The sequence below is a fragment of the Oncorhynchus mykiss genome, chromosome 2, assembly GCF_057628025.1.
Source record: "Oncorhynchus mykiss isolate SJ-2025 chromosome 2, ASM5762802v1, whole genome shotgun sequence".
Lineage (NCBI taxonomy): Eukaryota > Metazoa > Chordata > Actinopteri > Salmoniformes > Salmonidae > Oncorhynchus > Oncorhynchus mykiss.
In genome coordinates, this window is record NC_143023.1 from 28,869,705 (window position 1) to 28,941,793 (window position 72,089).

Genomic DNA, 72,089 nt, shown 5'->3' on the forward strand with positions numbered 1-72,089 from the left:
TTGAAAATAGACACGTGAAAATATTCTGGGAGTATGCAAATCTTCAATATCTGATTCAGAGGGGTTGGGTTAAATGTGGAAGACACATTTCAGTTGAATGCATTCAGTTGCACAACTGACTAGGTATCCCCCTTTCCCTTTCCCTTAACCCTTTTTTACTCATTGTTCTTCTTTAGTGCATTTATCAATATGTCTCAAGTAAAAGCCTTGGGTGGCAAGGTGATACAATTGCAAGTCAGACTTAGAGAGATTTTATTTGCCCACATTAAATTAATCTGCTTTGATATGGTTGAGTAATGGGATAGAGTTATCTTTATATATTTGTTGTTTGTTGTCATTTATTAAGCATCTTATGTATTTGATGTTTTTTTGTGGTCCACAAAGGATTGCATGAGTTGTTATTTTATGAGTCCTGTCTAATTCTTTCTGCAAGCAGTTCAATTGCCAGCGATAACAGAAAGGGGGAGAGAGGACATCCCTGTCTTGTGCCCCTTTCTAAAGCAATTTCGTCAGATAATGTTGTATTTGTGTACATGTATATTTTTGCTTCAGGATATTTGGGTGGCCTTTTCTCTGTCCTCTACTTTTGACATTTATTTATATAATACATTTCGGGTCTTGATGATGCGCTCTGTTCATTCCCCATAATCTGTTTGTTTTTGTGTGTAATTATGCATGATACAGGAGAATGATCTCATATGCCATGGCTTTTTGAACCCAGTAAATTGTTGAGTGAATTTTTTGGGGGGGAAAAATGAACTCAATTCTTGAATAGCTTTTCTTACTATCAGATAAGAGGAGTAGTTTTGTAGTTGGGAATAACAATCTCCAGGTGTCCTGTAAATTATTTGAAGCTATGACATATTTTAGCCTCGTTGGAGGCTCCTTGAATTTGCCTTTTTTTATTGCTATGTTGGTTTAAGTGGCCAAATGAGTGATTTAGGTTTCCATATAAAACAATAGCTTCTGTCTGGATTCGATCGAATATAGCTTGAATTCCATCTAACAACACCAGATTTGCCCCGGGGGATGTACAATTAAATCAATGTGTATTATTCACTATGTAAGGTACAATTCAACATTAGAAAACAGCCTTCTTGGTCCGTGTGCTGGGATGTAAGGGGAAAAGGTGTATTCTTATTTCCTAATGGTAGGAAGCAGCATAGGCCTCAACAACACAGCTCCTCTTTAAATCTTAAATTTCTCCTTATTTTTAAATGTAACTCTTGCAGCAAAACCACATCTGCTGACAATCTCTTTAAATATTCAAGAACTTTGTGTTTTTTTTGCCATCATGGAGCCTGTACACATTCCATGTAATAAGTTGACTTTTGTTGGTCTTTACTTGTATAGAATCAAAATTAACCTTGTCTGTTCCATTTATCATTGAAGAATCAGATAACACATTTTAGCAGACATGTCATATAAGGGCGGTGGACATAGTATGAATTAATAGTTATTGTATACTTTACCAATATAGAACATGTGAACATGTATACTCGCCAGACATTAAACAGAGAACACACAAAACAAAAACAAAAAAACATGAAATAAGCTGCTGTGCCTTTTTAGGGCATTTAAGCTCCAACTCCTCTCCTAATGTATCAAAAATCTGTGAATTATGTCATTGCAAATACATTGGAGAATGACCGCCACTTAAATCCTTTGACCAGTTTGTAATACCTTGTGAATTCAATTAAAGTATAGTGGCTGGTGGGCTCTACTTGAGGAGAGTGGGTCCACCAAGAGACCAAATCAAATCAAATCAAATTGTATTTGTCACATACACATGGTTAGCAGATGTTAATGCGAGTGTAGCGAAATGCTTGTGCTTCTAGTTCCGACAATGCAGTAATATCCAACGAGTAATCTAACCTAACAATTTCACAACAATTCCCTTATACACACAAGTGTAGAGGAATGAATAAGAATATGTACATAAAAAATATATGAATGAGTGATAGTACAGAACGGCATAGGCAAGATGCAGTAGATGGTATAGAGTACAGTATATACATATGAGATGAGTAATGTAGGGTATGTAAACATATAAAAGTGGCATTGTTTAAAGTGGCTAGTGATACATTACATCAAAATGGCAAGATGTAGTAGATGGTATAGAGTACAGTATATACATATGAGATGAGTAATGTAGGGTATGTAAACATATAAAAGTGGCATTGTTTAAAGTGGCTAGTGATACATTACATCAAAATGGCAAGATGTAGTAGATGGTATAGAGTACAGTATATACATATGAGATGAGTAATGTAGGGTATGTAAACATATAAAAGTGGCATTGTTTAAAGTGGCTAGTGATACATTACATCAAAATGGCAAGATGTAGTAGATGGTATAGAGTACAGTATATACATATGAGATGAGTAATGTAGGGTATGTAAACATATAAAAGTGGCATTGTTTAAAGTGGCTAGTGATACATTACATCAAAATGGCAAGATGTAGTAGATGGTATAGAGAAGGACTTTGTGACCGAAGTGAGATGAGTGAAGGGCGGCAACACACATACTTCAAAGAAGTGTCTGATGCCCTACCAGCCACCCCGTCTTATCTCCACTCAATAACCAATAACCACCATTGAATCTAAGCTATCAAGGCAAACAAGGACTAATAATAAATGGCCCAGCATCGTCCGTGTTTGACGTGCCTAGTTAAATAAAGTTTAAATAAAAACATGTTTTTTTTTTTATGACTTGACATCGTCTCCTAATCTGTCCAGAACTTTTATTCATTTCACAGCAGGTTTTAAAGTCACAAAAATAAATACAAATACATTGCAGTGACATTGCAAATCCTTCCTTCCCTCTCTCCCAACCCAAATGTATCCCTCTGCCCCTCTCCCTCCCAGTTTTCCTCCACCTTTATCCCACCCAAACCAAGCTTGTCCCAACCTCCCATCTTTTACCACTCTTGCCCACCCAAGCTAAGCTTGTTCCTACCTCCCATCCTTACCCAACCAAGCCAAGCTTATCCCAACCTCCCATCTTTTCCCACCCTCTCAGACACACCATCTATCCATCTACTAACTAATCCATTATCATACATTCCCACACAACATATACTCTATGCATCCACACACCCATTCTCTACCACCCTCCTACACATATTCATATTTACCATCCCTCACACACACACACACACACACACACACACACACACACACACACACACACACACACACACACACACACACACACACACACACACACACACACACACACACACACACACACACACACACACACACACATCTACACTCACACCCACACATACATACATGCATGGAAGAGTTATTGAAATACATGCTATATTTCCAGCCAGGTCATCCATGATACAAGTCAGTATTCGACATCCATCCATGTCTGAGGGAATTAGGAGATGATGTGGAAACCTGCCACTAGGGTCAACAGTGAGCGCTGTTAAGTAGGTTTACGTTTTGCTAGCGTGTTGTCGACAGGGAATTGTCTAGAATATCATTGAATGCTGTAGCGTTAAGATTTCTCTACACTGGAACTAAGGGGCCTGGCCCGAACCATGAAAAACAGACCCAGAACATTTTTCCTCCTCCACCAAACTTTTACAGTTGGCACTATGCATAGGGACAGGTAGTATTCTCTTGGCATCCGTCAAACCCAGACTCTTCCGTCAGACTGTCAGATGGTGCAGCGTGATTCATCACTCCAGATGGTGCAGCGTGATTCATCACTCCAGATGGTGCAGCATGATTCATCACTCCAGATGGTGCAGCGTGATTCATCACTCCAGATGGTGCAGCGTGATTCATCACTCCAGATGGTGCAGCGTGATTCATCACTCCAGATGGTGCAACGTGATTCATCACTCCAGATGGTGCAGCGTGATTCCTCACTCCAGATGGTGCAGCGTGATTCATAACTCCAGAGAACGCATTTCCACTGTTCCAGAGTCTAGTGGCGACAAGCTTTACACCACTCCAGCCGACACTTGGCATTACGAATGGTGATATCAGGTTTGTGTATGTATGGCTGCTCAGCCATGGTAACCCATTTCATGAAGCTCTCAATGACAGTTATTGTGCTGTTGCTTCAAGATTCAGTTTGGAACTTGGTAGTAAGCGTTGCAACCTATTTTTTTCGCGCTACACACTTTAGCACTTGGTGGTCCCATTCTGAGAGCTTGTGTGGTCTACCACTTCGCAGCTGAGGCGTTGTTGCTCCTAGATGTTTCCACTTCACAATAACAGCGTTTACAATTGACCGGGGCAGCTCTAGCAGGGCAGAAATTTGACAAACTGACTTGTTGGAAAGGTGGCCTCCTATGACGGTGCCACATGGAAAGTCTCTGAGCTCTTCAGTAAGGCCATTCTACTGCCAATGTTTGTCTATGGAGATTGCATGGCGGTGTGCTCGATTTTATACACCTGTCAGCAACGGGTGGGGCTGAAATAGCCAAATCCAGGAGTGCCCACATACTTTTGTATATATAGTATAAAGTCCACCTTCTTAACCTTTAAAATATCTGGGTTCTGCTCGTGAAAGGCAACCCCTGCAGTCTGCATTGAAGCCCTATGCACCACCATGGACTCTTCAGGAGCACCATTCGAACCCTCAATCCTTTTAACAGCCGCTGCAAATGAAATACTCTGGACAGCCCTGACTTTGGCCACCTCATTCTCTTTCACCCTTGTCAGGCAATTGTTGGTCAATTTAGTAATACAATTGTAGGCAGAAGTTGGTACAGAGTCCTGTATATAATAGACATTTTGCAGAACCTGGGGAGAGCTAAGACATCCTGTAACTCATATAGCCTCCCCAGTCTTCCTTGTGTGACTTTCCCTGGCAACAACATTTTAATAAATCTAACCTCCCCCTGACAGCAGCAACCATCTTGTCAGCAATTAAAACTCAGAAGTGGGTTTGACCGAAACTTGACCTTTCATCACAAGTTTTGGGTCATAACAAGGTGAATGAGTCTAAGCATCTTCTGACAGGTGGCCGTTTTCAACAGGCCTGCGGCAGCCTTGTGTTCTCAGAAAACCAGTCGTATTCTCAGAACCTCAGATAGCCAGGTGGGGCCCAGACAGGAGGAGTATGAACTATAAGGCCACAAGGTGAGACCCAGATGCAGATGGTTTGAGTCTTTGAAATGTATTACAACCAAAAGGGGTAGGCAAGAGAATGGTCGTGGAGAGGCAAAAAGTCAAAACCAGTTCAGAGTCCAGGAGGTACAGTGTGGCAGGCAGGCTCGAGGTCAGGGCAGGCAGAATGGTCAGGCAGGTGGGTAAAGTCCAGAAAACAGGCAAGGATCAAAACCGGGAGGACTAGTAAAAGAGAATAGAAAAGGCAGGACCACAGGGAAAACACACTGGTTGACTTGGAACATACAAGACAAACTGGCACAGAGACAGGAAACACAGGGATAAAAACACCAGGGATAACAAGCAAAACCTGGAGCGGGTGGAGACAATAACAAGGACAGGTGAAACTGATCAGGGTTTGACAACGAACGTAGGCGGTTTCCACCTTCTGATAGTGTCTGAAGGGTACAACACTCAAAACAGGGGTTAACACACAGAGGTCTCCTGAAGAGGAGACCTTACAGTTTATCATAAAACAATTAACCCTTTAAAAGGTATAAGGCCTTGGTTTAACCCCTTCACATTCCAAAGACATGGCTCCATGATTCCCACCACAATTGCAACTTGTCAAATTTTTATCACTTTTAAAACACAAAAAAAATGTGAAAATCTAACCCTAAACGTTGTTTCAACCAGTCAAATCACGTTCGTATGTATTCCTCAGAGATCCTAGAACGTAACCAGACTTCACTATATCATTAGGTGTGTAGTATATCCTATAGGACACCAAATTTGATCAGAGAGCGATGCCTTCATGGCACGCCGATGACGCGGGCGGTCTTCACTTGATCGACAAATATTCACTAATCGTGGTCAAACAAAGCTAGCTAGATAGCCAATGAGCTGAGCTTTACGGGAGCATCCGGAAACCCTGTATCTGTCGCAAAATGTACCTGCTAACCTTGTGCAACAGCAACCTTTTGGACAAAAATTATACGAATATTCAGAGTTATGAAGTTATGAAAACTGGTTGTTTTACAAATGTTGAACTTATAATATGGCTATTAATACTGGAAAAGCTCAATCAAAGTCCAAGTATACAGATTTGACGATATTCTTGTAGAAAAATGCAATATGAATGCAAATGTCTCCTTCACGATTTGCCCAAATGTACCTGGGTGACACACTAAATGTCATGTAGTTCGCTCATACTTCAAGTTTTCTGTCTGACACTTTGCATATACACTGCTACCATCTTGTGGACACCATCGGAATTACAAGCAGAGTGATGGCTGGAACTGGGACCTTTCTGTTGCATTTCAAAGATGGTGTATTTTTTTCTAACAGATCTACTGGGTTATATTCTCCTACATTCAATTCACATTTCCACAAAATTCAAAGTGTTTCCTTTCAAATGGTACCAAGAATATGCATATCCTTTCTTCAGGGCCTGAGCTACAGGCAGTTAGATTTGGGTATGTTATTTTAGGCGAAAATTGAAAAAAAGGGAGCTATCCCCAAGATTTATTAATGTAGCTCAGTTATGAGGAGTGTGTGTACATGCTTACAAGCCTGTGTGCAAGCATGCCTCCATGCATGTATGTCAAGATGCTGGTGATGTAAAGCTGTTTTTCAAAATTAGCTGCAAACACTGGAGTATAACATTTTATTTGCACGTTGAATGACTGTTAATGAAACCAACACACAAGTTAGCATCTGCGTAATATACTCAGCATATATTGGAAAATGAAAGTTTTAGACACCGTTCGCATTACTGGCAAGTATTTCTTTACATACTGTAGTTTAACTCCATGTTTATGGACAGAGGATACCTTGAAATAATCATTTGTACCAATCCACGATCAGTCATTATTACAGTTTGTTTTCATTACGTTTCATATTTTATTCCAAATTAGTTAACAAGGATATATCAACAAAGGAAATAGCTACACTGAAGGTCAAAGTTGGGGAGACGAGGTGAAGTAAGCCCCATTTATACCTTGTTCTAACTTGCGTCCTTTGTCCTGATCTTGTCCACATTCTGATTGTGCCCACATTTTTAGACAGGTGTTAACAATCAAAAGACACATTGTGATCTGATTGTGATCTTATTGTGTCTGGACATCTTACAAGTGTAGACAGATCTGGACAGAGAAACCATTTAAATCATCATTATTCCGGCCTCTAAAATCAGTGACAGGTGGCTGATTACATCAATATGTGTCTTACAGTAAATATATATATAAACATTATAGCTGTGACATTTTTTGCATAAAGGAAGGGACCAGGAACTCTGGTCACAATGCAGACACAGTGGACAGATAACAGACTCATTTTAATACCATGTGTAGACACACTTCTGGAAATGTGGGCACAATCAGAATGTAGACTAGATCAGGACAAAAGTCCCACGTTAGCACCAGGTATAAATGGGGATATAGACAGTCAAAATGGTGGGGGTTCTAATTGCAGGAGTTTGCTGCCAAAAGAAAAACAAGGCAGCTCATGTGTATTGCAACACAACTTTCTGCCTTCCCCTTGCCTTGTCGACACAGAGCTGCAGTCTTACTTAAGTATTTTCACCTTGGTTTCACTGTGATTACTGTCCTCCCAGAGTTTCCCACAGTCAATGTTACAGACTGCACTGCAGTAAATGTTACACAGTGTGATGTAAAGCCATTGCTGCTTACAGCTCCCCATGTCTCCACTGAGTAGGCCTACAGCACAGGTGTCAAACTCATTCCACGGAGGGCTGAGTGTCTGCGGGTTTTCGCTTCTCCCTTGTACTTCATTGAATTATGACTATGAATTATAGTCACTAATTAGTAAGGAACTCCTCACAACTTGTTGTCTAGGGAAAAACAAAAACCTGCAGACACCAGGTCCTCCATGGAATGAGTTTGACACCCCTTGCCTACAGGGTACAATGATGACAGAGCATAACAGTCATACAGCCAAATCCTCACAGGGTGTGATAGGTGTTATGATGGGTTCACTAATCTGTCAAATACTGTGACATCTCTCATTATGAGGAATGAAGCATTAAAAGGAATTTGAGATATTAGTGATCCAAATAAAATGACAAAGAAAGAAGGTGCAAAGAAAGAGTTAGAAAGAGGAGACAGGGGAGAACGAAGGAGATTGAGGAAATAAGGGACTGTAAAGAGAGAGTTAGAAAGAGGAAACAGGGGAGAACGAAGGAGATTGAGGAAATAAGGGACTGTAAAGAGAGAGTTAGAAAGAGGAAACAGGGGAGAACGAAGGAGATTGAGGAAATAAGGGACTGTAAAGAGAGAGTTAGAAAGAGGAGACAGGGGAGAACGAAGGAGATTGAGGAAATAAGGGACTGTAAAGAGAGAGTTAGAAAGAGGAAACAGGGGAGAACGAAGGAGATTGAGGAAATAAGGGACTGTAAAGAGAGAGTTAGAAAGAGGAGACAGGGGAGAACGAAGGAGATTGAGGAAATAAGGGACTGTAAAGAAAGAGTTAGAAAGAGGAGACAGGGGAGAACGAAGGAGATTGAGGAAATAAGGGACTGTAAAGAGAGAGTTAGAAAGAGGAGACAGGGGAGAACGAAGGAGATTGAGGAAATAAGGGACTGTAAAGAAAGAGTTAGAAAGAGGAGACAGGGGAGAACGAAGGAGATTGAGGAAATAAGGGACTGTAAAGAAAGAGTTAGAAAGAGGAGACAGGGGAGAACGAAGGAGATTGAGGAAATAAGGGACTGTAAAGAGAGAGTTAGAAAGAGGAAACAGGGGAGAACGAAGGAGATTGAGGAAATAAGGGACTGTAAAGAAAGAGTTAGAAAGAGGAGACAGGGGAGAACGAAGGAGATTGAGGAAATAAGGGACTGTAAAGAAAGAGTTAGAAAGAGGAGACAGGGGAGAACGAAGGAGATTGGGGAAATAAGGGACTGTAAAGAGAGAGCTAGAAAGAAAGAAGCGAAGGAGGGTGAAAGAGAGTGAAAGAGTGAGAGAAAAAGAGGAGGAAGAGAGGATGGAGCTTAGTTAGTGACAGTGGAGGAGTGGGGTTTTGCCCACCTGTGTCTCTTCCTTCTGGTCAAAGCCAGAAGGACGAGGGGTAGCCAGAAGCTAGCAGTAGCCACCCCACTGCCATGTCCTGCTCTGAACCCCATCACCACTTACATTGTTCCAAACAGTGCACCTGGGCTCTGCAGTCTCCACACACACACACACACAGAGTATCACCAACAACATACAGGAGCTTCAACCTGTGAGTCTATTCACTATAGAAAATTGTTGCCTTCAAGATATAAAGTACCCTTCTTTTATACAATATATTCTCGAAATTAGCCAAACGAAAGAGAACAAAAATACACGAAGGGCTCGATTCAATCCGTATCGCTCAAGATCATCGCTATTCAAATGTGAAGGCAATATTCCAAGTTCGAGAAGACTGAATTCACGGTAAACGCTGCATATGTCAGCTCAATAGACAATTACGTTACCATTTCAAGCGTTCTAGAGTGCAGAACTGGTGATTCGGATTGAATCGAGCCGTAAAAGATGAGCATGTCGGCATTGGCCAAAATAGTGGAACATACTGTATAAACCTTTTGGAAACCATACAGCAAAACATGACCCTTTACAACTCTTCGTGTCAAAACCATTTTTCACAATAATATCAGTGACTTTCAAAGAACATCTTCTGGCACTACAAGCTGCTAACTAGCATGTGTTATTACCTGGTTATTACAGTACTAAGACTAACCTGCTGCAGTGATATTTCAGTAATTCGCTTATACTGTGGTGAATGCTTTTTCAATGCCACAGTATGAGAAGTTGTCATATTTCTTGTGATGACATGTATCCATGTAATAATGTTGTGGTTGTTTATTACATTCATATTTTCAGTCCGAATTAGTTCTAAAAATGGACTCAAAATAAATATTTTTGCAGTGAAATCACATTTGTCTTTACAACATTAATTGGTTTGAAACCTTGATGGTTTTAATTTTAGATACAGAGCTCGTCATCAAATATGGTAATGCCCCTAAACGGCAATAGTTAGGCCCCAAAACATTCAAGAATTTTTTCAACAAACATGTATTGGGAAGAAAATTCTAGCTGTCCTATTTGGTCCTACCTGTAGAGAAACTGCAACAGAGAGTCGGTTGCATGAGGTTTTCTCATTTTAAGAGAGAGAGAATTAAAATCTCACTATCAATACAAGCAATACTTCTGTTTCCTTGGTACATTTGATTTGATGATATTTCTGTTTAATTCAGACATGCAATGAATTGAAGTACAATATTGGCAAGGGGAGGATTTTGAAGTCTGACAAAAATGTTTTTTTTGCATTTGCATGTATCCTCCCGTCGCCTAAACTTCATACAACATGGTCAGACAATAATTCATAACAGCCTTGAATGTGTGATCATGGTCAGATTCTGGTTAACAAACAACTTTTTCATTTTCATTACTCTTAACCTAATGCTGAGACTGAGTGTCTCTATAATTCTGTAGTGGTGTGGGTTATATATGTGTATGTTTATCTGTATGCATGTTTGTTACTTTGATTCGATCCTGTAGTTGAACCTTAACCACTGTAAAGTCCACTGTACAAGTCCCACCAGGAATGTTGTTCATTTTTTGTTGGTATTATTCACAAGAGAAAGTATGGCATGAGGAAAAGCCACTCTCTCAGCAAGAAGTCTATCTCTTCCCCTCCTCCACCTCCCCCTATACACACAAGTAGAACTATAATGCATTAGGCGGTGGGAGGAGCTAATATTCACTGAGGTTGTGCCACTTTGAGATCTGCCGACGGGGGTTTTCACAGACCTCCCGCCAGTGGGTGGCGCCAGAGGGACAGGGGCTGTGCAGGCCGAGGGGCAGACACCCCACCACCTCGTTCTTAGTGGTACGGTCAAAGTCGACCACCACAAACTCCACAGAGATCTCTGGGAGCAGCTCGGGGGGCACGTCGTAGATGAAGGACTCGTTGAAGACGGGGTTGAGCGTGCACCTCTTCACGTGCGTCTTTTTCTTGGCGATGCGCTTGCGTCCGTAGAACACATTGACTTTCACATATGGGTCTAAGGGAGAGAAGGACATTTTGGAATATTGTCATATGTAAAGGGAACATCTACACAAGCTCTGCCTTTTTGAATTGTCCACAGGCACACACAGACAAACTCAGTGGTTGAACTCACTTCCAGACAGGCCAGAGATGTCCATCTTGGGCAGGTGTTTGGCCTTCAGCACCACCACACTGAGGCGGTGGGAGACAGGCTGGTAGGACAGAGACACCAACAGTTCCCCACGGCTCTCGCACTGCAGGAAGAGACAGACACATAGAGGATTTAACTATTGACTCATTCAAAAGGAACAATCATCAAACCCACCTACTCAGCCTTTAAGATACATTGCTACAATCAAACAGCCATAATCGTAGATCATATATTGAAAGAGTAATGGGGCACCAATTGCCAAGACAATACAACTCAGCAGTCTTTGGAATGATCTATTTGTCAACCTTGTTCTACATGCACAATTATAAACTGGGTGGTTCAAGCCCTGAATGCTGATTGGCTGTATGACAAAACATTTATTTTTACTGCTCTAATTGCATTGTTAACCAGTTTATAATAGCAACAAGGCACATCTGGGGCTTGTGGTATATGACCAATATACCACAGCTAAGGGCTGTATCCAGGCACTCCACATTGCGTCTTACTAAGAACAGCCCTTAGCCGTGGTATATTGGCCATATACAGTGCCTTGCGAAAGTATTCGGCCCCCTTGAACTTTGCGACCTTTTGCCACATTTCAGGCTTCAAACATAAAGATATAAAACTGTATTTTTTTGTGAAGAATCAACAACAAGTGGGACACAATCATGAAGTGGAACGACATTTATTGGATATTTCAAACTTTTTTAACAAATCAAAAACGGAAAAATTGGGCGTGCAAAATTATTCAGACCCTTTACTTTCAGTGCAGCAAACTCTCTCCAGAAGTTCAGTGAGGATCTCTGAATGATCCAATGTTGACCTAAATGACTAATGATGATAAATACAATCCACCTGTGTGTAATCAAGTCTCCGTATAAATGCACCTGCACTGTGATAGTCTCAGAGGTCCGTTAAAAGCGCAGAGAGCATCATGAAGAACAAGAAACACACCAGGCAGGTCCGAGATACTGTTGTGAAGAAGTTTAAAGCCGGATTTGGATACAAAAAGATTTCCCAAGCTTTAAACATCCAAATGGAAGGAGTATCAGACCACTGCAAATCTACCAAGACCTGGCCGTCCCTCTAAACTTTCAGCTCATACAAGGAGAAGACTGATCAGAGATGCAGCCAAGAGGCCCATGATCACTCTGGATGAACTGCAGAGATCTACAGCTGAGGTGGGAGACTCTGTCCATAGGACAACAATCAGTCGTATATTGCACAAATCTGGCCTTTATGGAAGAGTGGCAAGAAGAAAGCCATTTCTTAAAGATATCCATAAAAAGTGTTGTTTAAAGTTTGCCACAAGCCACCTGGGAGACACACCAAACATGTGGAAGAAGGTGCTCTGGTCAGATGAAACCAAAATTGAACTTTTTGGCAACAATGCAAAACGTTATGTTTGGCGTAAAAGCAACACAGCTGAACACACCATCCCCACTGTCAAACATGGTGGTGGCAGCATCATGGTTTGGGCCTGCTTTTCTTCAGCAGGGACAGGGAAGATGGTTAAAATTGATGGGAAGATGGATGGAGCCAAATACAGGACCATTCTGGAAGAAAACCTGATGGAGTCTGCAAAAGACCTGAGACTGGGATGGAGATTTGTCTTCCAACAAGACAATGATCCAAAACATAAAGCAAAATCTACAATGGAATGGTTCAAAAATAAACATATCCAGGTGTTAGAATGGCCAAGTCAAAGTCCAGACCTGAATCCAATCGAGAATCTGTGGAAAGAACTGAAAACTGCTGTTCACAAATGCTCTCCATCCAACCTCACTGAGCTCGAGCTGTTTTGCAAGGAGGAATGGGAAAAAAAATTCAGTCTCTCGATGTGCAAAACTGATAGAGACATACCCCAAGTGACTTACAGCTGTAATCACAGCAAAAGGTGGCGCTACAAAGTATTAACTTAAGGGGGCTGAATAATTTTGCACGCCCAATTTTTCAGTTTTTGATTTGTTAAAAAAGTTTGAAATATCCAATAAATGTCGTTCCACTTCATGATTGTGTCCCCCTTGTTGTTGATTCTTCACAAAAAAATACATTTTTATATCTTTATGTTTGAAGCCTGAAATGTGGCAAAAGGTCGCAAAGTTCAAGGGGGCCGAATACTTTCGCAAGGCACTGTACCACACCCACTCTGGCCTTATTGCTTAAATATACCATACATATCTGTGTGTGGAAACAGACTAGTGTGATTATTTTAGTGTTTCTGTGAGAAACATCACAATGTATACAGTATAGCGGTTTGTATAATCTAGGTGTTCTGCATAGTAAGAGCAAGGAAATTAAACAATGAATCAGATAAACTGTGGGAAAAAATATGTCATATCTGGCCTTTACACTGTATATCCATATAAATGTAAATCAGATATTGGTACTGTATACATTAATACAGATGCCAGTAGGTAGACATTATGTATGATGCTACAGACCAGCACACACATTCACTTTCTCATATTCACTGACTTGCAATTGATTTCATATTATTCCAACCCATCACTAAAAGGGCATTTTCTAATCTAATGATTATAAAATTAGGATTTGCTGAGAAAAATCCATAGGTGAGTGTCCTGGTGATTTGTAGGCTTATAATGGATTATTGTTTTGAAGACATTGACATTGCTTTGATGAAGGTTGTTTGACCGAAAGCTTAGCCACACAAATTTACCCTGACACCACTACAGTGAGCCAAAGTTCTCTTCTCATTCTAGTGTAGTTTTAATACACCTGCAACTTGGTATCCTAGTCAGGTATGAGGTTGATTCCCATGCATGGTGTATCGACTTCACCCATGCTACTGCAATACCTTGCCCTCCACACTGAGTACTGAGGAACACTACCCGTTTTTACGATCAGACGTCTTCTTTCAATGAGGAAGTAATAACCCCTGCATTGCATCCATACAAAACATATCCAGCCCTTCTTATATTGAACAGCAGATGGGTTATACACAATGGCCACACAGTGAGGACTAGTGCCACAGGTACATGTGGGAACAAAAAATGAAACAAGTCCTTGGCGAGTCCAAGTTGGGTACACACTCACATGCACATGTGTGGCTGTGATGATAAAGGGAGCCTGATGGATGGTTGGCTGCATTGAGAGATTACATGGAGGCGTTGTTTCTGTCTCCTCAGTCTGGCTGCAGTTAAGACTTGAATGGGGACCGAATCACGAGACACATTGACCTTCCTGTCAGACAATCTCCTCTGTGTACTGCACTGCGCTCAATCCCATGTGTGTGTGTACTCCCATGTGTGAGCCAGCCCCTACCTCCAAGAATGATTGTAATGTCAGAATAGTTTGTTCATGCTTTGAAACGTGTGTAGGTTGCCCCCCCCCCCCCCCCCCCCTCCTCCTCACCTGCATGTTCCTCTTGCTGATTTGCTGGGTGATGTGCACCCGCCCCGTGCTGGGTTCCAACTCTGTCAGTGGGACCACCACCTCCCCTATGACATCATCGCGGGCAAAGCGGTCAAAGCTGAGCACCAGGAAGTGCAGCGTGAGCTCGGGCAGCGAGCTGTAGGCCACGCCATAGAACGTGAACGTCTCGTCAAACACCGGCTCCAGTGTCTTCCTCAGGACCCTGGTCTTCACCCGGTGCTTCTTCTCAGGGAGGATGGTCATCTTCACGTAGGGGTCGGAGCTGTTCCCCTGTTCGTCTACTGCAGGCAGGCCATGGGCTCCAACGATGGTCACCACCAAGGCCTTCTTAGGGAAGTTGTAGTCTAAAGCCAGGCTGAGGGAGCCCAGGCTGGTTTCAGGCTCTGATTCTGGGTCGGAGGACGCGGGGGTGAAAGGTGAAACAGTCTTGCTGCTGTTCTCGCTACTGGTAGCTGAGCTATCCAGACAGCAGTAGTCGGCCCTGACGGGCAGTGCCCGCTCCATCCTGGGCTGGCCAGCAGGGGGAACCAGGTGGCTCATCTGGAGATGGGTAGGCGCGTCCAGGATGTTGTTCTCCGCATCCACCAGGACCATCCCGCGGCCGCCACCCCTCTCTCTGTCTCTCTCCCCCTGCCACCCAGCACGCCTTGCCACCCGTACTATCCTCTTGCTGCTGCTGAGGGACTCTGGGTAGATACTGATGCCCTTCAGCATGTGGATGAACTTGTAGGGCGGGTCTTCAGCCGAGTCACAGTACTGATCACCATGGAGCTTGTATCGGCCCGTCACCCGGAGGTGTCGACGCTGGCAGAAGGACCACAGGAGAACCAGGATCACCACGGCAACCACCAGCGCCGCCGCACCGATAAAACCGGCCAGCACCGGTGACATGTCTGAAAGAGAGAGGAACATAGAATGAGTTAACACCTTTGCACAGTCTAGACTGGGATGTGTTTGCAATGTCTGGTGTAGGATATATTCATACTGGAGTCTCTAAATAAAGTAGATAGTCAAACTGTCAGTTGCATTTAGTTCAGCCAGGAACTAGAACAGATTAAAGATATTCAACTCTTTCAGCTGCACCAAGTGATGCAGTACTGAACATCAAATAGGATATCATGTAACTGCCCTTCAGTGGCTCATTATTGTCAGGTAGGCTAAATAATGTAAGTCGTGTGACCACACCACCCAGGGTGACTCCACTCCACTGTGACTCAACACTGTGACTGTGCCATACAGCAGTAGTGACTTCACAGAGCACGAGGCGCGGTGTGAGTGGGAAAAACATGAGCAATATGGACGTCATTCAACCAGGTGTCACCAGGTTGCTTAAATGTCACCCCCCCCCCCACACACCACACACACACACACACACACACACACACACACACTGTCCACCTCTTTCTTAAAGTCATTAATAATTTCCCTCCCTTAATTGATCCCAGTGGCGGTGTGCTTCATCTGGCAGACAGACAGTGTTCCATGGCTGGTCATTACACCAGACTAGGGCGTGTATTGTCTGTCTCAATGTGTCTGGGAGGTATAGCCCCATACCCTGTCTCTGTGTGTGTCTCTCTCTGAGTGTGTATGTGCGAAGGGTGGGGGTCTAAGTGTCTGTGCACATGCAGGTACGCATGCATCTATGTGTGACTATGTGTGCGAGCCCCCACCCACTCATTTGTTGCTGGTGGTGAGTGAGAGACTGTGACTATGTGCTGTGCGCACATGGTAAGGCTGACTGTGCTGATCCCAGCTATAATGGGACTCAGTGGACAGAGCCTGCTGCAGTGGGGCGGGCGGGCCGGGAGAGGACCCTTTGTTTGGCCAAGCCCCTGAAAAGAGACGCATTGTTGCCTTTCTTGTCAGTCTATACACTACATGTGCATGAGCATGAACATATGTTAAGCACGCAGGCAAACATGTATGCACACACACACGCGCGCACACACACACTATCTATCTCTCTCCCGTTTCCATTTTCATCTGTCTTTGTCTGTCTCTCCTCTCCCTCCTTCAACTGTCTGTCTTTCAACAAAATACCTTGCCCTTCCTTCCTGTTGTTTTTCATTGGCATTCTGGGTAGGGATACCAGGAGGATGACGTCAGATTTTGGAAGGAGCTTAATGCCAGCTGAGCCCGTTGCCCTGGAAACATACCCCAGGGGGATTTCAGTAGTGAGCTCTCAAATCTACCGCTTCAGTGGGTCCAAGCATTGTCCACAAAATGTGTAAAGTAATAGCATAAATTGAGTGTACTCATTAACATAACTATACACAATGCCAATCTCCTCAGTTCAGTTTTTTTCTGTGGGTAACTTTAAAGAGCATTTTGTCTGTGGGTCCCATCTCTATGCCTTCTGCATAACCCATCTCAGATCCTTCATCAAGAAAAAGAGTTCAGGTTGATTTGCAAGGACTTATGCAATTATATTTAACCATAGATTACAGATCAGACCACACTACTGTATAGGTAGTTTGCCATTCCAAATATGAACAACACACACATGCCAAGTTCAAGACAACCTTGAACTAATATGAGCACAGTACAATTTGTATAAATATGCACAGCGACTGTCAGTGGCATCATGCCTATAGGGCCCACTAAGTTTTGTCATGTTTTAAAATTAATTTTATCATAATTATTTATAACAATATCTGTCAGCGGTACTTTGCGCAGGGGGCACACTGACTAGACCTGGCAAAGTGTACCCCTCCTTACCTATTCTCCCCTAGTAAGTGGTTCCTTCCAAGGTGCACTGAGCAAAGAGATGCCTCGGCAGGACGCTAGATACTCTAGTGCGTGAGGTATCGTGAGTGGAGGAGGAGAGAGTGTAGAGTGACACACACAGCGTTTGATTTGATTTTAGCCATTTCCAGTGCCTGACCCTGCCACTTTGTTTGATAAACTGAGTAATGGGGCTGGGGAAATGTAACCATTGTTCATAGACAGAGCTATGCATGCAAAGATTGACAGACATTTTGATTGTTCTTTTCAAAACTCAAATGACAATAAATAGATACATAACTGACTGAAATTGCTTTAATGATTGTGTTATTATACTATATACCAGTGTGGCAGTTGTACTAAACTTCTAAGGCAAAAAGGTTCTTAAAGAATCAATGTGCATCCTTAACTAAAATGACAATTGAACAGGTAAAGAGATATGCTTAGATAATGTTTTCAGAAAAAAAATACAGTTTTGACATAGAATTAGTCATAATGATTATGGCTCTAGATTGCAGGAAAAAGCTGTTTCGTGTGTTTGAAGAATGCAAAATTCTCCATCTTCTGACAAACTTCCTGTCTTTCTTCCTGCCTGGCACCGGTTGGCACAGCATAAACCCCATCATCCACAGAGTGCTGAGTGACCATGGAGCACTGAGAGACAATCTGTCTGCTTTGGCTACATGTCTTATTGTATGCTGCCTGTGAGCATAATATTCAGTTGATTTTGCAGAACTCAGATTGTGATGTGGACCAGATGTGTCTTAATCCTGATGAGTGACCCAGATTAGATCACTGGCTGTAATCTGGGTTTCTGGAGTCTGTTGGGCTGAATTGCAGATATCCAACTCCAGTACTCTCTTGTTTCTTTGCTGCCATGAAATGTTCTGCTGCATCCAGCAGGCTCAGGGCCAACATTATGTTTGCAATAACACATCTCTAACACTCAAGCCTTCATTGCACAACTGTTAATCTTGAGCCTGTTTGAGGCAAAAGGCCAACTGCTTGTTGTAATGAGGTTCTTCAAGCAGGTCAATGTCTAGATGCTCTTGAGGTTTAATCTTAAATCAACCAAGAAATGTGAGTGTATTTATTTTAAAAAGCCTCCTCTTCTGCATGGAAATTAATCATCTCCAATAGGTTACAGGCCCCATTCCTGAGACAGTGTTAATATGCGTTTGGTTTATATTTCCTTTGTTTTTAGGGTTTAGAACAATCCGTTTTGTTTCTGCACTTGGGTTGTCCTATTCTTCTATTCCTATTCCTATATAATATCCATAACCCTCCCCATTCCCCATCACCTATTCATGTCACTTGCTGAGAGGGTCTGGCACTTTTTGGGTCACCAACACCCCCTGCCTTCAGAGCACTACACTTCTTATTGTGGCAATGTGGCATTAAACTACTGTTCAGGGATCTTAATTTAAAGCTCGAGGTCTGATCAAATGAAAATATGTCCATTTGGCCAAGCTCCTAGTTCCGGGATGCGTGCTTTCACAAAAACAAAGGAACGGGGGGTGGCGATGCTTATGCTGGAATAGACATCACGTCATCCTACCCACCCCATCGTACGCGCACATTGAAGACCACAGGAGAAGTGACAATGTTGCGAATGGGCCGCAGTACTCAATATATTTTGATAGAATAGGACTACAATTATTATGTTGTTGACAAAATGATTCACTAATTGAGAACAAATACTTTCATAATAGCAAATACTGTAATAGGCTCCCATTGAGCACACACTGGTTGAATCAACCTTTTTTCCACGTCATTTCAATTAAATGAAGTTGAACCAACTTGGAATAGACGTTGAATTGATTGACGTCTGTGCCTAGTGATGCTACTATCTCTGTTGAATAGGCCTGTGTAATCAGTTTCGTTCAATTTCCAAATTACATTCGACGCTATTTACATTAACATAGGCCATGGTAATGAGTAGATGTCAAATTTACATTTGGCAATCTTTGATGAATGCAATAAACTTAATCATGCTATTTGGGTGTGTTCAATCTCATATGGCCTTATTTCTAAAACGACTGGGCATTATTTTAATATTTCACGCAATGTAAATATAAAACATTATATAACGTTAACATCTGACGACACAATAAACAAAATGCCAAATAAATCCGAAAAAGGCCTGCTACTTACCATATGCAGGTCGTAAATCTGTAATCTCAGCCATTTTGAGAATTAACGCAGGATGCTTTACTGGCCGCCCAGATAAAAAGGGTAAATTAACGAATATAAAGCTGATTTGTCCCTATTGTATATCCATAAAGAATGAGTAACGATACTTCAACCAAATATTCCAGAAAATGAGCTCACAGGTTAATAAATAATGATTGTCTTGCTCTTTTCAAATGGTATATTCGCTCTCTATACGCCAAACTCAACGATGCTATTATTTATCGGATGCGGAGGCTGCGTGGGGCTCGAGACTGGTACTCACGGACTCGCAGGAGGCTTTAGACCCGCCCCCGTGTGGCGTCAGAATGTCATTTTTTCATGTATGAAACTGTGTATGTATGTAAATGACCAATTACTGGTGAATGGGTAGCACACTTTCATTCAAATAGTTGCTTGGCAACATTACACAATAGGACTAAGGACCATACCGATTTTATAAAAACAGTTTAATTCTTACTAAACTTTACAATAGTTATAACCTACATACATCATCATTTTACATTAAAAAAACACTAAAACAAACAGTATAAAGCTATGTTCAAGACGAATGCAAAAATAGTAGATTTTGGTCAATTCTAACTCAATAATAAATCCTATTTATATCTACCAAAGAGACAGAATCAAGCTGACTACAGACAGCTGAAAGAATACTGTAAAAAACAACGACTGCTGCTAATATTATGATTTACAAGAAAAATACATTACAAATCATTTAATATTATAGCTATGTTCTCATCGTTGACCCTCACATGGCTATCATTAGGAGCTTAAAGAGAAGCAGAGACCCTCATGTGCGTTTTATACGTGTCTCAAATTAGACATAAATAAACATTTAAAACAATACATTTGTTTTACAAACGAGTATATTCTGGATATATCATTTGGTGAGGTAAACCATTCACAGGCCCTACATCAACATGGAAGGACTGCAAATGCACGTAGTACCCAGAAAGTTCACTAGGTGTCCTACTGGACAAATGTAATACAGCCAATGAAGTCATACTGTACGACAAAAAAACACAATCTTTAGTTGCAGTAAATACATCACTTTGGCTGACGAGAGGCGCATTGAAGCAGGAATGTACTGAGAAAACCAACAAATGAAGGCCGTTTTTTCTGTTGGGTTTGTAATTTTTTGTCAGTAGTTCAAAATGAAGGCACCAAATTAATTAATTCATGACCTTGTCTTTAATTAGGCCTAGCGGTACTTTAGTTAAAGGCATATTTTGGCATACATCAACACAAATACATGCTTTGGTTGAACAAAGGCAGGACACAAAACGAAGATAAAGCACATTCAGCAAAGGTTTTTTGGCCATAAAATAGCAGTGAAAAATCGTTCTGACAACTTTGGTCTGTTTATCTGACTAAACAAAACGTTACAAATCCTGTGTAGAAACTTCCATCAATAAATATAATCAATGATATTCTTGATATTCCATTTCTTGTTTTTGGTAACTATACTGAACACAAATATAAATGCAACATGCAACAATTTAAAAGGTTTTGCTGAGCTACAGTTTATATAAGGAAATCAGTCAATTGAAATAAAATCATTAGACCCTAATCTATGGATTTCACATGACTGGGCAGAGGCGCAGCCATGGGTGGGCCTGGGAGGACATTGGCCCACCCACTTGGGAGCCAGACCCAGACAATCAGAATGAGTTTATACCCCCCCCCCCCCAGAATATCCCACCAGTGAAGAAGCCAGACTGGAGGTCCTGGGCTGGCGTGGTTACATGTGGTCTGCGGTTGTGAGGCTGGTTGGATGTACTGCCAAATTCAAGTTTATGGTAGAGAAATTAACATTGAATTATCTGGCAACAGCTTTGGTGGACATTCCTGCAGTTATCATGACATTTGTATGCTCCCTCAAAACTTGAGACATCTGTGGCATTGAGTTGTGTGGCAAAACTGCACTTTTTAGAGTGTCCTTTCATTGTCCCCAGCACAAGGTGCACCTGTGTAATGATTATGCTGTTCAATCAGCTTCTTGATATGCCACACCTTAGGTGGTTGGATTATCTTGACAAAGGCTAAAATGCCCATTAACAAGAATGTAAACAAATGTGTGCACAACATTTGAGAAAAATAAACTTTTTGTGCTTATGGAACATTTCTGGGATCTTTTAATTCAGCTCATGAAACACGAGACCAACACTTTACATGTTGCATTTATATTTTTGTCCAGTATAAATATAACTGAGTCACATGATACAGGTTGATGAAAAAGACTGATAAGAGAAAAGGTTGATGGAGATTGTGGTGACTATTATTTCAATTTCTCCCTGAAGAACAAACAGACCCTACTGAAGGCAGTTAAAGGACAGCAGCATTCTCCAAATGCAATATACCTGTCTGAGTCTGCTGCCCTGTAATCAAGGCATCATTCCAACACTGCTTAAGTGAGAATCCACTGAGGCACATGTGCTATCATTCTGACTTTCTGAAAAATTCCCAAAGTGTTTTATCCAGGCAGGTTACCAGGTCATTGGAGGTACGAGGCCAGTTTCCATTGTTGTGACACAGTCCATCCCTTACAGTCTCTACCACTACTAGAAAACATTGATGCCTTTAGTGCAAGTTCCAGTCTCTGTGAAAATATTGTCTGTTGAGCAAGTACATTTTGCAGTCTAAACTGCTTCAGGAAAATCAGGCGATTCAAGGAAAATATATAAAAGCATGAAAATACCTTTTCGATAGAAGTTCGATAGAAGTTTCTATTAAAGCCTACAGTCTTTGTTTCAGGTGGTGGGGAAAAAGGTATCCAATCCAAAACGTACTGTAGTGTTCATGAAGGGCAGTTATCATCCAAACCAAGCAACTGAGACACCGCCACCTCTCTCTCACACACACCCACACACACACACTGCTTAGTTGACATGTCCGTGTCCTCCTAGGTCAGCCAGAGGCATGGTGTGCAGCACCTCATCCAGCAGCTGCAGGGCGCGGTGCAGGTGGACCTCCACCCAGCAGGGGGTGTGCTTGATGCTCTGCCGGGGGTAGTCGGGCCCCCAGCCCTTCACAAAGCTAAGCCGCAGGATACACAACCGCCGCAGGTCGTCCACACCTATCCCGGCTGCCGCCGACAGACCTGGGAGAATTGAGATTTACTGAGTGATTAAGAGAGCGAGAGAGAGAGAGAAAGAAAGAAAGAGAGAGCGAGAGAGATGGACAGAAGCACTCACTGACTGCCGGGGCGATTCCCCCCACACTGCCAGGCCCTGGGATGTTGCCTGCCACTGCTGCAGCCTGTGCTGCTGCTGCAGCCTGGGCCGTGGCTGCCTGCTGCTGCATCTGCCTGTGGCACTGACGCAGGTCAAACACCTTCATGTAGGCCCCAGGGTAGATCTTGTGAACTGCATCTCCCGGGGCTCGCCCCGCCTCCCGGTCCAGGTAGTAGCTCTGTACGAACACTGCATGGTCGCTAAGGCAACGCATCCACACATCCCCCTCACCACGACACTCTAACTGCACCCCCTTCCCAATGTGCAACCTGGGAAATGGAGATAGGAGTTCACACTGGTGAAGAGAAAATCACAGACACTGGGGATTGCATTTACTTCTATATAGGCGATAAAAACATATTTGCCCTGTGTATTCTGCAAACCAACAAGGTTCTCAAATAGCTAGCGGTTAGGCAAGGTTGGTATATTAGGGGCACGCTGATAGACCTGGCTCTCTCGCTAGCGTCGGTGCGGTGCACATTGCTGAGTTGGCCCAGACAGAAGCGGTCGCCCCCCGAGGGGTCCACATATCCGTCCACTGTCACCACGGGGCAGTTAGCCAGGACCTTGAACATCTCCCCAACCTGGATGTCCATCTCAAAGTAGGAGATGGAGCACCAGAACTCTGGACCTGGCAACACACACAGCATGAAATATAATATGAAATACTGCAAAATGGCTGCCATGTGTCCCTCATGTGGGTACTGTACATTGGTGGTGGATGGGGTGAGATGCCTAACATCATGTGTGTGGGTGAGTGAGTGTGTGTACGCTGTGTCTGTACCTGGATGGTTGGAGACTGGCTGAGGAAAGGCAGGTGCGCTGTGATGTTGCTGAGACCCTTTTAAGAGAAATTAATTAGAAAATATGACAACGCTGCCATATACATATAGTAACAGTCCTGCATTTCTGACAGAAAGATTGATTGACAGGTGATTGACATACAGAAGTGGTTGGGGTGGTGCAGTGGTGGTTGCTGGTGGCCACACCCATTCTGCTGGGCTCCTACAGGGGTATAGGAGGCCGTGCTGGTGCCTGTCCAGGTCGCTGGAAGATTGTGAAGAAAGAGAACACACAGAGTTGAAACTGACACCATGGAATTGACACCTTCTCTGTGACACTGCCTGGTTCGTTAGTAACTCACTGTGATAAGAGCTCTGTGTCTGTGTGTGTTTGGAGCTGCTGCTGTAGTCACTCTGGCTGTGAGGGGTAGGGGGCTGGGGGGGTGGTCCGTGTGTGGGGGTGGTGGGTGGCGGCGTCTGGGGCATGCCCTGGCTCTGGGGAGAGGCGATCTGAAGCAGGCCCTCGCCGTGGCCCCCAGACATGGGCCCCATCATGGAACTGCTCACTGGAGGAAAAAGATGGGGGAAGTGGAATAAAAGATGGAAATTGTAAGGGATAGAGTTAGACATAAAAGCAGGAGAGTCTGGTTCTTCTCAGCTGAATTGCTTGTACGGTAGTACTTCTTATTACCAGGTTCAGTTTTAGTCTATCTCACCTGGCGGAGAGAGGGGCATGCTGGGGTAGAGGTTGACAGAGGATGGGGCGCGGGGCGGCTCGGGGGGCATCTGCAGAGGGGGAAGGGGCTGGTTGTAGCGCTCGGGCTGGGGGGGCATCCTGGAGGGGAGGTCCATCTCAAAACAGTCATGGATGTACTCCTCTTTGATCAGCCGACCTGGAGGACCTTGTAATGAAGGGAGGGGGGAGAGAGAGAGACAGAGAGTGGGAGGGAGAGAGACAGAAAGAGAGAGAAAGGGAGAGAGACAGGCAGGCGGGCGGGCAGAAATCAGGCGTGAGTCATGTCATATTACTATATTTTCGATTCATGAATGGATACATTTTGAATAAATTCCGGAATTTACTGTAATTTAGATCAAATTGATGGATGGCATTTATTGTTGCCTCCAAGTGGGAGTGATTTTTGCCCTGTCATGTAGCCTGTGACACCTTCTTGCAATTTGATTGAGGTGTCCTTCTTGTAGTGTAGACTAGCTCAGACAGGTATGAATCTGGCTGGTTTGGAAGCTCTGCATTCCATATTTTTCGTCAGATTGCCAAGAGCACATCTACAGTATATCTGTATCAAAACAGTAGTATTGCCTGTGCACTTTGGGAAATGCGATAAAAACAGATTGGTTAGAATGACTCGCTATTGCTTATTACCATTTTGATGATGTTTGATGATGCTGAAAATAGTGTTTTCCTCCTCACCTGCATTTTGAATGCTGAGACCAACTTGAGGAGACGGACAGAAAGGGAAACAAAGTTAGAAACAGCATGGAAGTTCTGAAAAAGCCTGTGACCCAAAGAGCCTGTTAACAACTTCATATTCTCATTCCCCATTTGTGCTTCTGTTTCATTAGTGGAAGTGAAATTGTGAACAGACGCACCAATGCCTGGCGATACCACTCGCTCGTAGTGGTAGGGGTTGACACACACATTGTCATACTTGAGGTCAAAGGCGAACTGGCAGAACTTGACGTGCTTCAGTTCATTCTTGTGGAGGTCTGGCCAGCGCCAGAGCCTAGCGTAGATCACATGGGGGAACCCTTTCCTCCCAGCTACCTGGAGGGACAGAGGAGAGAGAATGGAGAAGGCATGGAAGTATTCCTTTACAACATCCAGCCGAGGCTTTTAGGGTGATTATTTACAGTAGGACGGTGAGTCTCAGGAAGGGAATGGGCGACAGTATGGAGGCCATGATAGGGTTGGAAATTGAGCATGGAGGGAGTGGAACTGAGAATGAGAAGGAGGAGAGCAAGAGGGAGCTGGTAGACAGGGAGTGGTCGAGGAAACGGGTCATGAATGGAAATGTACATCAATGCTAAACACACTCTCTCCAGGCACACACTCTGGGTGGGGAATAGCCTTGGAGCCATTAAAACATATCAGACAGAGCTGAATAGCACAAATAGTGACTGAGTCATCAATGGTGTCTCAGGCTTATTCCCATGTTCTTGAGGAACCAATGTTACTCTGTCCTTGTATTGTGCTGCATGTACTCAAGTGTGTCAGAGTTGGTCTGTGTACTTGCTATTAAGGAAGAGTGTGAGTGTGACAAAAAAGAGAGAGCTGGTGTAGGGTTAACTCAACAAGCTGAGCTGGAGAGGAATGACATTGTCTCAGCTTGTGTGTGTGTGTGTGTGTGTGTGTGTGTGTGTGTGTGTGTGTGTATGTGTGTGTGTGTGTGTGTGTGTGTGTGTGTGTGTGTGTGTGTGTGTGTGTGTGTGTGTGTGTGTGTCAGAGAAAAATATCAGTATTTTGGGATCAACATACCCTTTCTGCACTAACAGCAAGAGAAAGCCAGAATGGACTCTAAACTTTTACATTTTCTTTTTGATTATTCTTTCTTCCTGAAAACCAAAGTGACCTTCCTCAGACAAAGAGTCAGAGCTGGCAGAGTGCCAGCCCAATTACAGCCAACATTACTGACAAACACACACACAGCCTACAGTCCTGAACAGAGAATAATGCAGTACATTCTCATATATAGTTCTCACACATCACATTAATACGTGTCACTAACATCCGTATATCCACAGGCAATCTCAAATGTAGAAACTGTTGATGTAAGTCAAAACCTGCATTCAATAATAAACACCTCTCTCACATACACACACACACACACAGAGAAAATACTGTGGTATGTCTGAGATTACAAATATACTTCCACAAACTTTAACACTGGAAAAACTCCAGACACAAACACACGCACATACGCACACACACACACCAGAGACAGACAGGCTTAACTTAACCCTGCCCCTTTCCTGTGTCTCAGACAAAACAACCAGCGCTACCCCTCCAGTATTCCCTCCCTCTCTCTCTCCCTCACTAGAGCTGGGGGAGGGGAACTCCCTCTGTTTCCTTCTCTCTCATTCCCTTGCTCTCTCTCTGTAAGCAACTCGTGGGTTACACTTCTAAGTATTCGATACTATGTTCATTCTCTAGAAGTTAGCCTATAGGAAGACTTAAACCCCTTTACTTTTTTCTCCTGTTTCACCTCCCTGAAGTGTGTAAGTAACCCATGTGTTGAATGATTCACTTGTTGAGTTCGAATCTCATCACAGACAACTTAGCTAATTAGCAACTTTTCAACTACTTACTACTTTTTTGCTACTTTGCAACTACTTAGCATATTAACTAACCATTCCCCTAAACCTAAACCTTTTAGCTAACTCTTCCCATAAACTTAACCCTAACATTAACCCTAACCCCTAGCCAAGCTAACGTTAGGCCAGCTAACTAACGTTAGCCACGTAGCTAGAATTCGAAACATACATGTTAAGCAAATTCATAACATTTTGTACGTTTTGCAAATTCGTAACATATAAGAATTGTAATTCGTAACATATCATACGGAATGGGTGATAAACATCCACAAATTAACACATACCATACGAAACGTAACATATTATACTAAATGGAGTGTCTCGGAATTTACGTGCAGAATAATATGAAATGCTCTGACACCAGGTTGCACACACATGGTATGGGCTTAAAAAAAAGTACAACACCTGTACCAAGTCAGATTTAGAGTTGAAATTTATTCAGTTTTGATTTTGCGTCACAATATTACACTTTATACACATCATAGAAGACTGAAATATGACAAAACCGTTTGACATAGAAACACTGGATTTTTGCACAAACAAGCGTGTCTCTGTGAAATGTCAACGGAGCACTGAGGTTATAACAAGCTTTTTATTTTCAAAGCCTTTTACATTGAATTCATCTTGTGTCATGATAACTTTGCTTTTTGCGACCAGCAGAAACAACTTTGAAGACGACAACCCCAAAATGTAAAATCCTCAAAAGTTGTTACAAGAAACAAGCAACAAAGCAAAACGTCAGAAAGTTGCTTTTAGTTGCCTGGCTTGCTAGATTTACATATTCTAAATACATTTTTTAACGAATAGGTTTTTTGGAACAAAAAATAAGAGCAGGTAACGTTGCTCCATGCAGACTGACGTTTTGTTTATACTTTTTCTTTATGACAAGGACAAGTTTGATGTCTGAGAACAACAATAGAATGTTCATGATTTTATGTCTTCCAAAACCGGTAAAATGATTAGGGACGTTTACTGAGGGGTTGGCGGGACTTTAAAACATACACTATGTATACAAAAGTATGTGAATACCCCTTCAAATTAGTGTTTGGCTATTTCAGCCACACCGTTGCTTACAGGTGTATAAAATCCCACAGCCATAGACAAACATTGGCAGTAGAATGGCCTTACTGAAGGGCTCAGTGACTTTCAACATGGTCAGTTCGTCAAATGTCTTCCCAGCTAGAGCTGCCCGAGTCAACTGTAAGTGCTATTATTTTGAAGTGGAAACGTCTAGGAGCAACAGGGCTCAGACATTGCATAGTGCCAACTGTAAAGTTTGGTGGAGGAGGAATAATGGTCTGGCGCTGTTTTTCATGATTCGGGCTAGGCCCCTTAGTTCCAGTGAAGGATCATCTTAATGCTACAGCATACAATGACATTCTAGACAGTTCTGTGCTTCCAACTTTGTGGCAATAGTTTGGGGAAGGCCCTTTCCTGTTTCAGCATGACAACTGTGCACAAAGCAAGGTCCATACAGAAATGATTTGCCGAGATCGGTGTGGAAGAACTTCACTGGCCTTCACAGAGCCCTGACCATAAACCCTGTCGAACACCTTTGGGATGAATTGGAACGCTGACTGCGAGCCAGGCCTAATCACCCAACATCAGTGCCTGACCTCACTATTGCTCTTGTGGCTGAATGGAAGCAAGTCCCCGTAGCAATGCTCCAGTGGGAAAGCCTTCCCAGAAGAGTAGAGGCTGTTATAGCAGCAAAGGGGGAACCAACTCCATTTTAATGTCCATGATTTGGAATGAGATTTTCGACAAGCAGATGTACACCTACTTTTGATCATGTAGTGAGTGTATTGCCACAATCATGACTGGCTGAAATAAAAGTATAGGCTTTGTTGCTGGCAGTACCTGAAAGGTGTATTAGTCAGTAATCGAAAGCAACCAGCTATTGGTCACTGAGTTGACAGAGTCTTTGTGCCATGTCACCAATAACAATTTATCAGTGAATAATTTATTAATGAGATCCACTGATTTCATAAACAGTCTCTCTATAGTCCCTCTATAATCAGTGATAACATACCGGCCTAGGCCTCATTCAACCCAAAATAACAGTAGCCTACCTGCAGGCGTCCATCAAGCGTCCTCTGGATGGTGACACACTTGCTGGGGTGAACTCCGTTGGTGGTGATGGCGGTGATGAGCGAGTCCAGCTCATCCTTCTTCTCCTTCAGCTTCTTTACCAGGCTCTCTATGGCACGCTTGGCAAAGCCTTCGTTCTCACCGCCCTGTCGGTGGCACATGAGGCTGTGCACGATGCTCAGGCAGGCATCGTTGCTGTTGGGGGGGTTCACTGACATCTCCCTGGGTTGAGGGGGGTTGGAGAGAAGGAGGTGAGAGACCACTATGGTGAAGCAACCAAATGCAATTGATTTATTCATTGATTTGATTGTTGTTTGATCACTGACACAACACTGAAGTCTGGACCTGATATGGTACTTTAGGTCAAGGTTCAAGTCATAGGCTATCAGCAACCAAGGTCCCTATAACAATCCAATAACAACTTTACCAGTATTAACAACACACAATGTATGGGGCTTTTACAGAGCAGAAGATACAAAGCAGGCCATGTAAACACAGAATTAAGTAGGCCAAAATTACTTTATCCTTAAATAGGTATATACTACTTATCTGAAAATACATTACCCTAAAGAGAATTGACATTCTTATGATGCATGTGAAGTGTAGGGCGGCAGGTAGCCTTGCAGTTAATTAAGAGCGTTGGGCTAATCCACAAGCCGACCAGGTGAAAAATCTGTCAATGTGCCCTTGAGCATGGCACTTAACCCTAATTGCTCTTGTAAGTGAGCGTCTGCTAAATTATGTAAATGTCGGTGACTAAGGGTGACCAATGTTGTTTACAAACATCCTTCCATCTGTGTCATGCTAGTGATGAAGTTGAGCTTGTTTTGCTTTGCACAACTTGTCAGAAAAAAACAATAATGCAGAAATGTGTGATTTCCTAAAGTAGGTTATATTACAATCCACTTTGATAACAATAATACAACTGTAATAAACTATTTTTAAAAAACATACATGCTCCACCAAAGAAATTCTAAGAGCATTTAGGAGGTCAAAAGTAATTTGTTTACATGTTTACAAAAGCATGTAGGCCTACTGGGAGAAAAATATAAATACCTCTACAAGAAAAGCAACATTATGTGTAGGCTACAGTGTACACAGTACTTTGACAGAGGATAGATAAGTAGATAAGACACATTGACTTGAGAGTAGTTGGGTGGGTGGGGGGGCTTTGTCTGGCTGTCTGTCTCACTACGTTGACCTAACTGTAGGCTATAGGTCTGTCAACAATCCATGTGACTCAGACTGGTTTGGTCAGCTAAAAAATCCCTATGGGAATAGTCAATACCAAAATGTAGTTTACTTACAAATCAACAGGAGAACTGGACAAATAAGTAGAGGGAGATCTGAAGCAGTATTCCAAATGTATTTCCCCTTTTACCCCTCTCTCTGTGGAGCTGTCTGTCTAGACTGTTATCAGTCTATCAGTCTATCGCCCTCTCTCGCTCCCTTCGTTCATCCTGCTGCTCCCTCGGCTCTTCTCCAGTTTGCTTGCAATAACAAAAGGGGGAGAGAGAGTGAGTTGTCTAGGGCAAAAAAAAGTCGAGCCAATCGCTGCGCCCGTTTCATTCCAGACGGTGGGGCTCTCGGCCAACTATGACGCTACTCTCTTACAGCTCACAGCCAGCCACTGGGGGCTGATGTCTGTCTGGGTTGCTTGTTGATTGACAGGTCTGTGCGGCTGCTTTTTTTTATTAAGGTGGCGCCGGTGAGCTTACCCCGCCCATTCTCGCTCCCCCCTGGTCCCACCAACTCCAGTGAATCTCCTCTCTGTGTAGAAAAGTGCCTGTGTGACCAAACTCTGGACGCCGTTTCCCGATAGCTAAACAACCGTGCGTATGTAGAATTAAGTTTTTAACAAACACTACGGATTGCAGCACAGAACAAATTAAGTGTTTAACTAAACCACAGATTGCAGCACCAAAATAAAATAAAAACGCAGTTACACTGGACAAACATACGTACAAGGTAAGCATTAACGAATGGACATTTTTAAAGTATCGACTGATTGAATGACTCGATGGGACAATCCGCCAACACTCATCGCAGTTACATAAAATAACGCAAGATTAACATAACTTTATCGGTAAATTATGCTATTTAAATTTGACTTCCGCTTGAAACCCAACCCCTCCAAAAAATAAGGGTTTCACACCTCTAACCGATAGGCTACCTGCCACCCTGTATGCCCAACAAGCCTGTATGGTTTTCTTAGGCGCTCACCCTCCGGTCGAAGACTGCCTGGAAACGGCAGGTGACCTCCTCAAAATGGTATTGAGAGAAATAGTCCTATAATAACTACAACCTAAAACTTCTTACCTGGGAATATTGAAGACTCATGTTAAAAGGAACGACCAGCTTTCATATGTTCTCATGTTCTGAGCAAGGAACTTAAACGTTAGCATTTTTACACAGCACATATTGCACTTTTACTTTCTTCTCCAACACTTTTGTTTTTGCATTATTTTAACCAAATTGATAATGTTTCATTATTTATTGAGACTATATATATTTTATTGATGTATTATATTAAGTTAAAATAAAAGTGTGTGTGCATATAAAAATCGGCTGATTAATTGGTATCAGCTTTTTTTGGTCCTCCAATTATCAGTATCGGCATTGAAAAATCATAATCGGTTGACCTCTAGTATTAAGTTTATACCTGCCATTTACTATTGTATTTAATTTCCCCCTTTTCAGAACCACACACACTCTTGGTTAACACAACTGTCAAGCCATGTGCTGTGCTGTTCCTGCTCTGTGAATCAGCGTCATTAAACTACCTCAACTGGAATTGTGTGTATTGTTGTGAATTGTTAAATACTACTGCACTGTTGGAGCTAGTGTAACAGTATAACTTTAGACCGTCCCCTCGCCCATACCCGGGCGCAAACCAGGGACCCTCTGCACACATCAACAACAGTCACCCACAAAGTGTCGTTACCCATCGCTCCACAAAAGCCGCGGCCCTTGCAGAGCAAGGGGAACTACTACTTCAAGGTCTCAGAGCAAGTGACGTCAATGATTGAAACGCTATTTAGCGCGAACACCGCTAACTAGCTAGCCGTTTCACATCCGTTACACTAGGAACACAAGCATTTCGCTACACCCGCAATAACATCTGCTAAATATGTGTATGTGACCAATAAAATTGGATTTGAATCCTACCTGGCTGTCATCTCTGCCATTACAAGCACCTGGGAGAGAACACATAGTGCTAAGAAAACGCTAAAGAATATACAGGTCCACAACTACACAAGTTGATAACGTATTGTCGAAAGTGCGTAGGCAATATTTACTGTGTCGATAGGGGAGTAGGCTAGTGTACAATAATAACGTAATTTGATGTGCTAGTATTATTTATTTCATGGATGAATTCAATTGTAAATGAAAATATACACATGGTGCTATAGGATATATACAGTGCCTTGCGAAAGTATTCGGCCCCCTTGAACTTTGCGACCTTTTGCCACATTTCAGGCTTCAAACATAAAGATATAAAACTGTATTTTTTTGTGAAGAATCAACAACAAGTGGGACACAATCATGAAGTGGAACGACATTTATTGGATATTTTAAACTTTTTTGAACAAATCAAAAACTGAAAAATTGGGCGTGCAAAATTATTCAGCCCCTTTACTTTCAGTGCAACTCTCTCCAGAAGTTCAGTGAGGATCTCTGAATGATCCAATGTTGACCTAAATGACTAATGATGATAAATACAATCCACCTGTGTGTAATCAAGTCTCCGTATAAATGCACCTGCACTGTGATAGTCTCAGAGGTCCGTTAAAAGCGCAGAGAGCATCATGAAGAACAAGGAACACACCAGGCAGGTCCGAGATACTGTTGTGAAGAAGTTTAAAGCCGGATTTGGATACAAAAAGATTTCCCAAGTTTAAACATCCCAAGGAGCACTGTGCAAGCGATAATATTGAAATGGAAGGAGTATCAGACCACTGCAAATCTACCAAGACCTGGCCGTCCCTCTAAACTTTCAGTTCATACAAGGAGAAGACTGATCAGAGATGCAGCCAAGAGGCCCATGATCACTCTGGATGAACTGCAGAGATCTACAGCTGAGGTGGGAGACTCTGTCCATAGGACAACAATCAGTCGTATATTGCACAGATCTGGCCTTTATGGAAGAGTGGCAAGAAGAAAGCAATTTCTTAAAGATATCCATAAAAAGTGTTGTTTAAAGTTTGCCACAAGCCACCTGGGAGACACACCAAACATGTGGAAGAAGGTGCTCTGGTCAGATGAAACCAAAATTGAACTTTTTGGCAACAATGCAAAATGTTATGTTTGGCGTAAAAGCAACACACTGTCAAACATGGTGGTGGCAGCATCATGGTTTGGGCCTGCTTTTCTTCAGCAGGGACAGGGAAGATGGTTAAAATTGATGGGAAGATGGATGGGGCCAAATACAGGACCATTCTGGAAGAACCTGATGGAGTCTGCAAAAGACCTGAGACTGGGACGGAGATTTGTCTTCCAACAAGACAATGATCCAAAACATAAAGCAAAATCTACAATGGAATGGTTCAAAAATAAACATATCCAGGTGTTAGAATGGCCAAGTCAAAGTCCAGACCTGAATCCAATCGAGAATCTGTGGAAAGAACTGAAAACTGCTGTTCACAAATGCTCTCCATCCAACCTCACTGAGCTCGAGCTGTTTTGCAAGGAGGAATGGGAAAAAATGTCGGTCTCTCGATGTGCAAAACTGATAGAGACATACCCCAAGCGACTTACAGCTGTAATCGCAGCAAAAGGTGGTGCTACAAAGTATTAACTTAAGGGGGCTGAATAATTTTGCACGCCCAATTTTTCAGTTTTTGATTTGTTAAAAAAGTTTGAAATATCCAATAAATGTCGTTCCACTTCATGATTGTGTCCCACTTGTTGTTGATTCTTCACAAAAAAATACATTTTTATATCTTTATGTTTGAAGCCTGAAATGTGGCAAAAGGTCGGAAAGTTCAAGGGGGCCGAATACTTTCGCAAGGCACTGTACATATTTTACATTTTATTTTGATATACTCCGCTACACGCGCCGAGCATGTGTCCCTGGTGCGCAAAGTGCTTGGTCGCCTGTTGGAGCATGACCTGTACGTCAAGGCTAGGGTATCGCATTTCCACTTCAGGGGTGGAGATGGAGAGTGACCGCATTGCAGCCGACTCCCACCACGGTAAAGGAGGTCAGCGATTCTTAGGGTTTGCCAACTATTCCCGTAGGTTTATCTGGGGTTTTGGACAAGTAGCAGCTCCCATTACTTCACTGCTGATGGGGAGCCCAGTGCGCTTGCAGTGGATGGCTGAGGCGGACAGGGCTTTCAGTCACTTGAGGGATTTGTTTACCTCTGCTCCCGTGCTAGCGCATCCGAATCCCTCTTTAGCATTCATAGTGGAGGTGGACGCGTCTGAGGCTGGGATAGGAGCTGTGCTCTCTCAGCGCTCGGGTAAGCCACCTAAGCTCCGCCCTTGTGCCTTCTTCTCAAAGAAGCTCAGCCAAGCGGAGCGAAACTATGACGTGGGGGACCGGGAGTTGTTGGTTGTCGTCAAGGCCTTGAAGGCGTGGAGACATTGGCTTAAGGGGGCTAAACACCCTTTTCTCATCTGGACTGACCATCGCAATCTGGAGTACATCCGGGCCGCGAGGAGACTGAACCCTCGCCAGGCAAGGTGGGCCATGTTTTTCACCCTTTTTGTGTTTACCCTTTCTTACAGACCAGGCTCCCAGAACGTTAAGGCAGACACATTGTCCCGGCTGTATGACACAGAGGAGCGGCCCATGGATCCCACTCCCATACTCCCAGCCTCTTGCTTGGTGGCGCCGGTAGTGTGGGAGCTGGACGCGGACATTGAGCGGGCGTCACGCTCCCCCTCAGTGTCCAGCTGGGTGTCTATATGTTCCGTCTGCTGTCCGCGACTGGCTGATCTATTGGGCCCACACGTCACCCTCCTCTGGTCATCCTGGGATCGGTCGGACGGTGCGCTGTCTTAGTGGGAAGTAGAGGTGGCCCACTTTCGCTAATGAAGTGAGGGTTTATGTTTCCTCCTGCTCGATGTGCGCTCAGTGTAAGGCTCCTAGACACCTGCCCAGAGGTAAGCTACAACCCTTACCCATTCCACAACGGCCGTGGTAGCACCTGTCGGTGGATTTCCTAACCGATCTTCCACCTTCACAGGGTAACACCACGATCCTGGTCGTTGTGGATCGTTTTTCTAAGTCCTGTCGTCTCCTCCCTTTGCCCGGTCTCCCTACGGACCTACAAACTGTGGAGGCCCTGTATACACACGTCTTCCGACACTACGGGGTGCCTGAGGATATAGTGTTTGATCGGGGTCCCCAGTTCATGTCAAGGGTCTGGAGGGTGTTCATGGAACGTCTGGGGGTCTCGGTCAGCCTTACCTCAGGTTTTCACCCCGAGAGTAATGGGCAGGTGGAGAGAGTTAACCAGGATGTTGGTAGGTTTCTGAGGTCTTTTTGCCAGGACCGGCCAGGGGAGTGGGCGGCGTTCGTGCCCTGGGCAGAGATGGCCCAGAACTCGCTTTGCCACTCCTTCACTAACCTTTCTCCCTTCCAGTGTGTCTTGGGGTATCAGCCGGTTCTGGCTCCTTGGCATCAGAGTCAGACCGAGGCTCCTGCGGTGGACGACTGGTTCTGGCGCGCGGAGGAAACATGGGACGCCGCACCATACTGCGCCAGAAAAGGGGTGCAGACTGTCACCGCAGTGAGGCCCTGGTGTTCGCACCGGGGGACAGGGTCTGGTTCTCGACCCAAAACCTGCCATTCCGCCTGCCCTGTCGGGAAGCTGGGTCCGCGGTTTGTGGGGGCCATTTAAAGTCCTGAGGAGAGTGAAAAATGTATGGTACAGGTTACAGCTTCCCCCCGATTACCTCATTAACCCCTCGTTCCATATGTGTCTCTCCTCAGGCCGGTGGTGGCTGGCCCGCTCCAGGAGTATGAGGTGCGGGAGGTTCCTCCACCCCCTCTGGATATCGAGGGGGCCCCGGCGTACTCTGTTCGTTCCACACTGGATTCGAGACAACGGGCCTTCAGTACCTCATGGACTGGGAGGGGTATGGTCCAGAGGAGTAGATGCTGGGTTCCGGTGGAGGACGTATTGGATCCTTATATGCTGCGAGACTTCCACCGTCTCCATCCGGATCGCCCTGCACCTCGCCCTCCGGGTCGTCCCCGAGGTCTGTGTCGACGTGCTGCTGGATACGCGCGTCGGGGGGGGGGCTACTGTCACGACTTCTGCCAAAGACGGTCCCTCTCCTTGTTCGGGCGGTGTTCGACGGTCGACGTCACCGATCTTCTACCGATCACCGATCCATTTTTCATTTTCCATTGGTTTTGTCTCGTCTTCCTTCACACCTGGTTTCATCAATTACATGTTGTGTATTTAACCCTCTGTTTCCCCTCATGTCCTTGTTGGAGATTTGTTTGTATGTTAGTGCTATTATGTGTTGGTGCGCAACGGGTTTTGTACCCATTTTATTATTTTTTGTATGTTTTGGAGTTTGTTTGTCTTTCTTATTAAATGACTCCGTTTATATCAAGTTTGTTCTCCTGCACCTGCAATTTCCAAATGCCTGAAGGTACCACATTGATCTGTACAAAAAATAGTATGCAAGTATAAACACCATGGGACCACACAGCGATTATACTGCTCAGGAAGGAGACGCGTTCGGTCTCCTTGAGATGAACGTACTTTGGTGCGAAAAGTAAAAATCAATCCCAGGCCGCTCAGCAAGGTAGAAGCCACTACTCCAAAACCGCATAAAAAAGCCAGACTACGGTTTTCAAATGCACATGGGGACAAAGATAGTACTTTTTGGAGAAATGTCCTCTGGTCTGATGAAACAAAAATAGAACTGTTTGGCCATAATGACCATTGTGATGTTTGGAGGAAAAAGGGGGAGTGTTGCAAGCCGAAGAACAACATCCCAACCGTGAAGCACGGGCGTGGCAGCATCACGTTGTGTGGGTGCTTTGCTGAAGGAGGGACATGTGCACTTCACAAAATAGATGACATGAGGAAAGAAAATGATGTGGATATATTGAAGCAACATCTCAAGACATCAGTCAGGAAGTTAAAGCTTGGTGGCAAATGGGTCTTCCAAACGGACAATGACCCCAAGCATACTTCCAAAGTTGTGGCAAAATGGCTTAAGGACAACAAAGTCAAGGTATTGGAGTGGCCATCACAAAACCCTGACCTCAATCCTATAGAAATGTTGTGGGCAGAACTGAAAAATCGTGTGTGAGCCTACAAACCTGACTCAGTTATACCAGCTCTGTCAGGCGGAATGGGCCAAAATTCACACAACTTATTCTGCGAAGCTTGTTTGACCTAAGTTCAACTATTTAAAGGCAATGCTACCAAATACTAATTGAGTGTATAAACTTCTGACCCACTGGGAATGTGATGAAAGAAATAAAAGCTGAAAGAAATCATTCTCAAATATTATTCTGACGTTTCACATTCTTAAAATAAAGTGGTGATCCTAACTGACCTAAGACAGGGAATTTTTACTAGGAATAAATGTAAGGAATTGTGAAAAGCTGAGTTTAAATGTATTTGGCTAAGGTATATGTAAACTTCCGATTTCAATTGTGTGTGTGTGTGTAATAGATATATATATATTAATCGGTATCGGCTTTTTTTGGTCCTCCAATAATCGGTCGACCTCTAATCAAAAGCTTTCCTTAGGTCTAGAAATACAGCCCCAACAACGCCCCCTCTGTCCAGCTTGGACTTCACATGTTCCAGAAGAAAGCGGTTGGATGTTTCTGTAGAGTATTTTGCTCTGAAGCCAAACTGCATGGAGTGTAATGTGTAGGGGCTGTTGCTGTGGGCTATCAGTTGCGCTGCTACACACTTTTCAGCAACCTTCGACACCACAGGTAGTATATTAATGGGCCTGTAGTTACTCATGTCAGCAGGGTCACCTGATTTAAAGATGGACATTATTATGGCTGACTTCCAGATCCTTGGAATCACCCCCTGACCAATAAATGTGTTGGTAACTTCAGTAATGGGGCCAATGAGTGAGTCTTGGTAGTTATTAAGAAAGGTAGAGTCCAGCCCAAACACATCTTTGGCTTTAGAGTTTTTTAGTGAGTTAATCACCTTGTTCACCTCTGACTCAGAAACCTCCCTTATGATGAAGACAGGTTGAGTGTCATTCACTATCAATGAGTCCAATAAACCAGTAGAGGGGTTTTGTGTCAGTACCCTGACAGAGTAAACAAAGTAGGAATTGAACGCTATTGCTATTTCGACTGCATCCTGTGTTAGATTGTAATTCACCATGATTTCTAGACTTTTTCCAGTGTTACTATCGTATTTCCCTGTTAACTTTTTTAGATTATCCCAGATCAATTTAGAATTTCCCTTTGCTTCACCAATTATGTTGATAAAGTTTGCCATGGCCTGTCTGATTTCTTTCATCACCTTATTTCTCAACCTGGTAAACCTACGTCCGTCATGCTCTAATTTGGACTTTGGGGCTGTTTTTAGAGCATGATCCCATTTCATCAGTTTCCAGATCTCTCCATTTAGCCAATGAAGAGTGCTCTTTTGGCCAGGTTTGGATTTGATTTTCTTTAGGAAGCCATTTATTGTAGTCTGGATTGTGGATAGTCAGGTTTTTCTATCAGCTTCCACATCTGTATAGAACAAGGAATCATTTCAGTTAATAATTGCGTTTTCAAAATAATTGAATTCACTCCTAGGTATTCTGAGCGGATCAGGCTTTCTAACAGTAGAGAGTAGCCTAACCTGTTCCTGGAAAGCTTTCTGGCTATAACTGTCAGATTATGATCAGCCCAGTAACCATATTGAATGATTTAGTCACTCTCTCTGGTTTATTACTGAACAGCAGATCAATCTGTGTTTTAGAGCAACAAGTCACCCTGGTTGGCCCTTTAACTAGCTGTGTAAGGTCAAAGGTATTAGTGATCCGTTTGAGGGTTTTCCTACAAGACTTGTCTTCATAATTAATGTTAAAATCTCCCATTAAGATGACCTCTTTCCCAAAATCACATTCCCTAAGCATGTTATTAAACGGATCAAAAAACACACTTTTGGTGGAAGGTGGTCTATACATTCCAATAAGGGTAAAATACATTTTGGGAGACGGTGTAATGTTTAGGTCAATACATTCTAGTTCATTATCACATGACCACTCAATTTGTTTACATCGGATATGTTCTTTAATGTAAATCATCAGACCCCCTACTCTTCCTTCAATCCTGTCTCTCCTGAAAACATTGTAGCCAAGCATAATCAAAGCAGCAGATGGAGAGTTTTTCTGGAGCCAAGTCTCTGAAAGGCAGAGGAAGTCAAGGTTAGAGTCTGAAAAGATGTTGAATTTGATCACTTTTTGGAATGACACTGCGAATGTTCAAGTGCCCCCCTAGCAGTCCCTTGGCCTTAGCTCGTGGGTCCCAGATGACACGAGTGATTGACACATTGAAAAAAGTAAAGTTTTCTGATGGCTGGGTTTAGGCTGTTTTGTATCGTTTTCATTAGGGGCAGTTGGGTAGTGTATCCAAATCCGGCTTTAAACTTCTTCACAACAGTATCTCGGACCTGCCTGGTGTGTTCCTTGTTCTTCATGATGCTCTCTGCGCTTTTAACAGACCTCTGAGACTATCACAGTGCAGGTGCATTTATACGGAGACTTGATTACACACAGGTGGATTGTATTTATCATCAGTCATTTAGGTCAACATTGGATCGTTCAGAGATCCTCACTGAACTTCTGGAGAGAGTTTGCTGCACTGAAAGTAAAGGGGCTGAATAATTTTGCACGCCCAATTTTTCAGTTTTGATTTGTTAAAATTTGTTGAAATATCCAATAAATGTCGTTCCACTTCATGATTGTGCCCCACTTGTTGATTCTTCACAAAAAAATACAGTTTTATATCTCTATGTTTGAAGCCTGAATTGTGGCAAAAGGTCGCAAAGTTCAAGGGGGCCGAATACTTTCGCAAGGCACTGTATGTGTACAAAATGTCTATGTAGTGGACATGAGTCAGGCTCATGGTCTCGTTATGAGGTAGCCCTGCCTGCGACTTCAAAATCAGTGTCACCATCAGCCCAAAGGGAATCTCCTCTTGGTCTAATGGTCAAGATGTTGGTTTCTTCCATGGGAGACCAGGGTTTATATCCAGCCCGCTACAATGGCACCCAATGTGGGACAGTCTCGCGTGGGGGAGGAGGTACAAGGGGGGTGAATGTAGCGGACATGAATCTGTGTTATAGGTTCATGATGAGGATGCCTTGCCCTAGGGGGTCTATTTTTAGGACTGATAGCCAAAGTAATAGTATTTAAACCAAAGTTTATTCTGAACAATACTAGATTTAAAAAATAACTGCAGTAGGTGCACAGACAAGACAGTTGTGGTAATTGTGTGGCTGCTTTAACTGACAAGTCGAGCTCTGAACTGTAATTCTGAACACCAAACCATAATGAATCTAACCATTAGATGGCGCCATACCATAACAAGCCCATTTCCTCTACCTCAGCAGTCACTCATCAAACGTTACTTGGTCTGACTAATGCTATGCAGCAGACAAGGGTGGTTTCAGAACATTATACATCCATAGAGACCACCACTCTCCAGTAGTCTACTCTCAAAATCCATAGAAAGGGCTGGCCCATAGTCAGCCACTGGCAGGTTTTGATTGAATTGGCAGGAATTTGCACAGGTGCCATCCCACTAGGCACAAAGTGGTTAAATCAACATTTCCACTCCATTTCAACCCCCAGAAATGTATGTGATGACATTGAATCAACGTGAAACTGATTGCATTTACTTGGGGTCTGCTCAGGAAGGAGACACGTTCTATCTCCTAGAGATGAACGTACTTTGCTGCGAAAAGTGCAAATCAATCCCAGAACAGCAGCAAAGGACCTTGTGAAGATGCTGAGGAAATGGGTACAAAATTATCTATATCCACAGTAAAATGAGTCCTATATTGACATATCCTGAAAGGCCGCTCAGCAAGGAAGAAGCCACTGCTCCAAAACCGACATAAAAAAGCCAGACTACGGTTTGCAACTCCACAATGGGACAAAGATTGTACTTTTTGGAGAAATGTCCTCTGGTCTGATGGAACAAAAATAGAACTGCTTGGCCATAATGACCATCGTTATGTTTTGACGAAAAAGGGGGATGCTTGCAGGCTGAAGAACAACATCCCCAACCGAGAAGCACGGGCGTGGCAGCATCATGTTGTGGGGGTGCTTTGTTGCAGGAGGGACAGGTGCACTTCACAAAATAGATGGCATCATGAGGGGGGGGGGGGGGGGGGGGTGAATTGTGGCTATATCTCAAGACATCAGTCAGGAAGTTAAAGCTTGGTCGCAAATGGGTCTTCCAAATAGACAATGACCCCAAGCATACTTCCAAAGTTGTGGCAAAATGGCTTAAGGACAACAAAGTCAAGGTATTGGAGTGGCCATCACAAAGCCCTGACCTCAATCCTATAGAACATTTGTAGGCAGAACTGAAAAAGCGTGTGCGAGCAAGGAGGCCTACAAACCTGACTCAGTTACAGCAGCTCTGTCAGGAGAAATGGGCCAAAATTCACCCAACTTATTGTGGGAAGCTTGTGGAAGGCTACCTGAGTTAAACAATTTAAAAGCAATATAACCGATGTGAAATGGCTAGCTAGTTAGCGGGGTGCGCGCTAATAGCATTTCAATCGGTGACGTCACTTGCTCTGAGACCTTGAAGTAGTTGTGTACCTTGCTCTGCAAGGGCCGCAGTTTTTGTGGAGTGTTGGGTAACGATGCGTCGAGGATGGCTGTTCTCAATGTGTGTAGAGGGTCCCTGGTTCGAGCCCAGATAGGGGCAAGGAGAGGGACAGAAGCTAAACTCTTACACTACCAAATACTAATTGAGTGTATGTAAACTTCTGACCCAGTGAGAATGTGATGAAAGAAATAAAAGCTGAAATGAATCTATTAATTATTCTGACATTTCACATTCTTAAAATAAAGTGGTGATCCCAACTGACCTAAAACAGGGATTTTTTTACTAGGATTAAATGTCAGGAATTGTGAAAAACGGCATTTAAATGTATTTGGCTAAGGTGTATGTAAACTTCCCACTTCAACTGTATTGTTATTTTACTGATGTTTAATTATTTTTTTTACTTAACACGGTTCTCTTAAATTCTTAAAGCATTGTTGGTTAAGGGCTTATAAGTAAGCATTTCAGTCTACATCTGTTGTATTCGGCGCATTTGACAAAACATTTGACTGTGGTATTTTGGACCTAGTAAATGCAGAATAACTAGTTATACTGCAAAATTACTGCAGTTTAAAAAACTGTTATTTTGGACGCAGAATTTGCAGCATACTGCAGTTATACTGCAATCCGACCGCAACCTTTTTTCGTAAAGGGATTCAGGGGAAAATGTCGGTAGTCAGAGGCTTACCAACATTTTAGGCAAGGCAGACCGTCATTCAGTGCGATGTGTTTTCTCCTTAAACACATCTAGGTAGGTGTCTGACTGCCGATATTTTCACCCTATTTCTAAATATACAATGGGTTTGTTCTTGGTTTGCAAAATACAGCCTGCACTCTGTTCAAAAGGTGCCAGCCAGGTAGACAACTCTCTGCCAAATACACTCTGCCGGCAAACGCTACAGGTGTGTCCGTGCATTTGAAGGTTGTTACTTGTTACCTCAGCGCTGTGAAATGGTTATGCCTATGTTTAACCTCTGATCTGTGTAGTGAAAAATAGTATTTTACTCTTCCAGATAGCAACCAGGATGTATGACCATGCCTTGCAAATGGAACCACAGGAGCTTTATGAATGCGTTAAAATATTTAAATCAGCAACACGGGTGGTTGTTCGGGGTGGGCATATAACAAGAAAGTCTAGCAACCTAAAGGTTATTTGTTCGAATCTCATCACGGACAATTTGAGCTACTTTGCAACTACTTAGCATGTTAGATAATCTATAACCGTTTTAGCTAACCGAAACACTAGCCTTAACCTAACTCCTAACCCCTAGAACTAGCAAACTTTAGCGTTAGCCAGAACAAATTGGAATTCCTAATTTGTTTAGCAAATTCTTAACATATTGTACATTTTGCAAATATGTAACATATTGTACAAATTGCAATTTGTAGCATATCATACGAATTGTAATTTGTAACATAGAAGAAATGGATGATGGACAACCAGAAAATAATACATACCATACGAAACATAACATATCATATAAATGGAGTGTCTCAGATAAATTTGACCTGGCTAGATCATAAACGAGCAAATGTCCAGACAGGATTGACTTCACGAATTCCCGGTTTATTAACCCAACTCAACACAGGCTACTGTTCGGCCGTAGCCCGCGCCAAATAAATCAAGGATCAAAGTATAAAACAACTGTGACCATCTCTTGATAAAGACAAAACGTAAGCGAAAGAACAATGGCTAAGCATGCTCTTATATTTACGGTGCTCCACCCCCTGCCAAATCCCCCCGGCCGTTCCACCAACCACAAGGATGCCCGCACCGGTACATTCCAGGCATTCCTGTGGTTGGCAGATAGCAGGTTGACTGGCACGCCGGACCCAGCGAACACTAGGTACTAATAAATACAACACAACAAACGAACAGCATAACTCAATACACAGCTGTCCGTGCGGGTCGCTACAATACGAAATGCTCTCAGACCATGTTGTAACATCCTGTCATATCCCACCAGATCTTCCCGTCAGATTTGGGATTTGAACCTGACTCTACCCTATAGGCTACCTACACTTTTTTGAGTGTTGACAGTCAGCAAGCATAGCCTACCATCAGAGACAGATTTGTCTACCTACCCAAATGTAAGGTGTTGGTTAGAAGTAACAAACTTGTTCATGCTTGCGTTCAATCAACATTTATTATTAGAGATTTAGAGAACATATTACGTTAACACCTGTATGTTGGGTATAATGAATGATTGATTGACTCATTTTGGGGATCTAGATGGATCTAACCCCAGTGCCACGCCTATACATGCGATATGTCCTCTTCGTTACTTTACCATGAGGTGTCCACGCGGTCTTTCTGTGTGCTGATTGGCAAGGAGGTGCACAAACAAGATATGTTTTACCAATGAGAGGGCTGTACATGCAGCAGTTCAGACGGTGCATTCACCGACAGCATGCACAGTCCGGTAACGGGATAGTGAGTATGCGGCTGGCGAGACTGGGTTTGGATGTCTACTCGCCATCCATATAAAACCAATGCGGAGACTTGCTGTTTACAGTCAGCTCAGAATTGTACGGATGATGACAATAAGTAGCTAACATTGTGACAGTATAGTGATTGGAATGCAATCAAACTGTTGGACATTTGTTCATCAGTGGAATTCAATAGGCTTAACTAGCTAATAATAGCGGTCGGCTATTTTCCACTTATATTTTCTAAACCACGGGACACTGAACAAATATTAAAATGGTCATCATTACAAAGAAATTGAAGACCTTTGAGGTCGTTTTCCATGATCCTACTAAGGCTTTCTACTCCAGTGGTGACAAGGTAGCCGGGAATATTGTGGTTGAGGTGTCCGAGGTGACCAAGGTGTCCGCTATGAGAGTGTTTGGAATTGGATGCGCAAAAGTGGAATACGCGAAAGGAAAGCACAGATGCCGTGAAGACATTGAATATCTGAAATACGAAGATACCGTTTATCTGGACCACCAGCCTAGAGGTAATATTACAAACTAAAATATACAAAAAGTAAATGTCTTTGTCTCGAATGTGAATATAGCCATTCAAAGCAGTCGGCAGGCTACATCCGGTGTCATCCAGCTTTTATGCACTGTCACTAGCTGGCTACTGCAGTCTGTGAGTACAGTGTAGTGCGCAAAAATGGAGAATGAGAAAGTATGCTTTATAGACTAGCTATATGTTTTATTTACATACGTCGATGTTTAGGGATTATCAAATGCGCCAGGGGTGGTTGTTATTGGCCCATAAGCACTAGAAGTGGACCACGGGTGTCCTGTGGTCTACAGTGGATTGCACAAATAGACCAAAATATATTAACCTAAGAGAGATTGGCTAAATTCATAGTTTAATGAATGGACCATAATGTATTTATCTTGTCCTCAGATTCCAATGGCTTGGTTACTCTCAGACCAGGGAACAGATATGAGTACATGTTTGGCTTTGAGCTGCCACATCCTGGGTAAGCATCAAGGACTGTAAAAACCTTGTTGTTTGTTTCCTATAAAGGCATAGCATTATGTGGTAATGACAGCATCCCACAACTAAAATTCCTCCTGCTTTTGTCACAGGCAACTGGTGTCGTCCTACAAGGGGAAGTTTGGCTGTGTCCAGTATTATGTCAGGGCTGTGATGGAGAGGCCTTCCCAGCCTGCCTTGCAGTGCGAGAAACACTTTGAGGTGGAGGAGCCCTTGGACGTCAACACCCCTGACCTCCTGGTACATAACAGCTCATTCACATCATCATAATTATCACCACAAGGAATAATGCCATTTGATAGTTATTACATTATACACATTGCTACTTGACAGTGATTGTATTATACAACTTGTTCTCCTGAATGAGCCATGTAATGATGATGCATGGCTTAATAATGTTAATGACAATTGTATAACTTTGCCATAACTAGCTATACATGAGAGATTATAAGGTGTGGGTGGTTGGTGTTAGGCTTGATGGTTGACTTGCAATCAACATGTTGGGTGATTTATGTTTAACTCATGTTAATGTTTCTCATTGTTTCTCGTCCAGGCTCCAGCTGCAGGTACGAAGGAGAAGAAGCTCACCTGCATGTTCATCCCAGATGGACATGTGTCCATCAGTGCCAAGATCGACCGCAAGGGCTTCTGCGAGGGCGAGGACATCTGCATCAATGCAAAGTTTGAAAACACCTGCTCACGTATCGTGGTGCCCAAGGCAGCCATCATGGTCAAGCACACCTACCAGGCCAATGGCAGGACCAAGGTCCTGGGGCAGAAGCTCTCAGTCGTGAGGGGCAACCATATCATCTCGGGCATGTGTGACATGTGGCAGGGCAAGACCATCCGAGTGCCTAGGCTCAAGCCCTCACTCCTGGGGTGCGACATCATTCACGTGGACTATGCCCTCAGGGTGAGTCATAAACTTGAGACAACTTGTTGCTTGATATAGGCTCATACCATAAACCTCACATTGAAAATGATTGAAAGGACTTGTAACTTAGGAATGACATATCTATCTATCCATCAGATCTATGTCCACATTCCCGGCAGTGACAAGGTGGTCCTAGAGTTGCCCCTGGTCATCGGGAACATCCCCTTCAATGGCTTTGGCAGCCGCACCAACAGCATGAGCAGCCAGGCAGAGTCCCTGAACACCCCCTTCAGTAGCTTTGGGTCGCTGTGCCTCCCGTCACAACCCCCCAGCTACAGCAACATCTCCCGCGACTGCCGTATCGACTCCGCCCTCACACCTCTGCTGGTCAACTACGACGCAGATGAGGATGAAGGACTGTTCATGCGCGCCCCCGAGCTTTGGTACCCTCCTCCCCCTGCCTACACCGAGGTAAGGAGATGGAGAATAGAAGATAGACATTTAACCGATATAGTCAGTTACTAGTGAAACGTGAAGCAGATAGCACTGAGTTTGCACTGTTGCAAATGTGGTCTAATTGTTTTTTTCCCAACTGTTTCTCTCTTTCTTTTCAACTTTCTCTCAGGTTGACGAGGATCTCAAACAGCAATGGCCATGTTCATCGGGTCTGCTGAACCACGAGTAAGAGTTGCAATTAATCCCCGTTGTAGTCTAAGCACTGGTGGTTAGCCTTAGTGAGATCGGGGAACGGACTGGTGACTGGTTAAAGAGCAGCACAGCTGTGAAGCAGAAAGAGTGGGACCCTAGCCCTGAAGACTCTTTCAAGGAACAGAACTGAGATGTGGACTTGAGAGTCAAGTTGAAGTGAAACTATTCAGGTTGAATGAGTATGGATTGTAGATGTTGGTGTCCACTCCACATTCACTATCACCATTGCAGTCTTCAGAAACTGATCGTTCTACAGTTGAAGTCGGAAGTTTACATACACTTAGGTTGGAGTCATTAAAACTAGTTTTTCAACCACTCCACAAATGTATTATTAACAAACTATAGTTTTGGCAAGTCGGTTAGGACATCTACTTTGTGCATGACACAAGTCATTTTCCAACAATTCTTTAGAGACAGATTATTTCACTTATCATTCACTGTATCACAATTCCAGTGGGCCAGAGGTTTACATACATTAAGTTGACTGTGCCTTTAAACAGCTTGGAAAATTCCAGAAAATTATGTCATGGCTTTAGAAGCTTCTGATAGGCTAATTGACATCATTTGAGTCAATTAGAAGTGTACCTGTGGATGTATTTCAAGCATACCTTCAAACTCAGTGCCTCTTTGCTTGGCATCATGGGAAAATCTTAAGAAATAATCCAAGATCAGAGAAAAACAAATTGTAGACCTCCACAAGTCTGGTTCATCCTTGGGAGCAATTTCCAAACGCCTGAAGGTACCATGTTCATCTCTACAAACAATAGTACGCAAGTATAAACACCATGGGACCACGCAGCCGCCATACCGCTCAGGAAGGAGACACATTCTGTCTCCTAGAGATGAACATACTTTGGTGCGAAAAGTGCAAATCAATTCCAGAACAACAGCAAAGGACCTTGTGAAGATGCTGGAGGAAATGGGTACAAAAGTATCTATCCACAGTAAAACGAGTCCTATATCGACATAACCTGAAAGGCCTCTGAGCAAGGAAGAAGCCACTGCTCCAAAACCGCCATATAAAAGCCAGGTTTGCAACTGCACATGTTGACAAAGATTATACTTTTTGGAGAAATGTCCCCTGGTCTGACAAAAATACAAATGTTTGGCCATAACGACCATCGTATATGTTTGGAGGGAAAAGGGGGAGGCTTGCAAGCCGAAGAACAACATCCCAACCGTGAAGCACGGGGGTGGCAGCATCATGTTGTGGAGGTGCTTTGCTGCAGGAGGGACTGGTACACTTCACAAAATAGATGGCATCATGAGGGTGGGAAATTATGTGGAAATATATGAGGCAACATTTCAAGACATCAGTCAGGAAGTTAAAACTTGGTCACAAATGGGTCTTCCAAATGGACAATGACCCCAAGCATACTTCCAAAATTGTGGCAAAATGGCTTAAGGACAACAAAGTCGGGGTATTGCAATGACCATCACAAAGCCCAGACCTCAATCCTATAGAAAATGTGTGGGCAGAACTGAAAAAGCATGCGCGAGCAAGGAGGCCTACACACCTGGCTCAGTTACACCAGCTCTGTCAGGAGGAATGGGCCAAAATTCACCCAACTTATTGAGGGAAGCTTGTGGAAGGCTACCTGAAACATTTGACCCAAGTTCAACAATTTCAAGGCAATGCTACCAAATACTAATTGAGTGTATTTAAACTTCTGACCCACTGGAAATGTGATGAAAGAAATAAAAGCTTAAATAAATAATTCTCTACTTTTATTCTGACATTTCACATTCTTAAAATAAAGTGGTGATCCTAACTGACGTAAAACATAATTTTTACTAGGAATAAATGTCAGGAATTGTGAAAAACTGAGTTTAAATGTATTTGGCTGAGGTGTATGTAAACTTCCGACTTCAACTGTATGTCTGTCTGTAACCCTCTAGTCATTCCACGGTAGTTCTGTACCTCAGTGTGTTCGAGCATTTTGACAGTTGACATATTCTCTCAGAGGAATGAAACAATGTTAGAATTCACATCCATACACTGAGTGTGCACAGCTATCATTTTAGGTCAGACAGATACGATGCTGTGACCATGCAAAAGTAGTGAAGGGATAGAAAGTTTCAATTTTATATTCTGTTGCACTTTATGTTAATATCATTGGCTCTTAATTAGATAATTAAAAATGACATATTTTTGTATTCATAATAGTCTTCCAGATTATACTAGGTCATTTTACAATAATGTTAACTCAGTGGTTTATGGTAGAAGAGAGTGACTTTTCATGGTAATGACCAAGCTTGCCGAATGGGAATGACTAAATGGGAGATCTACATTATGTTTTGAATTTGGGTATGTGAAAATGCGAGAAGTATTTTATATGAGGAGAACCTATGGGTAGGTTTTCTATGCAAAGAAAAAATATAAAATTCTGAATTGTTTCCCTGTCTCTGCCTTTCTTATATTTGCTCATTTTCAAGGTCTGAAAAATATTTGTCTCCAAAGACTAGATTTGACCTTAGGTAAATGAACAAATTGCAATGTGGAATGTGTCTATTCCAGGTGCAGTGTGGTAAGTGTTCATATTTTAAATATTTTAATGAACACTGAAAACAAAACAATAAACAACCAACGAACAGTCCTGTAAGGTGCAACACCACACTAAACAGAAAATAACCACCCACAAAACACAATGGAAAACAGGCTACCTAAATATGGTTCTCAATCAGGGACAACGATTGACAGCTGCCTCTGATTGAGAACCATACCAGGCCAAACACAGAAATAGAAAATCATAGACAAACTAACATAGACAACCCACCCAACTCACACCCTGACCATACTAAAACAAAAGACAAAACAAAGGAACTAAGGTCAGAACGTGACACCAGCAAGGTTGTAAATGCATTTGACCAGAACGTAAGCCTTGTCCAAGCCAGAACAGCAGGCGCTTATCTCCTGTTTCTGTAGCATGAGGCAGCTCTATGTAGAAGTACACCTCGTACAGGACGCTCGTCTGTTACAGGGACATACCCCAAATCCATCTCCTTCACACTGAGTACCAAGCAGGGAGGCATCAGGTCCCATTTTTGGTGTCTTTGGTAAGACTCAAACCCCCAACCTTTCAATATCAGGGTCGACACTCTAAACACAATGCCACTGCAGTTTACCAATGGCCCTTCATAAATTTCCTCTCAACAGAGGGGCTGCATATTGGGCACATCGCGCACCACTCCCTAGCATACTACTCGCCAATGTCCAGTCTCTTGACAACAAGGTTGATGAAATCCGAGCAAGGGTAGCATTCCAGAGGGACATCAGGGACTGTAACGTTCTTTGCTTCACGGAAATATGGCTCACTCGAGAGAAGCTATCGGAGTCGGTGCAGCCAACTGGTTTCTCCACGCATCGCGCCGACAGAAACAAACATCTTTCTGGTAAGAAGAGGGGCGGGGGCGTATGCTTTATGGTTAATGAGACGTGGTGTGGTCACAACAACATACAGGAACTCAAGTCCTTCTGTTCACCTGATTTAGAATTCCTCACAATCAAATGTCGACCGCATTATCTACCAAGGGAATTCTCTTCGATTATAATCACTGCCGTATATATTCCCCCCCAAGCAGACACATCGAGGGCTCTGAACGAACTTTATTTGACTCTTTGCAAACTGGAATCCATATATCCTGAGGCTGCATTCATTGTAGCTGGGGATTTTAACAAGGCTAATCTGAAAACAAGACTCCCTAAATTGTATCAGCATATCGATTGCGCAACCAGGGCTGGTAAAACCTTGGATCATTGCTATTCTAACTTCCGCGATGCATATAAGGCCCTCCCCCGCACTCCTTTCGGAAAAGCTGACCACTACTCCATTTTGTTGCTCCCTGCCTACAGACAGAAGCTAAAACAAGAAGCTCCCACGCTGAGGTCTGTTCAACGCTGGTCCGACCAATCTGATTCCACGCTCCAAGACTGCTTCCATCACGTGGACTGGGATATGTTTCGTATTGCGTCAGACAACAAAATTGACGAATACGCTGATTCGGTGAGCGAGTTCATTAGAACGTGCGTTGATGATGTCGTTCCCATAGCAACGATTAAAACATTCCCAAACCAGAAACCGTGGATTGATGGCAGCATTCGTGTGAAACTGAAAGCGCAAACCACTGCTTTTAATCAGGGCAAGGTGACCGGAAACATGACCGAATACAAACAGTGTAGCTATTCCCTCCGCAAGGCAATCAAACAAGCTAAGCGTCAGTATAGAGACAAAGTAGAATCGCAATTCAACGGCTCAGACACGAGGTATGTGGCAGGGTCTACAGTCAATCACGGATTACAAAAAGAAAACCAGCCCAGTCACGGACCAGGATGCCTTGCTCCCAGGCAGACTAAATAACTTTTTTGCCCGCTTTGAGGACAATACAGTGCCACTGACACGGCCCGCAACCAAAACATGCGGACTCTCCTTCACTGCAGCCGAGGTGAGTAAAACATTTAAACGTGTTAACCCTCGCAAGGCTGCAGGCCCAGACGGCATCCCCAGCCGTGCCCTCAGAGCATGCGTAGACCAGCTGGCTGGTGTGTTTACGGACATATTCAATCGATCCCTATCCCAGTCTGCTGTTCCCACATGCTTCAAGAGGGCCACCATTGTTCCTGTTCCCAAGAAAGCTAAGGTAACTGAGCTAAACAACTACCGCCCCGTAGCACTCACTTCCGTCATCATGAAGTGCTTTGAGAGACTAGTCAAGGACCATATCACCTCCACCCTACCTGACACCCTAGATCCACTCCAATTTGCTTACCGCCCAAATAGGTCCACAGACGATGCAATCTCAACCACACTGCACACTGCCCTAACCCATCTGGACAAGAGGAATACCTATGTGAGAATGCTGTTCATCGACTACAGCTCAGCATTTAACACCATAGTACCCTCCAAACTCGTCATCAAGCTCGAGACCCTGGGTCTCGACCCCGCCCTGTGCAACTGGGTACTGGACTTCCTGACGGGCCGCCCCCAGGTGGTGAGGGTAGGTAACAAAATCTCCACCCCGCTGATCCTCAACACTGGGGCCCCACAAGGGTGCGTTCTGAGCCCTCTCCTGTACTCCCTGTTCACCCACGACTGCGTGGCCACGCACGCCTCCAACTCAATCATCAAGTTTGCGGACGACACAACAGTGGTAGGCTTGATTACCAACAACGACGAGACGGCCTACAGGGAGGAGGTGAGGGCCCTCGGAGTGTGGTGTCAGGGAAATAACCTCACACTCAACATCAACAAAACTAAGGAGATGATTGTGGACTTCAGGAAACAGCAGAGGGAACACCCCCCTATCCACATCGATGGAACAGTAGTGGAGAGGGTAGCAAGTTTTAAGTTCCTCGGCGTACACATCACAGACAAACTGAAATGGTCCACCCACACAGACAGCATCGTGAAGAAGGCGCAGCAGCGCCTCTTCAACCTCAGGAGGCTGAAGAAATTCGGCTTGTCACCAAAAGCACTCACAAACTTCTACAGATGCACAATCGAGAGCATCCTGTCGGGCTGTATCACCGCCTGGTACGGCAACTGCTCCGCCCACAACCGTAAGGCTCTCCAGAGGGTAGTGAGGTCTGCACAACGCATCACCGGGGGCAAACTACCTGCCCTCCAGGACACCTACACCACCCGATGTCACAGGAAGGCCATAAAGATCATCAAGGACAACAACCACCCGAGCCACTGCCTGTTCACCCCGCTATCATCCAGAAGGCGAGGTCAGTACAGGTGCATCAAAGCTGGGACCGAGAGACTGAAAAGCAGCTTCTATCTCAAGGCCATCAGACTGTTAAACAGCCACCACTAACATTGAGTGGCTGCTGCCAACACACTGACTCAACTCCAGCCACTTTAATAATGGGAATTGATGGGAATTGATGTAAAATATATCACTCGCCACTTTAAACAATGCTACTTAATATAATGTTTACATACCCTACATTATTTATCTCATATGTATACGTATATACTGTACTCTATATCATCTACTGCATCTTTATGTAATACATGTATCACTAGCCACTTTAAACTATGCCACTTTGTTTACAAACTCATCTCATATGTATATACTGTACTCGATACCATCTACTGCATCTTGCCTATGCCGCTCTGTACCATCACTCATTCATATATCTTTATGTACATATTCTTTATCCCTTTACACTTGTGTGTATAAGGTAGTAGTTTTGGAATTGTTAGCTAGATTACTCGTTGGTTATTACTGCATTGTCGGAACTAGAAGCACAAGCATTTCGCTACACTCGCATTAACATCTGCTAACCATGTGTATGTGACAAATACATTTGATTTGATTTGATTTGACACTGTCATTGTCACGCCCTGATCTGTTTCACCTGTCTTTGTGCTTGTCTCCACCCCCCTCCAGGTGTCACCCATCTCCCCCGTTATCCACTGTATTTTTATACCTGTCTTCTCTGTTTGTCTGTTGCTAGTTAGTTTTGTTTCATCAAGCCTACCAGTGGTTTTCCCTCTGTTCCTGTCGCTTTGTTTTTCCCGGTTTTGACCTTTTCTGCCCACCATGACCCTGAGCCTGCCTGCCTTTCTTCTGTCCTGTACCTTTGCCCCACTACTCTGGAATATCGACCCCTGTCTGCCTTGACCTGTCGCTTGCCTGCCCCTGTTGCTTTAATAAATATTGTTACTTCGATACAGTCTGCATTTCATTTGGCTCTTACCTAAAATGTGATAGTACAAACTGGCCATGACTGACCCAACAGACTTGGATCCCCTCTGCAACGCCATCTCCTCCCAAGGAGCCACTATTGGTAGGCACGAGGAGTTGCTTCGTGGTCTGATGGAAGAGTTCCTGGCCGTGGCCAAACGGCACAACCTAGCATTTGACACACTGCGGGAGCAATTCCGTGGGTTGTCTACTAGGCAGCCTACCACGACGGTAACCTCCCAGCCCCTCAGTAACCCGGCTGATAGCAGCGCCATCACCCCGGTTTCCCGGGAACCTCGCTTACCTCCCCGGAGCGCTTCGATTGAGACTTGGACACCTGTCGGTGTTTCTCGCTCAGTGTTCCCTCGTCATTGAGCTGCAACCTTCCTCCTTCCCATCGGACCGCTCTAGGATAGCGTACCTCATCATGTCCGTGAGGGCCCTCGCCTGGGATACGGCCATTTGGGAACAACAGTTGGCCGTATGCTTCAGTCTGGGGGGATTTGTGGTGGAGGTGAGAAAATATAATTTTTCTTCTCCGCCTACTCACCCCCCCTCTCCATGCCATCCTGCTGTGGGGTGACCAGTCCAAGTCTCTTCAGGTGCTCATCGACTTAGGGGCCGATGTGAGTCTTATGGACGTTACCCTGGCGTCCGAGTTGGGCATCCCGACTCAACCCCTCTCCATTCCCATGGATGTTAGAGCGCAGGACAGGCGCTCTATAGGCCGGGTCACCCACCATACTATCCAGATCAAATTACGAGTGTCAGGGAACCACAGCGAGATGATCCAATTCTCTGCAGGTTCCCGCGGTATTGGTATTCTCTTGGCTCCAGCAACACAATCCCTCTATTGACAGGGCTACTGGTGCCATCGTGGGCTGGGACCCGCCCTGCCACACTCATTGCCTGAAGTCAGCTCTGCCTGCCCCGGGACGTCTTCCTGGAGGCTTGGAAATTGCCCCAGACCTCTCCACCAGCCCTGCAGAGTCCCAGGACATCCGGGAGGGATTCAGTAAGGTCCGGGCCACTTCATTTCCACAACACCAACCGGTATTCAAGAAGGTCAAGCCAGATGCGCTGGCACGCGGCTATAGCCCCGCGGCTACACCCCCGAAAGCTGAGACCTTTCCCTCCTGCCTCCAAGAACATTAGCCCCTCTGCTGTTTGTCCTCTGTTGCCCCATACTCTCCATACACTTCCCACCTTTCCTGTGTCTAGAATTAATACCATGGCCCACCCCTCTCCCCCGTCTCTTCGATGGTCAACCGGCGTACAGGGTGAGAAGTCTCCTGAAGGTTCGACCTCGGGCAGGGGATTCCGGTACCTGGTTGACTGGGAAGGTTATGGCTTGGAGGAGAGGTGCTGGGTCTCCGCTAGGGATATCCTGGAACCAGGCCTTATCTCAGAGTTCCAACGCCAGCACCCCGCTCAACCAGGTATGCGCCCAGGTGGCATCCCTAGAGAGAGGGGGGGGGGGGGGGTTTACTGTCACACCATGATCTGTTTCACCTGTCTTTGTGCTTGTCTCCACCCTCCCCCCTCCAGGTGTCACTCATCTTTCCCGTTATCCCCTGTGTATTTATACCTGTGTTCTCTGTTTGTCTGTTGCAAATTTGTTTTGTTTCATCAAGCCTACCAGCATTTCCCCCCTCTGTTCCTGTCTCTTTATTGTTCCTGTTTTGTCCTTTTCATCCCGCCCTGAGTCTGCCTGTCGTCCTGTACCTTTGCCCCGCTACTCTGGATTATCGACAATGGGAAGCAGAGAGCAACACTTTAGTAATTAAGTCACTTATTCATCCTTACTGAACAGTAACTCATGGAAAATTATATAATTATTGAGCTGACAGCAGGGAATCTGATGATACAAACATACCTGCTGTTAAAGACTTAGGTGAACCACAGTTCATCAGCAGAATGAAATGTTGACGAGATGTTATTATTGTAGTTCACTGACCATGAACTGTAACTCCTGACCAAATTACATACATTGATACAATGAAATGTCATAAATTCAGTCAAGTTCTTCCACACCGATCTCGACAAACCATTTATGTATGGACGTCGCCTTGTGCACAGGGGCATTGTCATGCTGAAACAGGAACTGGCCTTCCCCAAACTGTTACCACAAAGTTGGAAGCACAGAATCGTCTAGAATGTCATTGTATGCTGTAGCATTAAGATTTCCCTTCACTGGCCCAAACCATGAAAAACAGCCCCAGACCATTTTGGAACTTGGAAGTCAGTGTTGCAACTGAGGACAGACAATGTTTACACGCTGTGCGCTTTAGCACTTGATGGTCCTGTTCTGTGAGCTTGTGTGGCCTACCACTTTGCGGCTGAGCTGTTTTTGCTCCTAGACGTTTCCACTTCACAATAACAGCACTTACAGTTGACCAGGGCAGCTCTAGCAGGGCAGAAATTTGACGAACTGACTTGTTGGAAAGGTGGCATCCTATGACTGTGCCACATTGAAAATCACTGAGCTCTTCAGTAAGACCATTCTACTGCCAATGTTTGTCTATGGAGATTGCATGGCTGTGTGCTCGATGTTATACACCTGTCAGCAACGGGTGTGGCTGAAATACTTTTGTATGTATAGTGTTTGAAAATAAAGATCTCAAGAAGAATTAGGGGAAAGGTTGATCAGCAGATACTGTATATAAAGGAGAGTTACGGAAATGAACAGATAGGCTGACCAAAATAACCCAGTGCATCAATCTGTCTCTCTCACTCTTACTGTCACACACACACACACACACACACACACACACACACACACACACACACACACACACACACACACACACACACACACACACACACACACACACACACACACACACACACACACACACACACACACACACACACACACACACACACACACAGTTTCTGATTAGCTGGAAACAATTTGGGACCAACCCTATGTGGCACAGAAGATCCAGTGTTACTGTTAGGTATTAGCTAGGTTGTGGATGGCATTGAGGTGATGTAACACACTCTAACTGGACAGGACAAATGTGACAGGCTCTGGACACTATAAACCAGGGTTATGATAAGCAGGGAAAACATATGGATACTTATGGGTCATCTGGAAACAACACTCAGTAGTCCTAACATAAGATAACATATCGTTTATTAGTTCACATGAGATGGACATTTGACTTCTGCTTTTATCCAACTGCCGACACACACACACACACACACACACACACACACACACACACACACACACACACACACACACACACACACACACACACACACACACACACACACACACACACACACACACACACACACACACACACACACAAACACACACACACACATTAGGTTGGAGAGGCTGGAGGAGAGGACAGCCGCAGTGCAGTTCTTAATGAGCAGTTTAGGGGGTTCCTTTCTCAAGGGAATATCAGCATTAGGTTGCCCGGCTCACTCCCTCCTCCCATCGGGGCTACTGCGGCTCCCATTACATACAGGATTGTAAAGTGGCATTCATGTAGCACTCTCTATGCATGCGTTAGCCTGCAGAGCAGGGGGCTGGGGTGGTGGTTAATGACAACCACACCAAATTGGGTAGCTGGCAGCAAGCCACCAGAAACCCTATGCTGTTGTTTACTTACTTCTACAGCTGCTCGAAAAGAGCAACCCCTCTCAAAAAAGCATCTGTCTCACTCTCTCTCTCTCGCTCTCTCTATATTTCCTAGCTGCCCTGCTATCTGTTGAGGGCCCACCAACTCAATGCTATCCCAAAGGATCTTGCCAAGTAGGTCGTTGTCACAACCCCCATCTACCTCTAGAGCATGGCTGATGCCAACCTAAACCCTACCCAACTAGGTTTTTTTTGTTATTATTTTTTATTTACCCTTTATTTAACTAGGTAAGTCAGTTAAGAACAAATTCTTATTTACAATGACGGCCTACCAAAAGGCCTCCTGCGGGGACGGGTCCTGGGATAAAAAATTTAAAAAACAATATAAATATAGGACAAAACACACATCACAACAAGAGAGACACAACACTACATAAAGAGAGACCTAAGACGACGACGACACAAGGCAGCAAATCATGACAAAACAGCATGGTAGCAACACAACATGACAACAACATGGTAGCAACACAACATGGTAGCAGCACAAAAACATGGTACAAACATAATTGGGCAAAGTCAACAGCACAAAGAAGGTAAAGACAACAATACATCATACAAAGCAGCCACAACTGTCAGTAAGAGTGACCATGATTGAGTCTTTTAATGAAGAGATTGAGATAAAACTGTCCAGTTTGAGTGTTTGTGTTTGGATCTCAACGCATGATTTGGCACCAGCCGCCTTTTGACTAAATATGGAACTACATTATTTTTGGAAACCTGAATGCATCAAAACAATTATATTACACACAGAGAGACACACATACGTACTAAAACATGTAATTCAATTTCCCTTGAACTGTTAGTATGAGTTGCAGCATAATGGCACACTTCTCATATCAACGAGTACATCCAACTAAGATATAATTATAAGCTGACACCTCTCGATATAGCACAAGCACAGAAGATCAAACTTAGTTGGGGTCTAATAATATTGCACTGACAGGTCTCCTGACTCGTCCATGTTGCCCACTTGAACCACTGCTCAATCATAGCCATACTGTGCAACACAATGAAAATCAGTTGCTCTGACAAAGACAATTATTTGAAACGCTTTAGTTTGTGTGCTTTTAATCTCAATTGTCATTCAGTACTGTTGCAGTCTATATGGCCGAAAATCAACCTTCCATCCATTTAGCATTTTAAGTGGGTTTGATTTACTCACTCACACTTAACATCTGCCCTATATGATTTAAAGGTTTTGGCTTGTTACAGATATAGGACAGTATGCATGCACTCTAGCGTACTTCTATTTCAGCTACCCTGAAAGCAAAGAGAAAGAGATGGTCAACAAACCCACTAAATATAGGCTAACTTCTGCAACTTCGTCCAAAGGTTTAACATGAACTTTGAAAAAAGCAACAGCTCTTCAAAGGCCAACCATTTTATTCAGGGTCCCTTTGAGAGAGCTGGGTTGATTTTTGCTTTGACCTGGCTTTGCCTTCGTACAATGCTCCTCCCCACTCTTTTCAAGCACACTCTATTTCCCCCTCACCCGTGATATCACCTTTCTGTGATCATGAGCCGTCCTCACTACCCTATTGGCCATTAGTTCCAGTCACACGTAGTCTATGATTGATGGATGTCTAATTTAAATTAATTCAGTGTGGGATGATGATGATGACGTGTGCTAGAGGACTGATTTTTTCTCAACTTTAAGCACATCAATTGACTATGTACAACACACAAAATCACACAGTAACTTTTTCACCAAACCGGATTCAGTGTTTCATCTATGCCAAAATACCTTTCATATAAGGTAATTGCCTTTCACAATGTAATGCTCACAATACTTCTCATATGATTCTCTTCTCATTTGTTTAAATACATTTGACCATCACTTAATCCAACTGTGTTTAATGGCTAATCACTTAACCGTTTGGTAAACCTATAGACTTTAAACTGGTTTGTCTACTATTTATGGATTTTGAGAACTACAGAAATAAAATGTGTGTTTGTAATGTATAAACATCTAAATGATATATATGATACATGATAACCATACATAATGACTACTCGTTATTGCTAATTGATTTCACATAATGGTAATCACAGTTGGTCATCATATTAAAGGGTGTGAAAACATGCAATTTCTTTCAAATAGAGCATGATAGACAGGAATGGAGAGGGAGAAATCAAAGAGCAAGGTGGACAAGGGGCCCATTCAGAGAGGTCAAAGAGGTGGACATCAGAGAGGAGGCAGACGGCTGGGAACTGTGTATGATGATTGGTGGTTCCTCAGAATGACCTAGGTGATATTTGTGAACAGCACTGAAATATGTCATAATACTGAGTTCAGTAAAACAATAACTACAATGCAGCAATAATGATAAATTATACAAAGTTACTCAACTGGGGATACCCCCCCCCCCCCTCCTGTCTTCAAGTTGGCCCAATTTTCATTTTCACCCATGAACTGAACATGCACTCATCTCATGTTTTCAGGAATATTACAACCACTCACAGTCAAGATTCTTCACAAGTTGACCTCTAATGCCATTGGATGTGCCATAGTGTTCGTTAGTACAGTCATTGGGATGTGTGTGTTTATTTTTGTTTGGGTGAGGGTTTATTCCCTACATTCTCTACATCCTGGCCTGGCTACTCTTCACACTGCTGCATGCTGTACACATTTGACAGTGACAGATGGCAGTGACCCTCTCTGCTGTATACTCATTTTAGAACATTTTATGAGACAAAGTTTATAACCAACCCCCCCTCCCCCTGAAATTACAACACATTTCAAGAAACTAACTGATTTTGAATAATACAATCTTAGTCAAAACAGGATATCAGGAATGACACACACAAAACATGCACACACTGAGGACATCAGAGAAGCCTTGAAGTCTGGAATAAACACTGAACTGTGAGTGCTAAGACCAGAAGAAATGGCAGACCTGCAAGGTCAGGATAGACAAAATGCAAGATGTGCTCAGTCTACACATTTACAATGTTGTTACTTGTTACTTTGTTTTATTTCTTGACAAGGATAATCTCACTCTATTCAAGCAAGCAAGAACTGCATGCTGAGGAGATTCAATAACCATACATATCATTCAAAAGTTATGAGCGGAATACTTTATTTGTCACTATCATTCTGTACCAATGTTGTGTTGTAATTACTGAACTACAGCATTTGGGGCAGGATCATGACCCCAAGCAGTGAAACTGAGACACTCAATCTATATGCCATATTTAAGTCCCAAATGTACTAGTCATGAGTTATATAACACACAGTTCGTGCCATGAAACTGGGGCTCTAGCGTCTGTCTCATATGGGCAACACGTTCTTAACACGGCACATTCACCATCACCACTAAGGATTGAAAGAATACCTCAATAGACAAGTGAGGTGTTTGATAATAGTGCCAGAGGAGATGGCTGCCGTTTTACAGTCCCCTAACCAATTGTGCTATTGTATTTGTTTTTTCATGTTATTTGTAACTTATTTTGTACATAATGTTTCTGTCACTGTCTCTTATGATGGAAAAGAGCTTCTAGATATCAGGACAGCGATTACTCACCCCGTACTGGAAGAAGACTTTCTATTTAACAAGTAGGACACTAAGGATTTACTCCAGACACACGACAAGGCCCTCATCCCCGTTATTCGCAGAAGAAAGAGACAGAGATATTGGGACGTAGGTCTGGGTGCCTTGTAAGGATCCGACTGCGAGTGCCTTTACCATTAGCCAATGGACAATCATTGGATAATACAATATACGAACTATGAGCACGTATATCCTACCAACGGGACATTAAAAACTGTAATATCATGTCGTGGCTGAACGACGACATGAATAACATACACCTTGCGAGTTTTACTCTTTTTCGGCAGGATAGAGCAGCCACCTCTGGTAAGACAAGGGATGGCGGTCTATGTATGTTTGTAAACAACAGCTGGTGCACGAAATCTAAGGAAGTCTCAAGGTTTTTCTTGCCTGAGATAGAGGATCTCATGATAAGCTGTAGACCACACTATTTACCACCACAAACCGATGCTGGCACTAAGACCGTACTCAATAAGCTGTATATGGCCATAAGCAAACAGGAAGATGCTCATCCAGAGGCGGCACTCCTAGTGGCCGGGGACTTTAATGCAAGGAAACTTAAATCCGTTTTACCTCATATCTAACAGCATGTTACATGTGCAACCAAAGGGGGAAAAAACTCTAGACCTGTCACGTTCTGACGTTTATTTCCTTTGTTTTGTCTTTATTTAGTATGGTCAGGGTGTGAGTTGGGGTGGGCAGTCTATGTGTGTTTTTCTATGTTGGGGTTTTGAGTTCAGCCTAGTATGGTTCTCAATCAGAAGCAGGTGTCGTTAGTTGTCTCTGTTTGAGAATCATACTTAGGTAGCCTGGGTTTCACTTTTGAGTTGTGGGTGTTTGTTTTCCGTGTGTGTGTTTGTTGCCACACGGTACTGTTTTGGTTTCGTTCATGTTCACGTTTATTGTTTTGTATTTTCATAGTGTTCAGTTTATATCTTAAAATAAAACGTTATGGACACTTATCACGCTGCGCATTGGTCCTCCGATCCTTCTCGCTTTTCCTCCTCAGAAGAGGAGGAGGAATGCCGTTACAAGACCACCTTTACTCCACATACAGAGAGAAGTACAAGCTCTCCCTCGCCCTCCATTTGGCAAATCTGACCATAATTCTATCCTCCTGACTCCTGCTTACAAACAAAAACTAAAGCAGGGAGCACCAGTGACTCGGTCAAAAAAAAAGTGGTCAGATGAAGCAGATGCTAAGCTACAGGACTGTTTTGCTAGCACAGACTGGAATATGTTCAGGGATTCTTCCTATGGCATTGAGGAGTACACCACATCAGTCACTGACTTCATCAATAAGTGCATCGATGACATCGTCCCCACAGTGACTGTACATACATACCCCAACCAAAAGCCATGGATTACAGGCAACTTCCTCACTGAGCTAAAGGGTAGAGCTGCCGCTTTCAAGGAGCGGGATTCTAACCCGGAAGCTTATAAGAAATCCCGCTATGCCCTCCAACGAACCATCAAACGGGCAAAGCGTCAATACAGGACTAAGATTGAATCGTACTACACCATCTCCGACGCTCGTTGGATGTGGCATGGCTTGCAAACTATTACAGACCACCAGACGAGCTAAATTACTTCTATGCTCGCTTCGAGGCAAGTAACACTGAAACATGCATGAGAGCATCAGCTGTTCCAGACAACTGTGTGATCACGCTCTCCGTAGCTGATGTGAGTAAGACCTTTAAACAGGTCAACATTCACAAGGCCCCAGGGCCAGATGGATTACCAGGACATGTACTCTGAGCATGCGCTGACCAACTGGCAAGTGTCTTCACTGACATTTTCAACATGTCCCTGACTGAGTCTGTAACACCAACATGTTTCAAGGAGACCAGCATAGTCCCTGTGCTCAAGAACACTAGGGTAACCTGCCTAAATGACTACCGACCCGTAGCACGCACGTCTGTAGCTATGAAGTGCTTTGAAAGGCTGGTCATGGCTCAAATCAACACCATTATCCCAGAAATCCTAGACCCACTAAATTTGCATACCGCCCCAACAGATCCACAGATGATGCAATCTATATTGCACTCCACACTGCCCTTTCTCATCTGTACAAAAGGAACACCTATGTGAGAATGCTATTCATTGACTACAGCTCAGCGTTCAACACCATAGTGCCCTGAAAGCTTATCACTAAGCTAGGGACGCTAGGACCAAACACATCCATCTGCAACTGGATCCTGGACTTCCTGACGGGCCACACATCTGCCACGCTGATCCTCAACACAGGGGCCCCTCAGGGGTTCGTGCTCAGTCCCCTGCTATACTCCCTGTTCACTCATGTCTGCATGGCCAGGCACGACTCCAATACCATCGTTAAGTTTGCAGATGACACAACAGTGATAGGCCTGATCACTGACAATGATGAGACAGCCAATAGGGAGGAGGTCAGAGACCTGGCTGTGTTGTGCCAGGACAACAACCTCTCCCTCAATGTGATCAAGACAAAGGAGATGATTGTGGACTACAGGAAAAGGAGGTGTAACGGTTTTCTTGTGTCGAAGGAGAGGCGGACCAAAATGCAGCGTGGTTGAAGTTCATGTTTTTTAATAAGACAACTAAACATGAACATAATACAAAACAACAAACGTGGAAAACCGAAACAGCCCTATCTGGTGCAACAAACACAGAGACAGGAACAATCACCCACAAAACCCAACACCAAACAGGCTACCTAAATATGGTTCCCAATCAGAGACAATGACTAACACCTGCCTCTGATTGAGAACCATATCAGGCCAAACACAGAAACAGACAAACTAGACACACAACATAGAATGCCCACTCAGATCACACCCTGACCAAACAAAACATAGAAACATACAAAGCAAACTATGGTCAGGGTGTGACAGGAGGACCGAGCATGCCCCCATTTTCATTGACTGTAGTGGAGAAGGTTGAGAGTGTCAAGTTCCTTGGTGTCCACATCACCAACAAACTATCATGGTCCAAACACACCAAGACAGTCGTGAAGAGGGTACGACAATGCCTATTCCCCTTCAGGAGACTGAAAATGATTTGGCATGGGTCCTCAGATACTCAAAAAGTTCTATAGCTGCACCATCAAGAGCATCCTGACTGGTTGCATCACTGCCTGGTATGGCAACTGCCACTGCTACAGAGGATAGTGCGTATGGCCCAGTACATCACTGAGGCCAAGCTTCCTGCCATCTAGGACCTCTATACCAGGCGTGTGACAGAGGAAGGACCTAAAAATTGTAAAAGACTCCAGCCACCCTAGTCATAGACTGTTCTCTCTGCTACCGCACGGCAAGCGGTACAGGAGCGCCAAGTCTAGGTCCAAAAGACGTCTTAACAGCTTCTACCCACAAGCCATAAGACTCATGAACAGCTAATCAAATGGCTACCCAGACTATTTGCATTGCCACCCCCCTTTTACACTGCTGCTACTGTATGTTTATTATCTATGCACAGTCACTTTAATTCTACCTACATGTCATCAAATCAAATGTATTTATATAGCTGATATATCAAAGTGCTGTACAGAAACCCAGCCTAATACCCCAAACAGCAAGCAATGCAGGTGTAGAAGCACGGTGGCTAGGAAAAATTCCCTAGAAAGGCCAAAACCTAGGAAGAAACCTAGAGAGGAACCAGGCTATGAGGGCTGGCCAGTTCTCTTCTGGCTGTGCCGGGTGGAGATTATAACAGAACATGACCAAGAAGTTCAAATGTTCATAAATGACAATGCATGGTCAAATAATGGTCACAGTAGTTGTCAAGGGTGCAACAGGTCAGCACCTCAGGAGTAAATGTCAGTTGGCTTTTCATAGCCGATCATTGAGAGTATCTCTACTGCTCCTGCTGTCTCTAGAGAGTTGAAAACAGCAGTTCTGGGACAGGTAGCACGTCCGGTGAACAGGTCAGGGTTCCATAGCTGCAGGCAGAACAGTTGAAACTGGGGCAGCAAAACGGCCAGGTGGACTGGGGACAGCAAGGAGTCGTCATGCCAGGTAGTCTTGAGGCACGGTCCTAGGGCTCAGGTCCTCCAAGAGAGAGAAAAAAGAGAGAATTAGAGAGAGCATACTTAAGTTCACACAGGACACCGGATAAGACAGGAGAAATACTATAGATATAACAGACTGACCCTAGCCCCCCGACACATAAACTACTGCAGCATAAATACTGGAGGCTGAGACAGGAGGGGTCAGGAGACACTGTGGCCCCATTTGATGATACCCCCGGACAGGGCCAAACAGGCAGGATATCCACACCCACTTTGCCAAAGCACAGCCCCCACACCACTAGAGGGATATCTTCAACCACCAACTTACCATCCTGAGACAAGGCCGAGTATAGCCCACAAAGATTTCCGACACGGCACAACCCAAGGGGGGCGCCAACCCAGACAGGAAGACCACGTCAGCGACTCAAGCCACTCAAGTGACGCACCCCTCCTAGGGACGGCATGGAGGAGCACCAGTAAGCCAGTGACTCAGCACCTGTAATAGGGTTAGAGGCAGAGAATCCCAGTGGAGAGAGGGGAACCGGCCAGGCAGAGACAGCAAGGGCGGTTCGTTGCTCCAGATCCTTTCCGTTCACCTTCACACTCCTGGGCCAGACTACACTCAATCATAGGACCTACTGAAGAGATGAGTCTTCAGTAAAGACTTAAAGGTTGAGACCGAGTCTGCGTCTTTCACGTGGGTTTGCAGACCATTCCATAAAAATGGAGCTCTATAGGTGAAAGCCCTGCCTCCAGCTGTTTGCTTTGAAATTCTAGGGACAATTAGGAGGCCTGCGTCTTGTGACCATAGCGTACGTGTAGGTATGTACGGCAAGACCAAATCGGAAAGATAGGTAGGACAAAGCCCATGTAATGCTTTGTAGGTTAGCAGTAAAACCTTGAAATCAGCCCTTGCCTTAACAGGAAGCCAGTATAGGAAGGCTAGCACTGGAGTAATATGATCAAATTGTTTGATTCTAGTCAGGATTCTAGCAGCCGTATTTAGCACTAACTGAAGTTTATTTAGTGCTTTATCCGGATAGCCGTAACAAAAGCATGGATTCATTTTTCTGCATCATTTTTGGAGAGAAGGTTTCTGATTCTTGCAATGTTACCTAGATGTAAAAAAGCTGTCCTTGAAACAGTCTTGATATGTTCTTCAAAAGAGAGATCAGGGTCCAGGTTAACGCTGAGGTCCTTCACAGTTTTATTTGAGACAACTGTACAACCATCAAGATTAATTGTCAGATTCAACAGAAGATCTCTTTGTTTCTTGGGACCTAGAACAAGCATCTCTGTTTTGTCCGAGTTTAAAAGTAGAAAGTTTGCAGCCATCCACTTCCTTATGTCTGAAACACATGCTTCTAGCGATGGAAATTTTGGGGCTTCATCATGTTTCATTGAAATGTACAGCTGTGTGTCATCCCCATAGCAGTGAAAGTTAACATTATGTTTTTGAATGACATCCCCAAGAGGTAAAATATATAGTGAAAACAATAGTGGTCCTAAAACGGAACCTTGGGGAACACCAAAATGTACAGTTGATTTGTCAGAAGACAAACCATTCACAGAGACAAATTGATATCTTTCCGACAGATAAGATCTAAACCAGGCCAGAACTTGTCCGTGTAGACCAATTTGGGTCTCCAATCTCTCCAAAAGAATGTGGTGATCGATGGTATCAAAAGCAGCACTAAAGTCTAGGAGCACGAGGACAGAGCCAGAGTCTGACGCCATTAAAAGGTCATTTACCACCTTCACAAATGCAACATTTTTTGAGAGGAATGGGAGATTCGATATAGGCCGATAGTTTTTTATATCTTCTGGGTCAAGGTTTGGCTTTTTCAAGATAGGCCTTATTACTGCCACTTTTAGTGAGTTTGTACACATCCCGTGGATAGAGAGCCGTTTATTATGTTCAACATAGGAGGGCCAAGCACAGGAAGCAGCTCTTTCATTAGTTTAGTTGGAATAGGGTCCAGTATGCAGCTTGAAGGTTTAGAGGCCATGATTATTTTCATCATTGTGTCAAGAGATATACAGTGGGGATAACAAGTATTTGATACACTGCCGATTTTGCAGGTTTTCCTACTTACAAAGCATGTAGAGGTCTGTAATTTATATCATAGGTACACTTCAACTGTGAGAGACGGAATCTAAAACAAAAATCCAGAAAATCACATTGTATGATTTTTAAGTAATTCATTTGCATTTTATTGCATGACATAAGTATTTGATCACCTACCAACCAGTAAGAATTCAGGCTCAGACCTGTTAGTTTTTCTTTAAGAAGCCTTCCTGTTCTCCACTCTTTACCTGTATTAACTGCACCTGTTTGAACTCGTTACCTGAATATATGTCCACACACTCAATCAAACAGACTCCAACCTCTCCACAATGGCCAAGACCAGAGAGCCATGTAAGGACATCAGGGATCAAATTGTAGCCTTACACAAGGCTGGGATGGGCAACAGGACAATAGGCAAGTAGCTTGGTGAGAAGTCAACAACTGTTGGCGCAATTATTAGAAAAAGGAAGAAGTTCAAGATGACGGTCAATCACCCTCGGTCTGCGGCTCCATACAAGATCTCACCTCGTGGGGCATCAATGATCATGAGGAAGGTGAGGGATCTGCCCAGAACTACACGGCAGGACCTGGTCAATGACCTGAAGAGAGCTGGGACGACAGTCTCAAAGAAAACCATTAGTAATACACTACGCCGTCATGGATTAAAATCTTGCAGCGCACGCAAGGTCCCCCTGCTCAAGCCAGCGCATGTCCAGGCCCATCTGAAGTTTGGCAATGACCATCTGGATGATCCAGAGGAGGAATGGGAGAAGGTCATGTGGTCTGATGAGACAAAAATAGAGTTTTTTGGTCTAAACTCCACTCGCAGTGTTTGGAGAAAGAAGAAGAATGAGTACAACCCCAAGAAAGCCATCCCAACTGTGAAGCATGGAGGTGGAAACATCATTCTTTGGGGATGCTTTTCTGCAAAGGGGACAGGACGACTGCACCGTATTGAGGGAAGGATGGATGGGGCCATGTATCGCGAGGTCTTGGCAACAATCTCCTTCCCTCAGTAAAAGCATTGAAGATGGGTCGTGGCTGGGTCTTCCAGCATGACAACGACCCGAAACACACAGCCAGGGCAACTAAGGAGTTTCTCCGTAAGAAGCATCTCAAGGTCCTGGAGTGGCCTAGCCAGTTTCCAGACCTGAACCCAATAGAAAATCTTTGGAGGGAGCTGAAAGTCCGTATTGCCCAGCGACAGCCCCAAAACCTGAAGGACCTGGAGAAGGTCTGTATGGAGGAGTGGGCCAAAATCCCTGCTGCAGTGTGTGCAAACCTGGTCAAGAACTACAGGAAACGTATGATCTCTGTAATTGCAAACAAAGGTTTCTGTACCAAATATTAAGTTCTGCTTTTCTGATGTATCAAATACTTCTGTCATGCAATAAAATGCTAATTAATTAATTAAAAATCATACAATGTGATTTTCTGGATTTCTGTTTTATATTCCGCCTCTCCCAGATGAAGTGTACCTATGATGACAATTACAGACCTCTACATGCATTGTAAGTAGGAAAACCTTCAAAATTGGCAGTGTATCAAATACTTGTTCTCCCCACTGTATGTAGTACTAAAACACTTGAGTGTCTCCCTTGATCCTAGGTCCTGGCAGAGTTGTGCAGACTCAGAACAACTGAGCTTTGGAGGAGTACGCAGAATTAAAAGAGGTTTCCGTCATTTGCTTTCTAATGATCATGATCTTTTCCTCAAAGAAGTTCATGAATTGATTACTGCTGAAGTGAAAGCTATCCTCTCTTGTGGAATGCTGCTTTGTAGTTAGCTTTGCAACAGTATCAAAAATTATATTTCGGATTGTTCTTATTTTCCTCAATAAAGTTGGAAAAATAGGATGATCGAGCAGCAGTGAGGGCTTTTCAATGCTGCACGGTACTGTCTTTCCAAGCTAGTTGGAAGATTTCCAGTTTGGTGTGGCGCCATTTCCGCTCCAATTTTCTGGAAGCTTGTTTCAGAGCTCGGGTATTTTCTGTATACCAAGGAGCTAATTTCTTATGACAAATATTTTTAGTTTTTAGGGGTGTAACCACATCTAGGGTATTGCGCAAGGTTAAATTGAGTTCCTCAGTTAGGTGGTTAACTGATTTTTGTCCTCTGACATCCTTGGGTAGGCAGAGGGAGTCTGGAAGGGCATCAAGGAATCTTTGGGTTGTCTGAGAATTTATAGCATGACTTTTGATGCTCCTTTGTTGGGGTCCGAGCAGATTATTTGTTGCGATTGCAAACGTAATAAAATGGTGGTCCGATAGTCCACGGTTATGAGGAAAAACATTAAGATCCACAACATTTATTCCTTGGGACAAAACTAGGTCCAGAGTATGACTGTGGCAGTGAGTAGGTCCAGAGACATGTTGGACAAAACCCACTGAGTCGATGATGGCTCCGAAAGCCTTTTGGAGTGGGTCTGTGGACTTTTCCATGTGAATATTAAAGCCAATATTAGTGTCACTAGTGTAACCAATAGGTGAGGCATCATTTAACACAGTAAATTCATCAGGCTTAATCCATGTTTCAGTCAGGCCAATCACATCAAGATTATGATCAGTGATTAGTTCATTGACTATAACTGCCTTCGAAGTGAGGGATCTAACAGTAAGTAGCCCTATTGAGATGTGAGGTATCGTGATCTCTTTCAATAATGGCAGGAATGGAGGAGGTCTTTATTCTAGTGAGATTGCTAAGGCGAACACCGCCATGTTTAGGTTTGCCCAACCTAGGTTGAGGCACAGACACGGTCTCAATGGGGATAGCTGAGCTGACTACACTGACTGTGCTAGTGGCAGACTCCAATAAGCTGGCAGGCTGCCTAATAGCCCGCTGCCTGGCCTGCACCCTATTTCATTGTGGAGCTAGGGGAGTTAGAGCCCTGTCTATGTTCGTAGATAAGATGAGAGCACCCCTCCAGCTAGGATGGAGTCCATCACTCCTCAACAGGCCAGGCTTGGTCCTGTTTGTGGGTGAGTCCCAGAAAGAGGGCCAATTATCTCCAAATTCTATCTTTTGGGAGGGGCAGAAAACAGTTTTCAACCAGCGATTGAGTTGTGAGACTGCTGTAGAACTCATCACTCCCCCTAACTGGGAGGGGGCCAGGGACAATTACTTGATGCCGACACATCTTTCTTGCTGATTTACACGCTGAAGTTATGTTGGTGACCTCTGACTGTTTTATCCTAACATCGTTGGTGCCGACGTGGATAACAATATCTCTATACTCTCTACACTCGCCAGTTTTAGCTTTATCCAGCACCATCTTCAGATTAGCCTTAACGTCGGTAGCCCTGCCCCCTGGTAAACAGTGTATGATCGCTGGATGATTCGTTTTAAATCTAATACTGCGGCTAATGGAGACGCCAATGACTAGGGTTTTCAATTTGTCAGAGCGAATGGTGGGAGCCTTCGGCGTCTCAGACCCCATAACGGGAGGAGTAGAGACCAGAGAAGGCTCGGCCTCTGACTCCGACTCGCTGCTTAATGGGGATAACCGGTTGAAAGTTTCTGTCGGCTGAATGAGCGACACCGGTTGAGCATTCCTACAGCATTTCCCTCCAGAAGCCATGAGAAAGTTGTCCGGCTGCAGGGACCGTGCGAGGGGATTTATACTAACGTTACTATCTGTACTTACTGATGGCACAGACGCTGTTTCATCTTTTCCTACACTGAAATTACCCTTGCCTAAAGCCGGGCTTGCAGCACAGCTATCCTCGCCGTAAGGCGATCGTTCTCCTGTATATTATGAGTACAGCGACTGCAATTAGAAGGCATCATGTTAATGTTACTACTTAGCTTCGGCTGTTGGAATTCCTGACGAACCATGTCCAGATAAAACGTCCGGAGAGAAAAAGTTGAATGAAAAAAAGTTGAGTGAGGGAAAAACTAAAAATATAAACGTTAATTAAAAAGTAAAAACTGTAAAGTTGTCAGGTAGCAAAGTAAGGTTGGCAACAAAACGCACAGCAGCACGTAAACAAGTCTGCAAGTTGTGACCAGAAATGACATATAGTTAACATAGTTAACATATTACATATAGTTAACCTCTCTGGGATATGTGGCCAAAAGCCAGTGAAAATGCAGAACGCCAAATTCAAATGAATGACTATAAAAATCTCACTTTCATGAAATCACACATGTACGATACCAAATTAAAGCTACACTTGTTGTGAATCCAGCCAACATGTCAGATTTCAAAAAGGCTTTTCGGCGAAAGCAAACGATGCTATTATCTGAGGATAGCACCTCCGTAAATAAAGAGAGAAAAGCATATTTCAACCCTGCAGGCGCGACAACGCAGAAATAAAAATATAAATCATGCCTTACCTTTGACGAGCTTCTTTTGTTGGCACTCCAATATGTCCCATAAACATCACAAATGGTCCTTTTGTTCGATTAATTCCGTCAATATATATCCAAAATGTCAATTTATTTGGCGTGTTTGATCCAGAAAAACACTGGTTTCAACTTGCGCAACGTGACTACAAAATATCTCAAAAGTTACCTGTAAACTTTGCTAAAACATTTCAAACTACTTTTGTAATACAACTTTAGGTATTTTTTACGTAAATAATCTATAAAATTGAAGACAGGATGATCTGTGTTCATACAGGAGGAAAACAAACTGTAGCTAGCTTTCTGGTCAAGCTTTCTGGTCATTGAAAGGACCCTCGTTCTGAACAGGGCTACTTCTTCATTACACAAAGGAAAAACCTCAACCAATTTCTAAAGACTGGTGACATCCAGTGGAAGCGGTAGGAATTGCAAGAAGGTCCCTTAGAAATCTGGATTCCCAATGAAAATGCATTGAAAAGAGAGTGACCTCAAATATAAAATCTGAATGGTTTGTCCTCTGGGTTTCGCCTGCTAAATAAGTTCTGTTATACTCACAGACATGATTCAAACAGTTTTAGAAACTTCAGATTGGTTTCTATCCAAATCAAATTTATTTATATAGCCCTTCGTACATCAGCTGATATCTCAAAGTGCTGTACAGAAATCTACTAATAATATGCATATCTTCTCTTCTGGGGATGAGTAGCAGGCAGTTGAATTTGGGCATGCATTTCATCCGGATGTGAAAATACTGCCCCCTGTCACCAAGAAGTTAGCAATGTGTTAACTATATTTTGTCTGCAAATGTTTATTATCAAAATAAAGAAAGTCGCACACTCTATGTGTAATCTCCCAGCAATTTAATGGGTATTTACCAACATTTCGGCATCACTGTACCTTTAATCTTGACACTTAGATCCCTTTAGCGGGATCCTTTTCATCCAGATCCGG

General features: G+C 43.7%; 3 protein-coding genes and 1 long non-coding RNA gene across 8 annotated transcripts; 2 read left to right on the top strand and 2 right to left on the bottom strand.

Annotated features, from left to right (window-relative positions):
- Positions 1-6,729: 6,729 nt before the first annotated feature.
- Positions 6,730-19,851, bottom strand: LOC110486325 (synaptotagmin-11). The gene is made up of 4 exons (XM_021557839.3): positions 19,545-19,851; positions 14,646-15,559; positions 11,253-11,373; positions 6,730-11,135 (listed from the first exon to the last, which is right to left on the bottom strand). The coding sequence occupies exons 1-4, from the start codon at positions 19,576-19,578 to the stop codon at positions 10,825-10,827; spliced, it is 1,380 nt and encodes a 459-aa protein (XP_021413514.1). The 5' UTR covers positions 19,579-19,851; the 3' UTR covers positions 6,730-10,824.
- Positions 19,852-20,743: 892 nt separating this feature from the next.
- On the bottom strand, positions 20,744-30,614 carry LOC101268921 (SMAD family member 4). 5 transcript variants are annotated; one of them, XM_021557827.3, is made up of 11 exons: positions 30,324-30,614; positions 28,998-29,238; positions 25,204-25,378; positions 25,025-25,048; positions 24,312-24,488; positions 23,958-24,161; positions 23,759-23,860; positions 23,598-23,654; positions 23,261-23,444; positions 22,775-23,082; positions 20,744-22,680 (listed from the first exon to the last, which is right to left on the bottom strand). In XM_021557827.3, the coding sequence occupies exons 2-11, from the start codon at positions 29,232-29,234 to the stop codon at positions 22,460-22,462; spliced, it is 1,689 nt and encodes a 562-aa protein (XP_021413502.2). In that variant the 5' UTR covers positions 29,235-29,238; positions 30,324-30,614; the 3' UTR covers positions 20,744-22,459. The 5 variants fall into 5 exon arrangements, with proteins under 5 accessions (XP_021413502.2, XP_021413493.2, XP_021413484.2 ...); XM_021557818.3 differs by having other exon boundaries at positions 24,312-24,497; positions 30,324-30,560; XM_021557809.3 differs by having other exon boundaries at positions 24,977-25,048; positions 30,324-30,514.
- A 146-nt stretch (positions 30,615-30,760) lies between these two features.
- LOC149984928 (uncharacterized) lies at positions 30,761-37,497 on the top strand. The gene is made up of 2 exons (XR_016485765.1): positions 30,761-30,984; positions 35,960-37,497. It is a non-coding gene; the product is annotated as an uncharacterized LOC149984928 (long non-coding RNA).
- A 6,300-nt stretch (positions 37,498-43,797) lies between these two features.
- LOC110486333 (thioredoxin-interacting protein) lies at positions 43,798-49,236 on the top strand. Its single transcript, XM_021557850.3, has 6 exons — positions 43,798-44,760; positions 45,165-45,240; positions 45,350-45,497; positions 45,811-46,170; positions 46,288-46,602; positions 46,757-49,236. The coding sequence occupies exons 1-6, from the start codon at positions 44,505-44,507 to the stop codon at positions 46,814-46,816; spliced, it is 1,215 nt and encodes a 404-aa protein (XP_021413525.2). The 5' UTR covers positions 43,798-44,504; the 3' UTR covers positions 46,817-49,236.
- The last annotated feature ends 22,853 nt before the right edge of the window (positions 49,237-72,089 follow it).

What these genes read in the sequence shown, in the direction of transcription:
- LOC110486325 (XM_021557839.3), bottom strand. Translation starts at nt 19,578, where the DNA reads ATGGCTGAGATTACAGATTTACGACCTGCATATG. An exon ending in TCAGCAAGAGGAACATGCAG is followed by an intron (nt 11,374 to 14,645) that starts GTGAGGAGGAGG and finishes CTCTTCCTGCAG; the next exon opens with TGCGAGAGCCGTGGGGAACT. An exon ending in CATCTCTGGCCTGTCTGGAA is followed by an intron (nt 11,136 to 11,252) that starts GTGAGTTCAACC and finishes TCTCTCCCTTAG; the next exon opens with ACCCATATGTGAAAGTCAAT.
- LOC101268921 (XM_021557800.3), bottom strand. Translation starts at nt 29,234, where the DNA reads ATGTCAGTGAACCCCCCCAACAGCAACGATGCCTGCCTGAGCATCGTG. An exon ending in CATCAAACATCATCAAAATG is followed by an intron (nt 24,498 to 24,976) that starts GTAATAAGCAAT and finishes CTTCATTACAAG; the next exon opens with GTCCTCCAGGTCGGCTGATC. An exon ending in GCACCACCCCAACCACTTCT is followed by an intron (nt 23,655 to 23,758) that starts GTATGTCAATCA and finishes TTCTCTTAAAAG; the next exon opens with GGTCTCAGCAACATCACAGC.
- LOC110486333 (XM_021557850.3), top strand. Translation starts at nt 44,505, where the DNA reads ATGGTCATCATTACAAAGAAATTGAAGACCTTTGAGGTCGTTTTCCAT. An exon ending in TTTGAGCTGCCACATCCTGG is followed by an intron (nt 45,241 to 45,349) that starts GTAAGCATCAAG and finishes CTTTTGTCACAG; the next exon opens with GCAACTGGTGTCGTCCTACA. An exon ending in TCAACACCCCTGACCTCCTG is followed by an intron (nt 45,498 to 45,810) that starts GTACATAACAGC and finishes TTTCTCGTCCAG; the next exon opens with GCTCCAGCTGCAGGTACGAA.